We start from the raw sequence: 71,117 nt of genomic DNA, 5'->3' as shown, positions 1-71,117 counted from the left end.
TACAGAGTGGAGGCATTGAATACAGTACTTATAAGAGAAGGCGCATAGTAACCCGGCATTTCCCGGGGTATCAAGGAATTTTTTGTCCAAGTTGAAATTCTTACCATAGAATAACAATAATAATAACGTAATATAATGAACTAAAATTAATTTTTTCAAAATTTTTGCTGCAGTAGTTTAAAATTTGAAGGCTAGGTGCAAATTGCACCACCTGGGCATGACAGCAGCGCTTTTCTACAGTGTGCTTGTGCGACATGGAACAAATTACTTCGTACACAACTTTGTGACATTCCGAATTTCCGATTTACTCGAATTTGCTTGCATTTGATAGGTCCTGGTTATAGTTAGCTAAACATTTGCAACTTCCGGTCGGTATGTAACAGGGCCAGAATTGGCTGCGCCAGTTTACTTGTTCACAAAACGGTGCACGGTCAGCCATATTGTTGACTGGCTGTTCGACCACAACGTCTTTTTATAGTTATTGTTCTTATAGCACTCGAAGAAAACATTATAATATAATCAGGGAAACGATTTCCTACTGCTGTTTGAATTACAGAATCAATCAGGTGACCTCGTTTGCTTTGTTTTTCGATCAATTAACTGCCAGGTATGGTCGACTATTCATAAGCGAGCAACGGCTGCATCATATGAGTATGCGGCTCGGATCACTCTGCCTGTTCAGGCAACATGTTACTACTCTCCGGCAATGCCCAAGCGGTGCAATTTGCACCAGCTGTTTTTGAAAATTCATTGTTTTTTAATCTGAGCTGTAAAATTTTTTGGATTACTGGACCGTCGATATGTTATGACGACGTTGATACTAATTTAATATCAGTCTTCCGACATAAGCGCTGATTTATATACACTTTGTAGAACTTTTCTTAAATTTAAATACAGAGCAATGTTTGCTCTATCGAAAGCATACAATTATTATAGTTGCAATAATATCGACTATTCTGGTTTGGTAAAAATTGGGGAACTTTAGTTGTGCTTTTTGCACCTGGCAGACGCTGCCGGGTTAACAGGCTTCAGTGGCTATTGTGCTAGTTACATATAGATACACATCTGTACATATTCGGTACATGTAAAAGTGCCTACTGTCGTATTCACTGTATGTACTTGTTCATTTCTGATTTCTTAGAACAAAGCATTTACCAACCAAGAAAACAATAGTTTGTAGCGCAAGGACACTATTTTCATATTAATATTATGTAGACGTTTTGATGTTAGAAAACAAATCCAAATACTTTCTATCCTCTATCTATAACGGACTAGAAAATAACAATAACTATCTTGGAATAATTACAAGTTGTAATTATTCGAATATAGTTATTGTTATAGATAGTCGTAATTTACAACTAGCGATACATTTACATCATTTTGTAGATGCAACGCCGCACACCACCTTGTAGGCTTTCGAATTTATTCAGCGCAATATCTACAGATACCAGCATTTCAGCATTTATTCTCCATCTATCCATCAAACTGCAGTTCAACTTCCTCCCGCTAACTGGCTCACGACGAATGGTCCCACAGCCACTACCAGAGGATCCGCGGCGACCTGTAGTGCAGCCAGAACTGACCTTTTAATAGCGGACGGATGCGTGACGGGTTGTCTTCCTAGGCCTGGGAAGCTCAGCAGAATGTTCACTGGGTCTGTCACTGCTATCATCACTCATTCTGGTATTTTTTTCTACAGTTCAGTAACTAAATAATATATGCAACCGTGAACCGTCAAACTACGGCGGAAATAATACTGACTTACGAGAGTAATGTCAACTATCAAGCAATAGTGTTGGTTGTAGACTTGTAGCCATGAAAATCGTGAAATAAAGCGTTGCTAGATTACAAAATCTGCATAGTCCAAGTACGTAACGTCGTTAGCTGCTTCGCCACAGCATTTGCTACTAACCTGATTCTTTAGGATTTTCTCCGCTTTGGATAACATAATTTTATTGCCGAAAGCAAATTATTGTCAGCATAACTTGCAAAAGTACTCCCTTAGTATGGCTGCGCTACCAGAATACGCAGTGAAAAATCCAACGACTTTCATACAAAAAAAAATCCAACGACTAAACCGACATGTCTCAATTCTGTTCGCCCACGAAGAGAAAATCTCCAAAGGGACACCAAGATATTTAGTAATACTGCCGAAGGCGCACACTTGTTGTTAATTCTTCCCCATCGTACAATCGCAGCTCGTGTGACGTTTGGACGCACACTCGCTGACTCGCGATAAGGAATTACCTACACAGGATTAATACTTTTAACGGGTTATTGAGTGCCGGGGTTCGACGGGATGTCGCACTTGGTTGAAAACAACCATAATTAATTATAAACACTTATTACTAAACAACGCTACAAATCTTCTCAGACGCCGTAGCATGCAATTACGAAAGTGTCCGGTGCCGTGGCAACCATAAAGTTTCTTATCGGCAGAGCCGAACAGTGTTGCCAGACTTGTTTACAGTATTTAACACATTTACTGCAACATTCACGGCGCTGTATTCAGTGTATTCAGTTCAGGCAAGTGGCAAAGCTACAAAGTACCGTACAAATTGAACACTTATTTATTAACGATAATGTTTAATATTACTGTATTTCGGTCTTCACATGGTAGATTTGTGCAGTTTCTGCTATCAAGGGTGTGCGCATCGCGCACAAGCGATGCTGCCGTTCAGACCACGAACACGGTATAACTTCTTCTTAAACCTTTAAAAAGCAACCACGATCTTTCCGTGGATTAGAAGATACAGTGTTTTACATAGCCGTAGCGTTTCCCTTAATAAACTAAGGATAGGAGTTTGGCGTTTAGCGTTTCTCTTATGATGGCTAAGCTAAAAGGCACGAGGAAAGCGTAGTACTCTGTACACGTTATCCAGTCAGTTCACCGAATTTTCCAGCCCAAACAAAATTACAAAATGTGATAGTTTACCTAAAAACTTAATGTGGCAGTTTACTTAAAACTTCGGCTTGTTTTAAGTCTGTGACCGGACGTTTCTACTTTCTACCCAATTAATAACGGATAAAAATGGTATTGGATTTTTGGTATCATGAATGTAAGAACTAAAAAGACGCATATCCCCATACCCAGATATCCGTACGCATGTGGCCAGTGCACTTGTATGACAACCGGATAATATTATTACAGTACTTATTTATTTTAGCTGAGTCGTACAGCGCACTGCGCCGCATGCGTACGGAATGCTGTGGGTGGGATTTAATATGCGTCTCCTTAGTACTAAGCTGTAACTGTGTATGGCTTAAATGTTGAAAGTTTCATTCTTTCATGCGTCTGCCACTTTATTTTTCTCTTTCCAGAATCATACCGCAGCGTGAGCGGCTATAATATTACCTAACGTACAGTAATTCGCTGGCATTTTAGGTGTGCGGAAAAAAAATCAAGAAAAATGCTGATGTTTTCCATAGGTTTCGTTGTGGAATCCCAGTATTTGTACATCGCAGTCACTATTATTTATATTACGAATTTACAATTACCAGAGCCGAGAAACACCAGATCACTGTGCGACCACATCGCAAGCCTAATTTAATTAGAACGTCCCGTGCGAACGGCAGCAGAACGAAAACTAAGCATCACGATTAGAAACACATTCCTAGCTTACCCTGCGGTAATGTATGGCTATGCACTCTGCAGTGCAGAGTCTGTACTAGGCGGTCTTGCTGCGCTCATGGTATACCTAAGCTGTTCCGACAAGATTTTTTTCCAGGTTTCGGTTTTTTTTAATGATAGTGACACAGTGAAATTCACTCTAACATAACGATATTCTAAAACCAAACAGAACAGAACAGTCAGACACAACATGGTGAATCGATTGTGCAGCAATGCCAACATTCATCCGCTTTATTAGTAAAAATTTACAGTGGTTTATGGGAATGCAGTCAGATATTTTCAAAGTGCGTAGCCCGAGTAGATTAATAATAGTAATTCAAATTACTTAAAATTAATAGGAATTAAGTTTAGGTTACTAATAGTAATTAGTAGTAAGTTAACGTTTATGCTTCTCCTGTCTAGGCACCGAGCAGGAAATGACGCCCGCTAAAGGGCGGACAAAGGCGGCACAATAGTCGATGACAACAGGACAATTCACTAATTATTGTACACGACGGAGGTCACCTCGTTGACGACGGTGAGGTTGAGCCCGTTAAACGCCGCTACCAGCCAGGTGTTGCCTGTACGGTGGGGCACGTACAGCTGCGACCAGAGGAAAGCTCCGCGGTATATCTGCACCACGGCGTTGGACCGGGCCAGGTTCCCGTCGTCCGGCGTTCGACGCGCTGCGTGGTCGTAGACCGTGACCCGGTAGTCACCGGGCAGCTGTTTTTTGATCATAGTGATGTCCAGTCGTTGGCTGACAAAACAGTTGTGCAGGAATCCGTCGGCACTGACGCGGCGCCCGGTGGACTCTACCCGGCCGCGCTGCCCGCCGGGGGACCGCTGCGGGCCTTCCACCACCAGCTCCAAGTAGCGCATCCAGCGCTGCTCCTGCAGCATCATTATGCGCACTTGCGCTTCACTGGAGCAGTCAGTGTCCGGCACAAGACCGTGCCATAGCTTGGGCATTTCTTTACCGCCCAGAACAACGAACGTGAAATGCTTGGCTTGCCATCCAGTGCGCGTGACCACGGCGGTGTAATAACCGGTGGGGAAAGCCTGGATGCTCCACTCGCCACTGGCCGGTGTCACAGTACTGACAAGTACCGGCCCGTTAACGTTGTTGATTAATTCCGGAGCGGAAATCGATGGTGGCGCGGTCCGCCGGTGGATCCACTTGATCCGTTGTACGGAACAGCTTCAGCTCGCCCCTGGCTTGGCCGGTTCCGGTGAAGGTGTTGTTGATGAACAGAAGCGGCTCCATGGAGGCTTTTGGATGGACAGTCAACAGGCGGTGAACGTTGTTGATGGTTAGCGGATAGAATCCGGTGGAGCAAATGATTATTCCATAATGCGCATCCGTGACCGTCGGCAAGGACAGAGTGAATTCTCCAAAGGAGTTGGTGTGGACGGTCTGACGGTCGAATGGCACATCCCCGCCGTTATACACGACGGCCAGGGCGTGCAGGGTGATGCTGTTCAGGGCCTGCCACGTATCAGCGTCCCGCACCAGCCAGGTGACATTGATCTGGCGCTCTGTAATAACCACCGACTTGGTATGAGTACAGTATCTGTTAGCGTTGTTTTACTTAGTAAAAGTAAATAGTAAACCTTACTTAGTAAGACTTTTTTTGTGTTTTACTAATTAAGTAAACACTACTCTATGGTGAAAACGAAAAATTAAACAGAAAGTAAAAGTAAGATCAGCCGCGTCGTGAAAAGCGAATGTAGTGAGCAAAAGTAAGAGTAGCAGAATAGAGAAAGTTTAAGCAGCAAAATTATCTATTTTACGAGTACTATTAATTTTGTCCGCAACGAGTACAGTATAACGGAACCGGCAGTACAAAATTCTGTTAAACTCACTTTTTCCGTAACATGTACACTCTTCCGAAACAGATTTTCTTCGTTAGCGCTAAATTTTCGCTGCAGCGCAGGTGCTAGCGACCGCTTGATGCGCGAGTTACGTGACTGCCGAATGTAACATATGGTAAACGCAATCGCATAATTCATTGAGATTTTGCTGTTTTTATTCGCTATGATTGTACATTGGTACCATGCAGTGTTTTGCATGTCAATTGGTCAAACACATTGGCTTTACACAAGGCAAAATCGTTTCGAGGAAAAAATACGCTAAACGAGGTAACAAATCCTCTGCGTACTGCCAAAATGGTAGTTAAAGTAATTGTTTCTGTATTTAGCGCCTCTGTAAAAGCAGTTTTGAAAAATTTGCTGCGCACTGCGATTTATGTCCAAATTTAAACACGAATAGTAAATACTATTTTACTAGCAAATACTACTCGTAAGTAAGTCAAAAGTAAGCAAGGCTACGACGTAAAAAGTAAAAAGTGAGTAATAGTAATACTGAAAGATCACGAAAAGTAAATAGTAAAGTAAATAGCAAAATCAACGTCAGGACGAAAAGTAAAAAGTAAGTTAGCTGCTGGACCAATAATAAATACATCACTGTCACTACTATCTGTACAAGTTCGTAGCGTATAAGCAGGGTTAACGTACATCTGTAACGTTAACGTATATATATAGGTTAACGTATATATATAGGTCAACGTATATATATAGGTTAACGTATATATATAGGTTAACGTATATATATAAGCAGGTAACGTATATCTGTATAAGTTCGTAGCGTATAAGCAGGTATAAGCAGTATAAGCAGGTCCTGCGACGTAAAGGTTCAAAAAGTATGTAAGCAGTACATTAATCGTAAGTACAGAGGGTGCGGCAGCCAAATTGAAACAGCTCATTCAAAAATTCTCAATAATTTTGATTTTGAAATTATTCGGCAATGTTTATCACCATTTATTCCTACAATGTATTTGCTCTTGAATGATGCTAATTTCCTGGAAGAAGTTATTCGCCATTGCTCGAATAACAGGTTACAGTAAATGTCATCGATTTTTGAACAAATTTTGAAAAGTTGTTTCAATTTGGCTGCCGCACCCTCTGTATGTACTACATATGAAGACTCATACCGTTAAAAAGCATCCGCTACACTGCCATTCTTGCAATAATAAAATTATGTTATTCTACGATGAATTAAGATACTGTAATTAAATTCGAGTTGACGATAAGTGTTCAATGTGTTTATACGTTCCCTAACAATATTTGCCGGGCAAAAGCCATTCCAAATGCAAATACACGGAGTGCGTAAAAAGCGCGGTGCAGCGGGCCGTGGTATGGAGCTTAACGTAAAACACGGATCTTTATTAATCTCCATGTACCTTTACACAGGAAATAAATCACCGGGCTTGTACAGTACTTTTTTAACAGTATGTTTTAAGAAAACAGACAAGATTATGACTCCAAAAAGGCCGCTGCGATTGATTTTACGATGCAATTGTTTTTAGAAATGCGATTGTTTTTACGAAATAAGTTATGCTCTGAGTTTTAACCTGATTGTCTGAATTATGTAGTTTCTATAGCGCGGCTCTTTGGGAGAAACTGTGTTGAGATGTTTATACAGTAAGGCAAATCGGCTATTAACTGGTAAGTGTACCGTGTACGTACCTAATTCACAACGGCAAGGAAGACTTGCCGGATTCAGCGGATGCGGCGTTGGAGTGGACGTAAGAATATGGGAGCCAGTAGTACTAGTAGTAGTATTAACACTGGGCGCCTCCAGCGACTGCACGGGACGGGAACTGGAAGACTGCCCACACGCCACATCGCTGGTTCCGAGGAATAGCAGCCACAACAGCCAAGAGGAAAGCATTTTTACACTACAGTCCGCAATCAGCAATGGTACAGTGTACAGCCGGCAGCACTAGAACTGGATGGAACTAATACCGCAATTACAATCTACTGTCAACCAACGACTGCTCCGGTCCTTATACGAGACCAGGTGGACAATCATGTTGTACGATTACGTACAGTGCTACGTGGTACGTAGCTCTACTGCTCTGCAAGGTGTTTGTAGTTGTGTGTGTGTATGCGGCCGGTGGATTTGACAATAGCTTATTTAAATCTAAATGGGCAATTGTCTGCGTTTGTAACTGAACAAATCGAATAACAGATTTGCAATGTTCGTAAGCGTTGTGTGGTAGAAACAGCCAGTACTCGTAGAATCGTTAACTGCATGCATGCAGGTGAACTGCAGTTTGCATTGCATCTGTCGTTGTGCAACCAATTTATTAGTTTATCCTGTCACGATTACGGCGGGACATTATCTACGATTCTACTGAATGCTGCCAATGTATCGAAGCTACAGGACATCAGCCTACCGCTAGATTATCGAAAAACTGGCTGACTGTGAATAATAAGCAATTGTCAATCATGTAGCCTCATGCATCACGGTCGTAACACGGTTACGCAATATGGCGCGTAATTGTGTGCTGTCAGATCGTCCCTTAGCCGCTTACTAGTTAGCGTACGGAGTCAGGGACTTTTGTCCTGAAACCATCCAGCAGGTGATTATAGTTATTCTCATTGAACCTTACGAGTGTTTCTCACTAATCGACGTATTCGTACGAGTATTTCTGTCTTAACACAGTTTTCTTAGAACGTAACTAGAGGCACTCGCTAGTCTGGTCAGGTAATAATAAGAACAACAATAAAAAAATACAACATTCAGATGGCAGAACAGTCGAGGTAGCATAATATTACAGAAGGTTATTTGAAAATAAAGTATCCAGGTAAAGTTCAAAAGAACCACAACCGAACACCTCTTCCCCACGTAGTTTTTTAGTCTTACCATCAACAATTTTAGTAAACATTTTCCCCGTTATTTTATCATACAACTGCTTCAGCCTCATCTTCAGGGTTGTCTTCCCGATGAACAGCCGTGTGGTGGCATCGATCCGCTCTGTACGGCGAAGCTCGTACCTCGCACTCGTTTTCTTGAAAGGCAGCAGGTTGGTCATGTAAGACGGCACATTAAAACTGCTCCGGTTACGCATCTTGTACAGCCATACCGCTTCCTTTTGCCATCGGTCGGTCGCTCGTGTGATGCCCAGCTGCTCGTACAGCTGCGGTGTTATCCGACAACTGCCGCCGGTGATGGTCCGCAAGGCCGCGTCTTGCCGTTTCTTCAGCTCCTTCTGCTCTCCCGAAGACGCCGTTGACCAAGCCAGTGCACAGTAATCTATGTACGGCTCAACGAAGGCGTGGTGATGGGTGGCTCGCTGAGGGATGCTGAGACCGGTTCTGACTCTCTTGATCTTCTGTATGCCCCAATTAATGTTTCGTTTCATTTTTTGATACGGCTTGTCCCATTTCAGGTGCTGGTCCACTTCGACACCAAGATATGTTGCATGTTGTTTAACTGTCAGGACTTGGCCGTTCAGAATTACTGGCGGATTCGCTTCGTCTTGCCCACACACTTTTTCACATTCAGCACCAGACTGTTGGTTTTAAACCAGGCGGCTGCCTTCTCTAATGCTGTGTTCAGCTTATCCACGGCTGCTGCTTTCGTCCTACCACGACAGTATATGATACTGTCATCCGCAAAAGCTTCGATCTCACAGTCGATAATCTGCAACAGGTCATTCAGATATAATTATGATAAATAATATCGGGCCAAGCACAGTGCCCTGCGGGACACCGGACACGAACGGCAACCAGGTGGAAAATTTCTTGCCGGTCTTCACGCGCTGTTGACGCCCGGTAAGATAGGAATAAAACCATGCAAGAGCGGTCTCACCGATACCAACTGGCTTTAATTTGTGCAGTAGCCGCTCGTGACTGACAGAGTCAAACGTCTTCTTCAGATTGAGCATGGCGACTGCTGTAACATCACCTTCATCCATTGCGTACTTCCACGCTTCAGTGACTTTAACCAATAGAGTTTCACACGAATGCCCCTTGCGGAAGCCGGACTGCCGCTGCGACAGCAGGTTGTGCGCTTGCAGGAAGGCGGACAGCTGAATTTGCACACACAGCGCTCGAACACTTTTGAAATGTTGCACAGTAACGATATCGGCCGAAAATCGTCGAGGCTGTGTGTGTTGTGGACTTTTGGTAAGGGACATACTTTTGGTAAGGGACCCTTTATAGTTTCCCCAATAAAGCAATCTCGCTATCGTGATCACCTCCGTGTTCAGCTGTTATATATACGACCGGTAATGATTTTGATTATTTCTTCAAATTTTTAACCGATATTTTCTATTAGTATGTAACAGCGATGGATTGTTGTTATGTATACCAATCGGCTACTGCGTGAATAATATGAAGAGCTAAGAAAGAATCAAACTGTATCGCAGCCGAGTTAAGTTCAACAGCAGCGAAAGCGAAAGTGCAGACCGAACCGTATGCGACACAAGAGTATCACGACAGTTAGAGTAACTTGGTAATTATCACGAATGACATCCGCGGTGTCAGTTTTCGGCGGCAGCGTCTCCGTTACGGAAGATTTCGTTGATGCCGCAGATCGCCATGCGGCTGAGTGTGGACACATCCAGCTGGCGCAAGTAGTCAACATCATCCCCCATGTGCAGATTCCCCTCGCCGTCAAATCCGCTAAATCTACAATGCAAATAAATAATTAGTTTACGGTAAGTCTAATTTAGTCTATAATTATCTAAGTCTATAATTCGTCTAGGTCTGCAAATCAGTTTCAAGCGCACCCTATGAGCCACTGCATGTTATCGCGGGTACTTACTACTTACAGAGTGATGAAGGTGTGGATAGATCCCCACTCCTCGGGACTCTTCAGCGTGCGCACCCAGCGCGCGTGCACCGCCGTGACCTTTACTAGCATCTCCTCTGTTACCGGCGGGAAGTTAGCGTTCAACGCCTGCATGAAGCGCGCGGACATCTGCTCCCGGCCTTCGCTGCATTGGAATAATTTCTAGTGTAGCAAAGGAGCCTATGCAACTGACATCACTAAAATAAGCACTGTGAAAACGGGAAATCATTTCCTACGGACTGTTCATTCATAGTACCTTCAGATAGGATGAAAATGCAATTAAAAACAAAGCAGAAATTTATCTGTATGCTGTCAGCTGCGTCCGATACGATATCCGCAAGCACAACAACAAGGCGCTACCGAACGTACAGAAGCGGTTTGTTGTCTTGCATAAACTCACGTCGCTCTTCTTTCCCGGCATTGTCTTGCTCTAGCTTCCTTGAGGCGGGTCTTAACTTAATTACTAATGCAGTACGGCCGCCATCGCCGAGATCAGTGCTGACCCCGTCACATGCGTCACATGCACAAGTGAACACGATTCGTGTGATCGCCCTTGTTTCACTGCATGGCGGCCAGCTTTTGTGATGCCCTGCGTTTACCACGAGGCGCTAATTTCAGCGGATGCCGTATAATAATGTCGCAGGTTAACGGGATGCTTTCGGGGACACTTGGTAGTCTTGGGACTTTACAGCGTTCCTGTGCTCACTGCACTAGGAGGCGTAGGCACTGCTCTCAGGCTGAAGAAGCGAGAGATCAGCTGTATTCATCGCACTGAGTTTTGCAAATATTTTATGTGGAAAACCATGTCATTTCGTGATTCCGGCAGCTGCCACGTTTTATCGCTGGCCAGAACGCGTGGTGGCAACTGCCACCGGCAGTGGCAGTTGCCACTGCCACCTTTTATCCCCTGCCAGGGAATGTGAATAGCTGCGCCTTACGCATTTGTCCTGAGAAAAATTCAGGTTTGATTGACCTTTATACTGTTCGGCGCACTGCGTCCCACATTATAAACCTCCATCACACCCTCCATCATACTGACATCCAGTTGCACCGCTTTCAATGCCGCTGCCGCTAGCATTGTATATACCATCAAAAGCACTCCAATTCGCCATCATCTCATCATCATCATCACCCAGCCTCATTGTACAATATATCATCCAAGCTCTTTTTTTGGTAGTTTCGAGAATTCGGTATCATTGCTGATTTCGCGGTACTGCCAAAAAACGAGTGGGATATCCTGTGCGTGCTAGCAATCCGAGGTTTTCGGTAAACAAGACCCGGTGCCAGTTGAATGTAACCAATTTCAAGGTGGAGCGTAATCCAGAATCAACGGACCATCCCGCGGAAGGAACCGGGCTCTTTACAGGTAGCCGGCCGGCCGTTCGGCAGCAAACGTATCCTGCTGTTAAAACATAGCCATGATAGCGTCCCAGCTACATGCGCTCCTACCATACGATTATAAAGCGTCTAAGGTGAGTGATAACTTAATTGGCGTGCCCTTGCGTCAAGTTGCCGCGCACACAAGAGGATTGCTCGCGAGCGAGAGAGATGGATAGAGACAATGTAATTCCTAATATGCAGCGCCAGAACGTGTTGGGCCAGAACGCCATGCGCGCTCGCACATGCAGAAACGTTGAATTAATGGTATTATTTCCAGCCGGTTTTCCAGGTTAACATTCATTCCGCCGACCGAGCGGTCTTCATGCATTACAAGCCGCAGTTGGCAAGCTACACCAGTGCCGCATCGTTGTCTGCTCTGCACCACTACGATGAAAAGTATCAGGGACAGTATAATTTACAGCAAACCATTCTAAGCTGTAAAAGCGTCGTTGGAGAAGCAGTCTAAACGAGATTTACGGCGAGACCGATTTCCGGTCACACGGATGTATCGATGTATCTGTACCGGCGTAACAACTTCCAGTGCAAGCTGGTCCCACAATTTCTCTCGCACCAACACAGCGACAAATGCAGTTTCGCGGGTTACCCCAAAATTTACACTACGGCGCGCCACGGCACGACAGCGTACGCTTTTCATGCATGCGGTATGGTCGATGCAACCCGAATATCGATCTAAATTGTAAACTATCGAAACAAATTATGAAATGTTAACTATGTTCTTATAGTTATCTTAGACCTCATTCAATCATTTTAATTAGTTTAAATTTGCGCAGGCTTCTTGTCATTGAGTACAGGCTGTTGGCGAATAAAATGCCTTCTTAGACCTTGAGAGGCGTTGAATTTGTCGTTGTGGTGGACGTAGTGTAGTGGCAATCGTTCACAGCGCAATGATTCATACCGTAAACGCTAAGAGATCTAAGAAGGAAGAAACCATCGCCAATATACTTTATGTTAAAAACTGCGGGACTAACCTTGTACCAGCACACTAATCGACCGCCACTCAACGGCGGCAGATTGGTGTACTGGTGTACTGCAATGCCATACACCGGTTTCACGAAGTGAGTAGGCATACAATTGAATAACAAGCTACAATGTCATGCCACTTATAAATGTAGTACCTACAATACAAATCGCACTGTACAAGTCGACCGGTAATCGAGGCAAATCGACCTATTCACCGCATAAAGGCAACTACTGAATGCCCTCAAGAAATCCATTTACGATCTTCCTTAAATCCTCCTGCAGGTCAGATTCCGATCGACCTGGCGCGGAAGAAGGTATCGCGATGATCCGTGTGGCCAGCGGAAATCGTTACAGTCAACAAAGTCAACAACGCTCCAACGCCGGCAATCCTCTTTTACATACAGCGATGCAGCCAGCTGCATTATTGATAAGACGCGCGCATTAGATGCACCGGCACTCGCTTGCCACTTCCGGCCGCAGGATCAGCACAAGGGCGCACCTACTCTCCCGACCGATACCTAATGGATTCGCCGCATTCCGCAGCACGCAGCTTTTTCAATCGTTTGTAACGGTGTTTCACTGGTGGTTTGACCTGACGGTGCCGGGCCTTCGCTGCTGCGTTTCCGCATGGTTTAAGGACGTGTTTGTTGACCTTTGGGCAAGCATGTACCTGCCGAATTTTTCCTGCGTTTAATTCCGGCCAGGGCTTTTAACGGGTACATATTCCCCGCGTTTTTTGTTGGTTCGACATTGTGTCTTCGCATATGTACGCGTATATACGAGGATTATTCTCAACAACCGGTCACTTGATCAGCCAGCATATTCTAATTTCTTGAAGGTACACAAATTCTTAAAATATTGCGCTTTCGGTGTGAGATTGCTGCTTGTCATTCGCATATACAGTGTACTTTATGTGTAACGATCAAACTGCAGAATTAAATGTGAGGAAATAGTTATTTCTAAAATTGTATACCAATTATTATTGCTATTTTACATCACTGTTTTATAAAATTATTTTTGAAAATCATTACTTTGAATTTTATTTTTGAAAATCAACTATTTTGAAAACCGTTTGATATTTTCTTATTTGAAAATTATACTATTGTTTATTATTTTATGTTTTTATAAATTTTAATTCTTTTAAAAATTTTGTAACACTGTGTAGTAGAATTATTTTCCAAAAGTTTTGTGTCAATAATTATTGTTAATAATCTGGATTAATTTTACAAATAGGTTTTGAACTTGTTTTGCTGTTATTTAGTTTCTATAAATTCTTATTTTTTGTCATTTTTGTAGCTTTTTGTTTTTTTTTTTTTTTTTTTATGAGAAAAATCCAAGCATATTGCTTTTTTTTATGGAGTAGCAGCGCGTTTCATATTTAATCTGTCGCTTACTGAATGTCCCACTGATACAATTGACAGGCGCACGCAACCGTCATCTCCGACTGGACGGCGACATCCAACTCTTAATTGAAATCTCCCCTGTCGCCCGGTTTTGAAATGGGTCAAATCAATTATCACGCTCAGTGCGCCGCAGCGACACATCGTACGCGCATTTAATTCCCGGTTGATCCAGTCCGGCTGTTCGACATTGTCCCACAAAAACCGATTGTCACGCCGCATGAACAGCAGCACATACATACAACGGCTAGCATTTTACCGGCGTCAGCGAATCAAATTGACACAGTGCTTATAGCGGAATGCGGTTTCATTAAGCCGGTGTTTGCCGGGTTTTTGTTGCTGCGCGGATTACGACGCCGGGGCATCCGGCGGATCATGTGAGATTTGCCAGCCATCTTGTCAGCAAACTGGCCTTTTCTCTGCCGCACAATGCACCGGCATAAACTGCGTCGGAAGTGCGCGACGCCGTTTATATTAATCGGCTCACTAGAGAAACGCCGGTTGCCGGCATTTTCATTCTGCAGTTGATCGCCCGATAATCGAATATGTTTCCCGGATATTCGATACCCGCGCTCGTTCTCCTACTGGCCGGCGCGTCCCGGGTGTCCTCCGCCGGGAATACCACCCGGAGCCTCTCGGACGTCCTGGAGACGTCCTTAATCACCGCGCTGTCGACGCTGTCCGGTGTCAACACCTCCAATCTGCATTTATTGACCGCCCGGTCGACGGTGACCCTCCACGACGGCCTCCAGGACGTCCCGCTGCTGTGGCTGGCCTTGACGGACGACCCGCTCCTCGTCCGCGCCCTCCTCCGCGCCAACGACACCCTGCAACTGACCGCGCCCACCGCCACCCGCCTGTCTCTTCCGGTGACCCCGCCGACCACTTCCGTCGCCGGAGGGACCACACCGACCACCTCCGGCCCCGGAGGGTCACCGCCGACCACCTCGACGGTCATCCCGACCCCGGAGGTGGTCCCGGACACCCGCCACTGCAACCACACGGCGCTGTACAACGCCAGTGACCCCGGGTCGTGGCCCCTGGTGTTCGGCGGGGTGTCCGATCCCGAGGGGGTTGCCCTGTCGCAGCTGGACACGAATATCAGCGGTGTGGCGGAATATATCTTGCGGAAACATAATTGTCTGAGGACACAGGTGACACCGGCGGCGGCCAATATGCTGAAGATGGTCTGGAGTCCGGAGGCGGCGCGACAGGCGCAGGAGTGGGCGGAGCAGTGCCAGTACAAGCACAACAACCAGAGTGACCGCTTCACGCCCGGTAATTAATGTCAATGATTATAAACCCGTAAAATAATATTAAATGATTATTTCATCCTATCTGTTTTACTCCAATATTTTGTTACTATTTCATTCATTAAAGGTTTTATTTTATTGCTACCTTTATTTAAATTATTTTTTACTTTTTATTAATTCATTTATTTGATTCAGTTTAACTAAAATTTCCTTTTTTTATTTAGCTGTTATTAAATCGTTCTTATTGTTTATGTTATGTTACAATGTATATATATATCAGAATACGCAAAACCAGATTGATCGCTTTACGTCAGGTAAAGCGATCATTCTGGTAAATGAAGCAATTTATTTGATTTTTTGCATTTTATTGTATTTGTTAAGTTATTGTTAAAATTATGATACGATATAAACACATTACACATATTTCACTAGCCAGATGATACGATGGGCTTTTTTGTGCCGGTAGAGTTCCAGTGCGGCCAGAACATCGCCTACTCCACGCCGTGGGCCTTTTCCTGGAATTCCATCGTCAACATGTGGTACAGCGAGTACAAAGAGTACACCTTCGGCAAACCCAACGATCTCCATATTGTCGGCCACTACACCGCGGTAAGCACATAATTCGCCTCTCATATGGGGCAACACACGCTGTTCAGCATTTTTATTATTGCTACGTCTTTTATTATAATGAAAAATGAAATACTATACACGAATAAGTGCTCTGTACATATACGGTACGTTGCAGCAATGGTACTGCACGTACCTTGCGTATGTATTGTACAATATGTTACATTTATGCATTGTCAAATCATGTAGTGTTAAGAATAATTTTTAATAAATGTTAATGGGATTGCATATTATGAAACGACATGTTAAAGCACAAAAACATATTATGTTACGTACGAGTACATACTTACTTTAATGTCAAGTTGTTAACATAACACAGTAACATGTGTACGTTAACGTTAACATTAACAAATAGTTACCTAGGTACTTTGTACCCGCCCAAGTACCGTATATTATTATGGTAACGTATGTATATGTACATGTGTATCTGTATGTACATATGTTAATGCGTACATACTTATACATAATTTTTATAATATTACTGTTTAACGAGCAAGTGCGCATATGTTACTTGCGCAGTTGTGTAAAATACACGTAAATCAAAGGGCAGAGATTTATTTTCGATGGGTGGTTTTTACTGTACAGTATACTACTAGTATTCGGAAAACAGATCAGTTATTATTCATGTGACGTATGCCCGCTTGTACGTACTTAGGTTGATGATACTGCATTTATTAGAAATATCTTCATGAAACTAAAACTACCTATATATATTTACAGATGAGCTGGGCGACGACCTTCCAGCTGGGCTGCGGCTATAAAGACTGCGGCGGCTGGCACTATTACGTGTGCAACTACTGTCCCAGGTAAGTTATAGCACCGGCGCGCCGGTCGTTCCCTTCCGCTGACTGTGCTAATCACTTACACGTGCGCCTGTCTAGTGGGAATTTCGGCGATCTGAGCGAGCCGTACAAAGCCGGGAAGCCGTGCAGTGCGTGTCCGGATAGCTGCGACGGCGGACTGTGCAGTAAGTCGTACATCGCTACAGCATTATTCACTGCAACTAGTAATTTTATAATTACAGTACGTTCACGGAAAACAGGTGACCTTTATATATATTGCGGTTAATTACGCAGCGAGTCTATTGGCAATTTTCTGCATAATGACAGCTAGTTGACCTTTACAGCCAATTCCTGCCCGCTGGCCAACCTGTACTCCAACTGCGACGAACTACAGCGCAAGTACAAGATCTGCAGTAATCCCTTCCAGAAGGAGGCCGCCGACAGCTGCAAGGCCACTTGTCGCTGTCCGGGCAAAATCTACCAGTGAATTAGCACCGCAGTGGCACTTTCTTACAACGCTTCCCGTTTTCTATCCAGTCCCTGACCGTACAGCGCCACCGGCCCCTTCCCGACATTATCCAGATGTCCTTACATGTTTCTGGAATAATTCACAGGACTTCCGGTCGGCGGCGCGTAAATACCTTGCCCTAATGATGACTCAGCCAAAAAAAAAGTTTATGTGTAAAATGACGGTTGGTCCGTGGCGGAGTAACGCGACGAGGCGGGGCTGTTTCTGATGACCTTTTGCATGATTGTGATGTGTGCCGCGTATAGCGCACCGAATGTTTCTTCCCTGCAAGTGTCTGCCGACGCCGGTATACCGACTGCGAAGAAGCGGCAATTTAAAAACAATACAGCATTTCATTCGTCACCGTATCAACTGCAGCTAGCTGCTCTGTATTAGTTTTATGTTAATCTGTTTCGATTATAACTGTAGATATCGAAAATTACCCATATTGTTCTCTGCAGCAGTTTAACACGATTGAGGTCAGAGAAAATGCTGCTGGCGCTGGGAGAGAAAGCGTGATCTACTTTATTGCGATCAGGTGTTCGGTTGATTATAATATGTGAGTACATCGAAAACGATCGATGAGAACATCATCAGGCGCATAGTTTCTAAGGCTACAAGCGAGTTGAAGCGACTACCTTCAACGTAATCTGCACTTCTGTGGAAATCCCTTTCCTACCTAACATAAGTTATATTTCACGACAACCTCCAAGGTGAATATTTTACAATTACATAAGTAATTGCGAGACTTGCGGCGCGAGACGCAGTGGCGACCGCCCGGCGTGGCAGCATAATACCAAGTTATTGTGTCGTATTCTAAAGTTTTTGTTATATTCGTGACAAAATATGACTGCACAACTTGTATTAAAAAAAATTGAATTATTAAAAAAACTTGTATTAAAAAAAAAACTACAAGAAACTACTGCAATTTATGAAATGCGACGGCATTGCATAACCACGACGCATAGAATAGTGCGACGTTAATCGAACATGAAACAGTTAAGCTGATGTGTTTTACTTGAGCACCTGTCCGATCGATTTGAATAAATTAAGCGTGCGGCGTGTTTTTTTGCAGTAAAAGCAATGCGGTGCATAGAAAAAAACACCGGCACATGTATACAGTCATACAGCGTTGAATGTACACTTATACTGGCCACAAGCGAGCGCCGGCAATTAAATGCACGCTGCACCGGAAACACCTGACCAACCTGCATCAACACAACTCTACACACTTAAATACCGGCAACTTCCGCCGCCGCCGCAGCACAATCACAAGACCTACATTTCCATTGAACGCCGCGCTGATATTCAATACGATACATCGCACACTTTACGAGCAGCCAGCGACCGAACGCAATCACAATCAGCGCACTCGTAAAACCCACGCCCCGCTCCGACGTCGGCATGGCTCATTCTTTTTCAAATTGCTTTAAACTGCTTCGTGATTCACCCGGCACTCACGTTGTCATTTTCTCGCGCTGACTCGCTGTTTTTCCGTGTACTGCACATCAGCGAAAAATATTCTCCTGTATGCGCGATAATTTATATACTGGTTGTATACGTACTGGAGAATTGTTTGGTGGGAATATTTACTGCAGGTAAATTAAACAGTTGCGATAAGCTCTACCGTTTCGGTGCGCACACGTATAAAGTAGTATTGTATCAGTGGATGATTGTGTCAACACGCGGGCGCTGATAATCCCTGTGTTTCCACTAAGCGGAAATGCGTGGATAACCGTGCCTGTACAAGCTTGTCCCGTAATTTCTAACGTAAAGGTACAGATAGTACGTATTTTGCGCCAAGTTTGCGCTATGAGCAATTGCCACTGCACTACGTCTATCACAGTTATAATAATATTATATTTAAGGCAATTACAAAGTATAAAGGAGAAACGTTCATATTTCTTAAACGATATATATTTTTTTATATTTAATGATTTGTTTATGTATATTTAATTTTCTATTTGTGTATATTTAATATTTATTATTATATATATAAATTTTTTTTCGTTTATTTCTATTTAATATTCTATTTATATTTATTATCCTTCAATTTTTTTATAAGTTTTATCGTATATGTCGATGGTAATTCAGATCGAGTGCATCAGTGACGAAAATGCAGTCATGTAGCGTAGCGCGCCGTAGTAATAAATTTGGCGTAACCCGTGAACTTTTGTATCTGTCACTGTGTTGATGCGTTAAAAATTACGGGACACGCTTGTACAATACAGTACCTGTACAAAACGAAGCTGCGCGGAAAGCCGGTTAACCATTTCGTGTGTGCGCAGTTGGATGGGCTGTTATAATCGGAGCAGTGTTTGTCTAGTCCGCTTCCTGCACACACATACATGTATATGTATACAGCATGACGAGCGCAACGTTAAGTACACACACAGCGCACCGTTCTCTAATCCTGTTTTATTCGGCGCGAGAATATATTTGTTATTAGGCGCAAGGAGCGTTATTGAAGTGTCCTTGATCTGGCTAATCTGCGCGCCGCGAGTGCCTCTCCTCCTGCATTGTTATTCCGGCGATAATCTCCGTGCCCTTTCTCCGTTCATCGCTTAATTAACAGTACTCGCGCGCACGTTCCTCTGTCCGCGCACGTCCCGCGGCGGTTGTCCCATTCGGAAAACAACATCCCGCGTCAACCTGAGCAGCCGCGTATTGTGTTCCCGCATCTCCATTGAAGCTGATTATTCTCGGAACAGAAATGAACGCAGTTTAGCTGTGCTTCGGGATTGCTTGTATATATAAGCGCTGCATCGCTGATCGATCGCTTATTTATCCGCACCGGTATAATATTTTTTCTTGCCGGTTGTGTGGAGATTGGAATTAAATTGTGATTTTGGTGATTGGTGTGGACGATGCCCGGCACGCAGCAGTACCGGCCGGCGTCGTTGACGCGCGGCTCGCTGAGCAGCCAGAGCGGATTACAGCCGGTCACCGCGCGCTCCTCTATTGTGCCGCAGTTGGGTGGGGAGCGGCTGTGGAAGCCGTTGAAGTACGGCCCGGAATACACCACTAGCACCTACGGCATCCTCAAGATCCTCATTATTGTACGTCCTCCACCGCATCATTTCATTGCGCTATAAAAATTCAAGGGTTAAAATTCAAACAGTTCTGAGCCTTATATAACATTACAGCCTGTACACGTAATTTTAAATTAAAAACTGATTCTTTGAAATTTTATTTTCTAAACGTTTCTGCTGTTTTAATTTTTAGTACATTGATCAAAATTTAATATAGGCACTAATATATCGGTGTCCCAATAATGTTTAATTGATTTTGATTATTTTAATAAATTTTATCATTTCTTCCACCCTAAATTATTTAAATAACGATTTTTGAAAAAAATGAGTTGTTTTTTCGAGACCGTTCCTACACCTCAGAACGGTTAAGGCTGATAAAGCGGCGTAATTAAATCGAAAAACGCCATTATTTATTCACGCTGATCGTGCTTGTAAACTGGTTGGTGGTGGTCGTGGTGGATGTTGTCAATATACCGCGAAACTGAACAATATTATTAGTCACATGTTAATTCACCAGCCACAAGACGTGCTAAATGTTTATCAACGACACTAACTCGTAGCGCTCTATGTGAGTAATGTATCTACGCATTAATTACGCGCTGCATGCATATAATATTCCAAATGTGCAATTTACAATAATTACTTCTTCGGCTGTTATGTTTAATTTGTGCGGTGAATCACACCGTACCGTGTAGTCAGCAATACGTTAATTATACAATTTTATATTATCACCTTTTAAATTACGTACCAGCGGAATCTTATGACAAACTGACAGCAAATCAATTCAAAAGCTTTTGTATCAAATTTTAATTTGAGAAAGCATTTAAGGCTGGTGATACCGAGTACAGTATGCCAGGCAAACGATGTTTTAACCAGCAGCCTTTTTACGACGTTTGAAAAATACGGCGCCGCGGTTTTTGTTGCGTTGCCGGCACATGCCGGCAACGGGGTGAATGTGGCCATTAAGTGGTGAATTAAAAAGGAGTTGCGGGAGTGAGAAAGGCAAGGAGTTAAGAAATGAATGCTGGCGGCTAGTGTCAAGTGCGGCCGCGGCCGGCTAATTGACGGAGTAACGGGGCGGTGACGGGGCGGGCGGGAGGAGAGGACGTTAAACGGGGCTGACATGTGCCGGAGAGGCTGTCCCGTGTACGCGCGACCGGATGGACAGGACAAACCAGGACGCACGCTGCACGCACACCCGTCATGAGTGCCTCCGTACTTGCACTGCGAGAGCACATACTTCTATATGTTCATTCAGAGTTTAAAACTGCATGTACATTTTCATATACACTTATGTACTAGGCATACAGTATATCTGTATATTTGTGTATGCGTTCATACATACAGACGCTGTACAGTGTAAATTGTATAATATATGTACTTCATAAATCATATACACTTTTTCATACTCTTATATGATCCTACAGCGCGTACAAGTGGGATTTTCTCAACAACCGACTAATTTCCCTTTATATATTGAGCATCTGTTTACTCACTTGATTTGTATTTTTCGCATATATACAAGTATTAAATGCAGTTTGCACATAATTTATGTGTAAAATGTCGAGTGCACAGTGAGAAGCCTGAGGTCTATAAAAAAATAATTGTTTTTCGAATTATGCACCTCCAAGTAACTGGAATACGTGGGTGATAATGTACAACAATTAGTTTTTGTTGTGTACATTCAAGAAACCGGAATATATACTGTATATACGTGGGTGATCAACTGCTCAAAATGTAGATTAGCGCAGGTGAATGATTGTGCAAAAAGCCCAAGCAGATGCACTGTACGTCGATATCGCTATGAACACTCGTACATAAATACTTCTACACTTATTCATGTTATCCGGCCAAGGCAGGGAAGATCAGCGGCTCTTCCCCTTGCCGGCTGTCCACACGATACCCGGCCACACGCTCCCTCGCAGCCGCCTTTGTGCACGCCGATGCCGGCTGCACGTACACAGCCGACTTTTCCCGGAATACTGTCCGGCTGATAAATGCCACTTGACGTGCCTCTCGTCCCCGCCACTTTCGCCTCACACAACCACTGACATCGCCGCCTCACGCGACCATTTTGACAGCTGTATGGGACTGTATGGGCCGCTCCACCTACTTCCAGAATCCTTAGCTGCCTCTTGTAGCACAAGTCATGTTCCAGTTTTTTCTCATGTATATTAAGGAATCCAGCATGCATATATCATGATACGAGACATATATTGCACCGATGCACAAACACACGGTCGTCTATCGTCCGAAAGGGAGAAAAACCAGTGTATAATATACTGTAATACAGCGCTATTAATATTCAAGGATTAAATATGTACTACATCATTTTCCGTAATGATCTTTTAAAATGTGAGCTACGAATTAAAAAAAAACAGCGACAAATACGATCAGTGCCTCCTTCGTCAGTTTTCAAAACTGCGTGGACGCTGATTTAATTTCTGCGCCTTTTTTATTAATTCTACGTAAAATCAATTATCCTAAAGTCTGCGAATCTCGTTCTTTGCTACTTATTACAGTAATGCACGGTTGTGCTACCTTAGTGCAGTTAGCGATGAATCATGAGAATACGTAAATACTCGTATAATATCGCATGAGACAGACATTAGCGTTCGTGTACGAGTAGAAGAGGTGAAGATATTTAGGTAAATAACACAGGAGATTACTGACAAACTGTAATCAATCCCTTCACGGCATTATCGATCGGTGTTACATTGTTTGCAGGGCATGAGCTGCGCCTGCTTCATCTCGCTGATGATCACGGTGGGCGGTCACGTGGAGAACGGCCGGTACGCCTGCTTCTTCGCCTCCACCTCCGTCACCTGCATCGTCTACACCTTGGTCTTCGCGCTCAGTCGGCTGCGCGTCTGGGATCCCCGGCGGCCGTCATTACCGCACCAGATCGTAAGCTTAAAGTGACCTTTATATACACAAGTGACTTTTATATATATTTTAGAATATAAAGTGACCCTTATATATATTTTAGAATGTATATACATATATACTTTTTTAGAATATGATGTGACCTTTATATATTTTAGAATACGGATTACCGGATGCCATAGACACGGTTTTCTCTGCGTTGTTCCACATCAGAAAACTTGATAATTTTTTATTAAACTCTTGTACAAGCTTGTACATAAAAACGCTAATTATCACGTGATCAGTTTTTGAAAACTTTTTGTCATGTGGAAAAACGCGTAGAATGCCCTAAAGTCGCTAGTGTCCGGTACGCGAGGAATCCATATTGTGAAATTAAATGTCCGGGATGCGAAAGCCGTCGAAGTATATATCGGCACTAACGCCTTTCTATCGGATTAACAGGAGCGCCTGTTCGGCTTCATCTTCATCCTGTGGAACTTCATCTCGGCCGGACTGGTGGCGCCCACCAGCCACCTCTCGCGCCACATCCACCCCAAGAACGCCCACCTGCAGCAGCAACTGCAGGCCCCGCCCAGCCACGCCGGCAGCGCGGTGACCGCGGCCTGGCAGGAGGTGCAGCATGAACCGCATCCGGCCGTGTCGCCGGTGTGCCTGCATAACTTGCCAGCGGAGATCTGCCGCGGCAGCACCACCACCGCCGCGGTAAATAATCCATATGGAAATTAAAATACGTATAACAGAACAGAAATGTAAAAAATAAATATACAAAATTATATTATAAACAAAACATGCAAGAAAATTAAAACAAAATAAGAAATTATACAAAAAAAAAGAAAACAAAAATTACAAAAATAAAATAATATATACATTTTTGTACATAATCTTGAATTATAATAAAATAAAGAAAATATGGGAATATGGACAATAAAATAATGTACAGAAGACGTGTATCGAAAATACTCTTATATATGTAAAAAACTAGAATGTTGATCATGTTCCGTAGGTGATCTGTTTCCTGCTCAGCGCTGTCATTTTGGTCAACTTCTTCTTATCCGTCTGGTGGGGACCACCATTGCGCTACTCGATGCGGCTGAAGAACATTACGGAAGGCGAAAAGTACCAGAACTTCACCAACGAGGACATCATCGAGGAGGAAACCCAGGAATAATTACAGCGCTGCTTGTGCGTATTCTTTAAAGCGTCCTACCTGGGTGCCGGCTCGAGCGTTTGGACACGCTGCATCCCGATCTCATATCCCTCTTCAGTTCCCGGTCCGGCGCACTGTGCCGGGCTCTCCCGTTCTCGGTTACCCGCTTGTTATTTGTTGGCAGCTAGACTAGATGCCCTGATAATATATGAAGTAGCCTAACTGTGACCTGTGCATGCCAAATAGACCGTAAATGTGTATAGTGGACGATTTATCAATATGTATGCCGATAAGATATGCACTGAACTGAATAATTTTGATGTTCAGTTCTTTCTGTCGTTACATATTAATACAGCACAGTATACTTATATGGTAGAGTAGATATTGTCGTTCGATGTTAACGTTAATTAGTGCACTACAGTCACCTCGCTAATTTGTGCTAAAATAATCTCCTTGTTGCCTGTCAGTTTACCTCACCGGCTGCATTGCTGTGACGTGTATATTGTCGTGACGCTATGGTTAAAAACGTTTTAGAAAAATAAGACAGCATAAGATAACGTGCATAAGAAAGCGTATGAATAACATAAAACCTAGGAAATCTACAGAAAGAAGCCTGCAAACCTGAAATGGCAACGACATAAGGAATTTTCTTTAGAGAAATTTTTCAATGAAATGATTTTGATAAAATACGCACACAAAATTAATTACCTGAGAAGCAGCAGCACGCCGGAACGTCTTTATGCCGCAATGGTGGGACAGTAAAACATGCATTAAGTACAAATACATTTCTACAAGACATTCCGGCTCGAAGACATTTTAGCTATCCGGAAAATAATTAACTGTGTTAACGAGCGTCGTTTCCCATGGCAACGCTACCACACTATATATACAACTCTGTAGAACTCTGCTCAACGATTTTATTTTCGTTCCCGATGTACGCGAGCCATTTCGGAGGCACGTCTTCAGCTTAACGTAGAAACTAAGAAGTTAGGCGTTTTTCTTATTAAGATCGCATTCTTGGCTGTGTGAGTCTGTGATTATGCCTGCTGGATCACTGCCAGCCATGGAGGAGGAGGACGACAGCGCCGGTCTGCTGGACGCGCTCCTCCTCTTCACCGACTGCTACAGCGCGGCGGTGGTGACCTTTATCGTGGTGTTCGTCTGCGCTTTCTGCTGGGAGCAGCGCAATGCGGCGCGCTAATTGCGCTAATTACTCCACATTTTAACAGATACGGTTACCTAAGTAAGTATTTTACGTGTAGCTTAGCTGCATGGGAACATCTGATGGATACCTGGATGTTCGACACACTGGAGAGTCGGTGGAGACGCCTACATTTACTATTTCACGTGATCGAATAACCTACGTCGCGTGTTTCTAACTTTGATTTGCATCCGTCTGCCAATTCCTAACAACGCACTTGCAACCTCCAATGGTTACTGGTAAATCTATCCTGAAGTTTCCAATAACTTAATAGTCCAGTTTTGTGACGAAAATCCAAAATGAAACGATGGGGATGTTTTCAAACCTGTCAAGACCACATCAGCAGTACGCTGCCACACCGAGCGATTGCAGTTGCTTCTAGCGCCGGGAATCCCTGAAATTTTCTTCATTGAAATGTTCAGTTCAGAGATTTTCGTGAAATATATTTTTTTAAACAGGAAATTTATTTCCACGGGAACACAATGTTATTCTCAGATTCAGAAGGGAATCGATGTGTGTTTCAGGAGCTATGAAGCGTCTCCTACGCAGCATGCAGCTGAAAAATGCTGAGCGCTCCATTGCCTCCCTGCCAGGTGACGATTGGCTTAATACAGCCGCACGCTCCGCCCATCATCAGTTCGCGGAATTTGCAAGCTTGTTTTGCAGCTTTTGCTGCACCGCAACGGTGCTTGGAAACAGCCGCCCGCAGGCGGACACAACAGCGTCTCACTAAACGCATAACCGTCTACGTACTGAGCAGCCGCCACGAGTGGGCAGCTACCCTCCCCGCGTGACTCATCGGTATGTGTAAACAATCTGGCAGTCCGGAATGCAGTGGGACGGCGATGAATGGCCGGAAAAAAAGCACGGCTGACTGCGTTGCACAGCGCTTGTCATGCTTGACAACTCGAAATGAGCCCAGTTTAGTGGGAGAGTTATTTGGCCGATAATCACACGACATGATTGGATTAATCTTCAACCTGTCAAAATTAATTATCGTGGTTAATTTTCATCGATAATATTTGTGGGTGATATGGAAAATCTCCGTTGATCAGTGTGGAATATTATAATATTTCGTGGAAATGTGAGGATTACTCAGCGGAATTAATTACTCCCTGTTCTGAATCATGCATATCGCCGCCTGGCGTCCCTGTGTCGTGGATGAGGAGCTGATCGGGGTGGTGGTGTACAATTTCCCCGGGGAGTCACTCCTGCCCCCCGCGGCGCAGGGGCTGAACCTGGTCCTGGGGGATCGGGTGCGCATCATCGAAGGTGCGGCCGCTGCGTGGTTTCTTAGGTTTCTGGGGTTTCTTATGACACAGCCACTTGTTGCAGAGCACGAGGGCGGCTGGTACCGCGGCTGGGCCCTGGACCCCGAGGGGCGCACGGGGGTCTTCCCCAAGAACGCCGTGCGCGTGCGCCCCCTGGCCCCCGCGGGGGCGCGCGGCCGGGGGAAGGGGCCCGGGCAGCAGGAGGCGCACGTGGCGCACGAGATCTTCGTCACGCTGAAGGAGTGGGCGCAGGGAGCGCGCCGGCTGTTTGTCCAAGGTAAAGACGGGAAAGTGTATCGTGCGTTCTGTAAACTGATAAGCAGGCTCAAGCAGCGCGCTAATATTGACAAGATCTTCTCTCGCTGATAATTATTATTGTAGCAGAACATAATTTTTTCCTTGATTTTTTTCCTGTACTAAAAGCTGTAAACCTTTTTTACAATTTTTTTACATTTTGACTTTATCTTACAGTTAGGAAGGTCTGTTGTTTTTTTTCGTGTTTTTTTTCTATTTTTTATTGTTTATTTATAATTTTTTTCATTTTTTTTCTACTTAATTTTTCATTTTTCTCCTATTTATGTTTCTGTTTATTATGAATTTATTTTTAGTAGCTGTATTTTAATCGGATTTTGATTTTACATATTTAATTTACATCGGTAATTAATCATGGCGACGTTTCTGTAAAGAATGACGGTACGAGTGAATTTAATTTATTAATTAATTGTGAATTTAATTTTAATCAAGATTACAGTTTACCATGGTAATTAATTACGGTAGTGGTATTTTTTGAATTGTCATTTAGCCAGTTACGACGACAATGCTAAAAACTATCAACTGTTTGAATTTGATTTGGATTCAAATGTTAATTTCTTTCCCTTTATTCTACATTGATAAAATGTATTTTTTGTAGAAGCACCTTTATTCCAGTCTGATTTAATCAAAGTCGCTTGAAGATTTAAATTTAAATTAAGATTTAAATGTTGATACTATTGAATTTGTATTGTTAACTGTTTATGACAGCGATTTTCCAAATAAGTATGTTTGCCTTCTATGCATTTGAAATTAGTTAATTTATTTAACAAGCTACATTACGTTTCACGATTTTATTTTGCATCGACGGTTTTTTTAAACAATTATCCGTAGTTTGAGATTATTGAAATTAATTTATTTTAAATTTGTAAAAAAATGTTAAAAAACAATTATCCGTAGTTTGAGATTAATGAAATTAATTTATTTTAAATTTGTAAAAAAATGTTAAAAAATGCAGATTATTGTAAACGTTGCATTAATGAAATAAACAAATAGGCGACAAACGTCTGGGCGATCTGCGCCGGTTAACCTACGACCTGGTGGAGTTGCGCAAGACCCTCCTCTCCGGCACCCTGCCCAGCGACGAGTACCGGCGTCTGCAGCAGGACGCCGTGCACAAACTGAGCAGCGGCAGTCGTCTCCTGGAGCTGGACACCATCATCCGCGGCGAGGACGGCGCCCCGGCCTCCCTGGAAGCCAGCAGCATCGTGGAGATATACCGGCTGTTCAAGACCGCCCACCTCCCGCCCACCACCGCCCCCGCGGCCCTCCGCAAGTACACGCACGCCGCGCCGCCCCTCTGCTGCGTCGTGCAGCTCCAGAATCTGGCGCTGAAGAGCAGCGACGACGCCGAGGTGCTGGTCAGTCTGTATGATGATCAGAAAACGGAGTTTGTCACGGAGAACGCCGTGCTGGAGTGGCGGGCGGGGCGCGGGGCGTTGGAAGGGGGGCGGGTGGTGTTTGCTGATTTGAAGAAGCTGCCGGAGGGGAGTCGAGTGTTCCTGGTGGCGCAGATTGTGCGGAGGGGGGCCATGGAGCTGCGGGAAAACGGGGAGGGGAAGAAGGCCTCCGGACAGGTGAGAATATTATTTTTGCAGAATTATTCCTGATTTTATTTTTGCAGAATTATTGCTAATTTATTTTTGCAGAATTATTGCTAATTTTATTCATTTTTGCAGAATTATTCTTGTTTTTATTTTTGCAGAATTATCGCTATTTAAATTTTTGCAGGAGTATTGCGATTTTATTTTTGTGCAGAATTATTGCTGTTTTTATTCATTTTTGCCGAATTATTGCAGTTTCTGTTTTTGCAGGATTACTGCAAATTTATTTTTGAAGAGTTATTGCTATTTTTTTTATTTTTGCATATTTATTGTTTTTTCATTTATCGAAATTTCTTGTAGAATTTTGATGGGATTCATTCTAGCCATTTTTACAGCTATTTTTTAAAGGATTTTAATTGGAAAATGTTTTTTTTGCGGGATTTTATTCGATTTGTTGCACTGCGTATTCTTATTGTTTTACAGTTATTTTCTTAGGTTTTATTGAAAAATCTGTTAAAAACTTTTAATGGAATTATTGCAACCCTGTTGAATTACACCGAATTTTTGAAACGATGTTTATTCATTTTAGTTTAATCATATTGAGTTAATGAAATGTATAACAAATTTTATTTCAGTTTATTTTTAACCAGAATATTTAATTTTATTCATTTAATTAGTTTTTGATTTGTTCTTTTCAAATTAATCGTATTGCATTACGCAGATTTTTCTGAAGACGTACTGAATATTTGTTGATCGTTCTAACACATATTTTTGTTCGTGGAATTTAATAATTAAGGAATATTATAAATGATTTTTATTGAATTTATTTAACCCCGCTTTCTTATTGTGCGCAATTATTATTAGAATATTATACAGGTGATCCGGCGACCGTGGGGCGTGGCCGTGCTGGACGTGACGGGGCTGTTGCGCAGCGGGGACGCCGGACAGGAGGAGGTCAAGGGCGACAACCTGCTGGCGCCCATCGTCGCTTGTGGCCAGTCGGAGTCGCTGGCGGCCACCATGCGCCGCGCCATCGCCGCTAAAGCGAACGAACAGAAGGATCTGGCCACGGTCTTAGTCTCTGGACAAGTATTCCGCCAACCCATTAAACAGGTCAGCATCCCCGGAATTTACTGTATTTTATACCAATTAATTTATATATAATTTATTGCGATTATTTATCTGCGTTTATATGTTTTTAAAATTTATTTTGCTTTAAATTTCATTTTATTTTTTAAATGGCCGTGATTTATTTTCGTTATTAGTTTTATTTTAAGTTTGATTTTATTATTTATTTAACCGGGTTTTCCTCCATATATTTTTTGCTTTAATTTATATTTGACATAATTTTTAACTTTGTTTTTTTATATATATTATGAAGCACTATTTTTCGTTTGGTTTTCTTCCAGGAATTTTTAAAATAATTTTTTGCACATTTTGCTTGGTATTTCCGGGCGGTTATTCGCATCGTTCGTTATTTTTGCATATTTTCCGAAGCAGGATATATTTTCCGGTGCCGGTTGTAAAAATAGCCGGTATTTTTAACAATGAATGTAAGTAATTCATTCCGAATTTATCCGCACTCGTTAGGAGAACGATGCGTGAAATGTCCGACTCCGCGCATGATCGCGCTGATAAATTGATAATTCACGGCGCTGTTGCGTTGTGTGTGGTCGGTGTGTTTCCCCTTCCGTTAACTGTCTGGTGTGCCTGCACGAGAAGTATTTTCATTTCCGTCCCGGCTGACTGTGAGTCAGGCGCTGCGTTATCGCCTGGCTGAAAACGTATTTAAAAAAAAAACATTTATTTTAAATTACAAATTTTATTATAGATTTATTATAAATTGTAAATTTTGAATTTATATAAAATTATAAATTTTATTATAGCATTTTTTATATGAGATTTGATCATATGTTCACAGCAATTTCGCTATAAAATCAAAACAGGGCTTCCAGAATTTTAAATCGGCTTGAAACGAAAAATTCCCATTTGTTAAATTATTATTTTAATAATTTTGACAGTTTTGTTTTGAAAACTATTAGTTAAATAATTTTGCGCTGTCAAGTAAGAAGTTGCTCAGACAAAATGCCGACGGAATAAAATACTCTGGATTCCTGGAATGGCAATATATTAGTACTACGTTAATGTCAATCCATATGATAATTACGGATTTCGTTTTTGATGAAATTTCTTTTTTTTATAATTTTTTTAAAATATTATGTCATAAAGATAACTTTTTTAAAATTAAAGGAATGATTACAAAAAACATTTTCTTTATGACTGCAAAAATGTTAAGAAAATAAATTATAAAAATTACTTTCTTAATTTCAATTTCATCTGCTTTTTTCTTTATGACAGGAAAAATATTCGGAAATAAATTGTAAAAAATCATTTGTAATTTGCAGTTACAGTTACAAATCAGTATCGATTAAAATCAGTTTTAAAAAGGCCCAAAAATGTGTTATTGTTGATTTTCGACCGTTTCCATCTGGGGGATAGTTATTATGAGTCAGGCGCTGCGTTATCGCCGGGGCACGGCCATCGTACCGATTCGTACGGCGATATCTGGCAGCGCTGCGCGATAAGATTCGGCGAACACGTTCAGCTACCGTAGCGGGCCACTTGCCGGTTCGGTATACTGTTCAGGGCACGGCCAACCGGGCATTCCGCACTGCCCTGCATTTTTCGCAGCGCATTCTTTCTGCTGATCGCATCACACATGCTGTTTGCCAGGAAAACAAATACGCACCGATGTGCTGCGTCAGATAAATAATATTTCGCAATATCAAATACAAAACATATTTTTGGTACCGCACGTACAGGCAACGCCGGAAGTTGCGTCATTCGGGCAAGCGGAAAAGAAATTCGAGAAGAAAATTATTGAATAAGCTTGCCACTGTTTTAATTAATTTAATTGTAGAAAAGATTTATTAGAAACAAATTGAAGTAGACCTTAAAAATAATTCGTAAAAAAGTTTTGGAAATGATTTGTATGCTGCAACTTATAGGTAGGAAAAAGCTGTAAAATTAGCTGTATTTTCTCCGTGAAAATTGCTATCCAGTATTTTTATACTCGTATTAATAAAATTCACTAAATAACTAGAGTAGATAAAAGTAGTGGCTTAAATTGCGGCAATTAATTCATGTAACAAACGGAAAATTTATTGTTAATAATAGTCGTAGAAAACTGTTTATAAAGAATTCCGTAAATAAATATCACTTTAGCAGGGAAACCTTGATAAATAAATTGAAAAAAATATTGGCTGCAGTAATTCAGTGATATGCGGAAATCCAATCAATAATAATTATTATTGAATAAATGTAAAATAAGAATTGAAAGAAATCACTGTAATGAAGGAACATTAGCCGCTTAATTTAATTACATAAGAAAAAATTGTGGAGAATAATGTGAAAAAAAAAATTAGAAAAAATTGGGGAATAAATTGGAATAAATTTGATTTTTCTGGTAGGTGCGCGAGGAGCACCCGTACCTGTTCGTGGGCAGTCCCCCGGTGGCGCGCCTCCTGAGCCACCCCGACGTCGTCGTGCCCGCGGACGTGCGCAACGACATCTACATCAGTCTGGAGCGCGCCGAATTCAAGGCCACCCGCAACGTGGAGGTCAGCGTGGCCGTCTGCGACGACGCCGGCGCCGTCCTCCCGGCCGCCATCGCCGCCGGCGTGGGCGTGCCCTCCGGCGACCGGCACCAGTCCGTGGTGTACTACCACGAGGACAAGCCGCGCTGGAGCGAGACCGTCAAGCTCAGCGTCGGCTTCCAGCAGTTCGCCAGCTCCCACGTCCGCTTCACCTTCAAACACCGCAGCTCCAACGAGAATAAGGATAAGAATGAGAAGCCCTTTGCCCTGGCGTATCTCCCACTGAAGAGCGACGACGGCACGGCGCTGCCGGATAAGAGCTACCGGCTGGCGTTGTACCGCATCGACGGGAGGAAGTACAGCACGGATGAGAAAGGTCAGCGAGAGAAAATGGGAATTTTTTAACTAATTAAGCCGTGTGAAAATTTGGATAATAAATTATTTAGAATGATTTTTAGTTATGTTTTCTTATTAAACTTTATAAAAAAATATTTTAAATTTATAATAAAGTTGTTCGATTTCTTTAATTTGTTACGCCCTGTGGAAATTTAGATGATAAAATAATGATTTACAAGTATAATGGTTTTTAGTAATTTTTTTTAACTTAATAAAAAAATTAATTTAAATTTTGTAATAAAATTGTTCGAATTTCGTAAATTAAAGCCCTTGATTTTAGCCGTGTGTAGATTTAAATGATTAATGACGTAGAATAATTTTTGCGATGTATTTACATAAAATTTAAATTAAAAAATTAACTTAAGTTTATATTAAAATTGCTCGGTTTTAGAGCCATTTTATTATTAAACTTTATTATATTCAAATGGTAAAATTTAATACACTTTAAAAGTCATTACAGCGCAGCATCGTGACAAATAAATTAATAAATCTAACATTTATGTGAAGAAACTTGGAAGGATTTTCGAAACAATTATTACGAATTCGTCACTTTTTATCTCTTATTTCCCAGATCAGATTACGTGTCAAAATCATTGCAGAACATCTGCCGCTGAATTTTCCCGATTTTTTTTCGGGGGAAAAAAACAGTTGAAAATCTTTTCCATACTTTATTTCGTGATTCTTATTTGTCTAATCCTTCAAAAACATTGCAAAAAATTTTTTCACCGTAGATAAGAGTGCATCGGTGGCGTATCTGGAACTGCCGTCAGAAGAGCAGAAGATCGACCTGACCAGCGCGGCGTACACGGAGAAGAAGGGCGCGGCCCTCCCGGCAGCCGGCTGCTTCACCTACAGTCCGCGCGAGGTCTTCCTGGTCAGCAGCCAGGTCTGTTCCACCAAGTTGACGCAGAACGTGCACTTACTCGGACTGCTCAAGTGGAAGACGAGCTCGGCGACCATCCACAACAATTTAAAAGCGATATTAGAGATGCCGGCGACGCAGGTGCTGCGCTTCCTCCAGGACATCCTCGACGTCCTCTTCGACATCCTCTCCTACAACACCGCGCCCGATCCGGATCATGTCGACGCCCTGGTCTTCCGCGCCCTCGTCCACATGATCAATCTGGTCGGTTGGAATATTTTTTAAATTATTCCTAGAAATTTTAACTATTTTTCGTAATATTTTAAATTAATATTCGAATTAATATGGCAGATTATTCGTATGAATTTAAATTATTATTCGTATTAATTTGACTTACTGTTCCTCACTCTGGTTAGTAATGTTACCCTTTGAATTATTTCTAATAATTTATTATTTCTAATAAATTATTATTCCTAATAATTTAAATTATTTTCGCAATTATTTTATATTATTACTCGAATTAATATGGCAGATTACCCGTATGAAGTTAAATTATTATTCGTATCCATTTGAATTACTGTTCCTCAATCTGGTCAGTAATATTATCCTTTTAAATATTCCAAATAATTTATTAATTTATTCTTCCTAATAATTTAAATTGTTTTCGTAATTGTTTTATATTAGTGTGCGAATTAATGTGGCAAATTATTCATATGAATTTAAGTTATTATTCGTATTAATTTGAATTACTGTTCTCATGGAAATTTTTATTGTCATAAATTAAAATTAATAATCTTTATTAATAATTTTAATTAATTTATTATTATTATTACTGTTATTAATTTACTATTATTAATTCGAACGACCATTTTTGAAAAACAATTGAATTATTTCCTTATTAATGTAAATTAATATTCTTTTTAATTTATTTATTTCCGTTATTTATTGTTAATACAAATTTAAATTGTCAGTAATATGATTAATCAATAAGAATTAATAAATATGGAAAAACTGATTGGAAGTTTATGGAAAATTAATTTTACTGGAAAGATGGAAAATTTGATGAGCGGCCGCTGTGCAATTATAGGTGTGTCGGGAGTCGCAGCAGCAGTTCCGGCCGGTGCTGGATCAGTACATCAAGGAGAACTTTTTCGGCGCCATGGCCTACCACAAATTACTCCACTGCCTGTCCGTGCAGATCAACCACGCGACGGAACGCGACGAGGACCGGACGTTTTTGATTCGCACGATGAAGGCCGCCGAGTACCTGTTCAAGTTCATCGTGCAGTCGCGGCTGCTGTACGCGCAGATGAACCAGAACGAGGGGGATGACCAGTTCCGCGCCTCCATGGTCTCCCTGCTGCAGGCCCTGGCGCAGCTCACCCAGTCCCGCAAAGCCACGTAATTACGCAAGAAAATATTTGAAAAAATAAAAAGAATTAATTTTTAGTAAATACTTTTTAATAGGCCGCAGTCAGTTTTTCCTACAACGTTATAAACAATTTATTCAGTTTTGACCAGTTAAAAATTAATTTTACTTAGATTTTATCAAACCATTTTTTTAACAACTGACTTCTTAGTTCTGAAAAGTTAAATATTTATCTGTTTAAATTTAATAAAGCTGAAGGTCATCGAGTGCGGCGTCTCTTAATTTTTAACGATAATAAAACCTTTTAATTTTTAATTTGATTTTTAATGATGCGAAAAATCAGTTAATTTTCTATTTAATCCTGAATGATGTAAAAAAATCGATTAATTTTTTGTTTAGTTTTGAATGATGTGAAAATTCATTTAATTCAATATTTAATTTTTAAGAATGTAAAAAAAATCTTTTAGTTTTGATTTAATTTTTAATGATGTACAAAATCATTTTATTTTTAATTTAATTTCTATTGTAAAAATCGTTTAATTTTTAATTTAATTTTAAATGATGTAAAAAAATCGTTTTCATCTTCAGTTTAATCTTTATTACGGTAAAAAAAAATCGCTTAGTTTTCAGTTTAATTTTTAGTGATTTAAAAAGAAACATTTCATTTTTAATATAATTTTTAATGATGCAAAAAATCAGTCAGTTTAATTTCTGTTTCTGATTGTTTAAATTAAATTTTTTAGAAATAAATAAATAAATAGAAAATGGTCTGTTTTTGGCGTAGGTTCAAGACGATCCAGGGCACGATCATCCGCTACATCCCGGCCGTCATCCCGGAGATCCTGCGCGTGATGGAGCCGGTGGTGGTCAGCCGGTTGTTCGTCGGGCTAATCGGGCCGACGCTGCACGAACCGCTGTACCAGCAGCAACTCGAAGGCGTCCTGGCCGTCGTGCAGAGTCCGCTCTTCCGCTTGGCGGAGTGCCGGCGCGTCTTGTTGCCGGTCTTCTGCCAGTTCCTCCACGAACTGCTGGCCCGCGACGACGACCAGATCCTGGGGAAGTGCGCCGAGGTGCTGGGGGAGATCCTGGTGCTGCTGGCCGGGAAGGACGTCCAGTCGGGGCCGCACGATCTGGGGGTCATGGTGGAGACGCTGCTGCGCAGTGTCGTGCGGGTCGTCAACCGCCTCGGGGGTCGGCCGGTACGTTTCTTGTTCAAGTAATTTTTCTGCAACTTAATTTATGATTTTTTGGATTTTTTACAATTTTTCACGAAAGTGCTATGCGCCTCGAAATTCTCCTGCTTTTAATTTTATTGATTCTACCGCAGATCTGCAGTTGGTAAAAATTTATTCTGAATATTTTCACTGAAGCAGCATACTTTGAGTTAGATTTATTTTGTTTTTATCGAAAGTTTCAGCAAATTACGTTTTGCATTTGCTTCTTTTTTTCATAACCTGTAAACAGCTCATTTTTCATTGGCTTTATTAATTATTGCCGTGTGTTGTATTTATATAACTTTTTTTCCGCTGACGGTGATTTCTTGAATTTTTTTGGGGGGAAAAATGGTTTTTGGAAGCGCGAACGAGTGTCCATTTCTGTGAGCAGATTTCCGCGAAGAACTTTTATCCAGCGTTTCGAAAAATATTCTTTGAAATTAATCCTGTTTTTTCCAAATAAAACGTAGGTGATTTAGCTGTATTTGTGGGAATCCGGTATTACTCTATGTTGTGTTAATTGAATTTATTTTTCTTCTGTGCGAGATTACTTGAATTTTTTTTTCAAAACATCTTTTATTGTTTTGAAAGCCGAAGCACTTGTCGGGTATTGGGAGCAGATTGCAGAGGAATTCCTGGTGATGCTTAATTGCAATTTAATCAAGTTAAATGAATTTATTTTAATTTTTTCCTCAGACTTTCTTGTGAACTGTGAATATTTTTTTTTCGGGAGCAGATCTCTGAGGAATTCCTGGTGATCCCTAATTTTAATTTAGTCTACTTAATTTAATTTCAAATTAAATTTTTTCTCCGAATTCGATAGTTTTTTCTCGGGAGCGGATCTCGGAGGAGTTTCTGGTGATCCTTAATTTAAATTTCGTGGGCTTAATTAATTCCAGATTAATTTTTTCTCAAAATTTCTTGTGAAGTGTGAATATTTTTTTTTCGGGAGCGGATCTCGGAGGAGTTTCTGGTGATCCTTAATTTAAATTTCGTGGGCTTAATTAATTCCAGATTAATTTTTTCTCAAAATTTCTGTGAAGTGTGAATATTTTTTTTCGGAGCGGATCTCGGAGGTTTCTGGTGATCCTTAATTTAAATTTCGTGGGCTTAATTAATTCCAGATTAATTTTTCTCAAAATTTCTTGTGAAGTGTGAATATTTTTTTCGGAGCGGATCTCGGAGGAGTTTCTGGTGATCCTTAATTTAAATTTCGTGGGCTTAATTAATTCCAGATTAATTTTTTCTCAAAATTTCTTGTGAAGTGTGAATATTTATTTTTCGGGAGCAGATCTCGGAGGAGTTCCTGGTGATCCTGTTGAGCATCTTCCGCCAGATGAGCGACGCCCACTACACCCAGCTGATCGCCTCCATCGACGCGTTAGCCGCCGCCCCGGGCGGTGGGGCCGGCGACAGCCCCGACAGCCACCTGTTGGAGGAATTCCTGCAGGAGATCTTCCTGCCCTTCCGCTCCCTCTTCTCCAAGGGCATGTTCCCGCGATTATGGACGGACATGATCATGCTGCAGAACGCCGTCATCCTGGAGGTGTTGCGCAACATGTCGCTGACCATCCGCGACCGCTTCCTGCAGCCCTTCAAGTACCAGTTGTGGAGTAATTTCTTCGACTGCGCCGTGGCGTTCTGCACGCAGGAGGCGCTGCAGTTGGAGACGTTCTCGGAGCATAAACGGAAACGGCTGCAGGAGCAGTACGAGGATATGCGGCTCAAGATGGCGCTGGAGGTGCGCGTCATGTGGAACAGTCTCGGCTCCAAGAAGATCAATTTCGTCCCGCATCTGGTAAGGAAATTTTTTTAAAAAATTTACAAATATAAGAGATTATTTAAAAATTAAAAAAACAATTAGCCATAACTAAGAGAATATTTACAAAGTCGAGAAAATAATTAATCATTAATAAGAGAATATTTAAAAATTTACAAAACTAATTGACCATTAGTAAGAGAATATTTAAAACATTAGGAATAAAGATTAACCATTAATCAGGGCATATTTAAAACATTAGGAAAAATTAACCGTTAATGAGAAATATTTAAAAAATTACAAAAACGATCAATTATTAATAAGAAAATATTTAAGAAATTAAAAAAAATGATTAACCAGTAATAAAAGAATATTTAAGAAAATTAAGAAAATGATTAACCATTAATAAGAGAGTATTTAAAAATTGAAAAAAATAACTAACCCTTAGTAAGTTAATTTTTAAAGATAATTAACCATTAAAAAAAGGGAATACTGGTATTTATAAAATTAGAAAAATAAATAGCTAAATTGATTGCAGAATATGTTTCCAAAATAAAACCTATGTGACAAGAAAGTGCATAAATGAAAAGATAATACGTAAATGCTTGCTTAATAAAAGATGACAAATAAGTGTGAAAAATGGCCCAAATCTATTGTGGAATAATCTGATATTTATCAAAAATTAATAAAAATAATAATAAAAAAACCACGAAATTAATCCATGGTTTTGGTCGGGTCAGGTGACGCGGTTACTGGATCTGTCGCTGATCCCGGTGGAGGAGCTGCGGCGGACCATTCTGCCGCTGTTCTTCGACATGATGCAGTGCGAGTTCCGCCTGCCCAAGCAGTCGGCGGCCGACGCCCCGGGCGGGGGCGCCGGCGGCACGGGTGGCACGGCCAGTCGCAAGGAGTTGCTGGAGCAGCGCACCATCTTCGGCAAGCTGGACGCCTTCCACCACGAGACCATGAAGGCGCTGGACGTGTACATCGAGGGCGGCCGCGGGGACGGCGACTACGTGGCGCTGTTCGAGGAGATCATGGTGGAGCGGTGCCAGAATAACTGGCAGATGAAGGAGCGGGCGCTGCGCTTGGTGGAGCAGCTGGTGGAGCAGATGCGGCTCTTGTTCGAGTACCGCGACGTCATGACCTCCGTGGATGTCGACGTGGAGTCCCGCATGTGCTGCACGGTACGCCGCGGACAGTAGACAATATTTTCTACAAATACAAATTATTCTATGCATGGAAAATATCAAAAAAATCTAGTTATTCTAGAAATTCAATTAAAAATTGAATTATTTAAAAATTAAATTATTCTAGAACTAGAGTTAATATTAATTAATAAATTAATTATTAATTATAAAAATATATTATAATATTAAAAGTATAAATTATATATAATTATACTATAATTATAAATTAATTATAAATTATACCGCCAGCGTCAATGAATTTGACGGTGCTTGTCAGTAATTATGGATTATTCTCAGTCGGTTAGAAAATAAATTGTAACCCGCTTTTTCTTCAACAAGAAAATTTTACAGTTAATTTAAATGCTGCTTTTAGCATTACACAGTAGAAAGTTTTGATGGTAAATGAAGTTTAACATTATTTATTGGCTATTTTGATTAAGAAATAAATTGTCAAGTATTTCTTTTTTAATGCAGATAACTTATACAATAAATGATGATTTTTATTTAAATTACGAAATAACTGGTAAAATAAAAATCTCAGGTTTTTTTGTAAATTCCAGAGTCAGTTGTGTATTTTTCATTGTAAAATTGAAAGATCAGTTGTAAAGTAACATAGATAATCAAATAATTCGTCAGATGACTCGGTTTCCATGCAGTATGGCGTTCGTGAAATGCTTTAAGAATTATAAAATGAAGTGTAATTTGGCTGCTACTGATTATAAAAATATGGATGTGGTAGGTGAATTTGTTGGAGTACTACGAGCGGATCTGTAAGCGCGAAATGTACATCCGCTACCTGTACAAACTGCGCGATCTGCACCTGCAACTAGCCAACTACACGGAGGTGGCCTTCACGCTGGAGCACCACGCGCGGCTCCTGCTGTGGACGGACGAGCATCTGGTCGAGCAGGTAAAGGTCACCGTGCAACTTGTGGACGAAATATGAACTGAGCGGAATTTCTCTGTGGAGTAATTCATTTAATCCTGCTAATAATTGTACAACTATCTTTTTTGCAATGATTTACCAGCAGAAAATCGCCTGACTGATTTCAGCAGCGAATGAAATTCAAAAAAATTCAGAAATAAATGCGCATAAATGCATTTTATAAATGCACATAAATTTCATCAGTGGGTTACTGTTTTGGAATAATGTATGCGTGAAATGCTGGTAAATTGACGCATTATTGCATAAATAATGTGCATAAAATATTTTTTTTGCTGCAGCTGCGCTCGCCGGACTTTCCGCATTTCGAGACGCACCGGGAATTAAAAGAGCAGCTGGCCTACGAGATGATCCGCTTCTTCGACATGGGCAAGGCCTGGGAGTACGCCATCAACCGCGACAGCGGCGTCTTCAAGGTCAGCCGGCAAATAAGCCCATTCGGCAATGATTGGCAATCGAAATTGACTTTTAATTGGAATAAACCGGGAAATTCTATAGTAAAACAGAATCCGGCATTTTAAATCGGCCACTTTCTCCGTGTTTCTTAAATTAATGAATGAAACATTAAAATAATGATTAAATCATAAATGTAAAATAGTAATTTATTTATGCAAATAATAAGATTTATAATGAATTAAATAATTATATAAATTAATTTATTCTTATAATTTTAATGATAATTTATTTAAGTCCCAGTTTAAATTGTAATAATTAATTTAAATAATTTTTAAAATAATATTGTCTATATTTATGAAACAAATTCTTTATTTCGATAATAATTTAGGAATGAATTCTTTAATTGCAACGTTTGAAATGTGGAGCTTGTACGCTTGTACGGAAAGGTCAGCTGGTTACGTTGCAGGAATTGTTGACGCTGTACGAGACGGACGTGTTCGACTACCGGAAGCTGAGCGACGTGCTGCAGCGCATGGCGGCCTTCTACGACAAGATCATCAGTCCGCAGCAGATGCGCACGCCCTGCGAGTACTTCCGCGTGGCCTATTGGGGGGCGGGGCTTCCCCGCCGCCTGGCGCAACAAGGCCTTCGTCTACCGCGGCGCCGAGTGCGAGAATATCCGCGATTTCACCGACAAACAGATGCAGCGCTTCCCGGGATGTATCAGCTTGAAGACCATGGACCCGCCGGGAAATGAGATTAAAGAGTCGGATAAAATGTACCTGCAGGTGCGAGAAAACACTATTTTAATTTATATACGACGCTGTAGTTATTTTCTACCTATTTTCGTAAAAAAAATACTTTTTTATAAATAAATGATAATTTTGTTGACATGTCCAAGGAGGAAAATTTACAATAAAATTAAGTACTCCTCAAGAAAAATATCGGAAAAAAGACAAAATTAATAAAGAATGAATAATTTTGAAAGAATGAATAATTTTTGGAATGAACAATTAATATGGACAAGTGTTTTTCATTTATTATTTTGTGTAATGTGTTGTATACACGTATTTATTTTCTGGTAATTTGTTTCTTTAACCTGGTAGAAGGTTAATGAAAAAATAAAAAAAATGGAAATTACAAATTGTATTATAATTGACGTGAATTATGTGAAGAGGAACAACTGAATTATTAGTGACCTTTAACCTTGTAAAAAAATCATTGAAAAATAATCGTGTAATTGCAGATTGTCATAGTAAATTTAAGATGAATTGTTTGAGATAAACAAGAGAATTATTAGTGACCTTTAACCATTGTGGATGGAGAAATCATCGAAAAAATAATTGCATAATTGGAGATTTTATTAACATTAAGATGGATTAGCAGTTTTTGGTGACCTTTAACCTTGGTAAAAATTCATCAAAAAAAATTGTAATTGCAAATTTTATTAAAATTCCAGTGAATTATTTAAAGAGAAACAAGTGAAATTTTCCCCTGTGTATACAGGTGTGGAAGGTGGAGCCGGTGGCGCAGCTGGAGGAGCGCTTCAGCGGCAAACCGGTGTCGCATCGTATCCGCAGCTTCTTCCTGACCAACGACATCCAGACCTTCACCTACCACCGCCGCCTGCACAGCCACACCAAGGACGCCGACTTCGCCAACATGTGGCTGGAACGGACCACGGCGCACACGCGCTGCGCCCTGCCGGGGCTCCTGCGCTGGGCGCTCATCACGCAGCACACCGTCGACCGCGTGCCGCCCATCCAGACGGCCATCGAGACGCTGCAGGCCAAGAACGACGACATCCACCGCCTGATCGAGAAGTTCCAGGAGAATCCCGCCGGCGAGATCGACCCGCAGATGGGCGGGATCCTGGGCGGGGTCGTCGACCCGGCCGTCAACGGGGGCATTGCGAACTACGAGAAGGCGTTTCTGTCCCTGGAGTACCGCGAGAAACACCCGGATGCCGAGGAGCGGGAGAGGATCCGCGTGTTGCAGGAGCTCATCGTCCGCCAGGTACACAAACACGCCTAAAAAATGTATTATAACGCAGAAAGTTTTTGTGCTTTTTTATTTTCAATTTTTATGCATTTTTTTAATTTTGATTTTTTTTTCTTTTTACACGAAAAGATCCGCATCTTACAGGGCGTCATCGTCCGCTAGGCACCCAGACACGCCCAAAAAACGCCTGTATAATATACCTAAAAAATTTTAATACGAATAAATACTGCATACTTCTGTTTTTTTTGTGCTTAAATTTTTAAATATGTTTTGTTGAATTCTTGGGAATTTTTGTTGAATTCTTTAGGATTTTTTATGGTTGAAGGAAGTCAATGCACGAGATTTGTTATTTTTAATTCAGACTTTCTCTTAATTTACATTCATAAATTGAGGCTTTTTAATTCCGTTTTTATGATTTACATTTTAAATTCTTGTAAATTAAAATTTATTACTTTTTCAGTTCAACCTTTTTTCATTTTCCTGCCGGAAGCGGCGATGAACACAACAGTAAAAACATTTCTAAAAAAAATTCCAAAAACTAGTAAAAAGTAATATTAATTCGCACTAATATTACGTATTAATTTGATTAATTCATAAACAGGTGCCGCTGCTGGTGCCAACGCTGCAAATTCCATCATAAACTCCCAAAAAATAAACACTTTCAGTATATTATAATGCTTAATAAATTGACTTTAAATATAATATAATGATTGATAAATCGCATAATTACTAACAGGTGCCGCTGCTGGAAGCGGCGCTGGACATTTACGGCAGCAAGGTGAAAGACAGCATGCGGCCGCACTACGAGCACCTGCACTCCAGTTTCCTCAAGCAGAAAGACCACGTCACACAGTGCTACGGCAGCGCCCCGCCCCTCTTCACCCTGCCCAAACAGCGGCCGGCCGCCGCGCGCTCCTACAGCAACGTGGAGCTGCGCAAGAACGGGCCCAAGTGGTACGCCGGGGAGCACAGCGGCAGCACGCTGTCCATCAACGGCGACACGCCGCCGGCCGCGGCGCGCCAGCCCAAACGCAGTCTGGGCAGCTTCTCGTCCATCTCGCTGCGGAGCAGCCGCGACAGCCAGAGCCTGACGCCCGTGGAGCTCAGCCAGCCGCTGCAGGCGACTCGGCCCAGAAGGGACAGCGAGCGCAAGGCGCCGCGGCCGGGCAGCGGGCGGGTCGGCCGGCCCGGCTCGGAGCTGTCGCTGGCCGAGGAGAACGAGGGGGGGCCACAGTCGCCGCTGCTGGCCGCGCCGCCGCCGCTGCCGGACAAGAAGGCCGAGAACGGTAAGAAAACATAAGAAAACCTAAGAAAACGTAAGAAAATGGAAGCACCCGTGGTTTGATTGAGTAGTGTATCATGAAGATATTAAAACGATGCTCTTAAAGCATCTCAACTCGAAGTGCTTACTCAGCTCTTCGAGGGAGTTTACGACTGTACAGATTGGAAAAGGATGTAAGGTCATGAATCAGCTATGATTACGATTACCAGAATCGAGAAACACCAGTTCGCTGTGCGGCCAAATCGCAGGCCGAATTTATTAGACGTCGTCCCGTACGAACGGCTGCAGAAACCAAATTAAAATCAGGTTTAGAAACAGAATGGGTAGCTTCCGATAAGTGTGTCTAGTCATGCTACGCGCATGGTCAGAACAGGCAGTCACCCATGGTGAATCGCTTAGACAACTTGAGTTCGATTTAGTATGGTTGACCTTGTTGTAAGAACTGACTTGAGATCATTTAAGCATTTTCAATGTTAACGCTGCATTAACCGTGACAGGAACGCTGAAGCGTCGGAAGACCCTGGAGGCCATCGTCCCGTTGGCGCCGGAGAAGCCGCCGCTGCCGGAGGAGCTCTTCCCGGGGCTCCTGGACCTGCCGCCCAAGAGCGCCGGCTCCGGGACGCTGCGCCGCGATTCGCCGGCGCTGAGCAAGCGCTCCGACTCGTCGGTCAGTCCGCGCAGCGCCTCCGCCACCCCGCCGCCGGTCCCCGAGAAACCGGGGCACCTCGCTCCGGGGAAAGCGATTCCGCATCCCGAAGATTCCAGTGTATAGTGCGACGAGCGACGGCTGCGTCTTCCATTAGCTGTGATTGCCGGACAGCGGCTGCTGCGCGCAGATCTATCTTTTCTACAAAAAAGAGTTTGTTTGCTTGTTTGTTTGCATGTGACGGATGCGAGTATTGTTTGCAGATTAATTGTCTACTCTTATGGCAGAACTAGTAATACTTCCAATAAATACCATTACGTGAGAAACTCCCAACAAAAATTGTGAGAAATTCGGTACAGAAGATAGTATTCGAAAATCGACGTTTTATATGCATCCAGATTTCCGTGCCTAACTTGTCCCCCATTTTAATACGTCATACTTCGCGAACAAACGGTCTTCTTAACAATGTATACAAATCATTTAGCTTTAGAATGACATAAAATATCACAAAAAAGTGATTCGGAGTGCGCGCAAGCGAAAATTTTAGTGTATGTATCTCATTTTTGACGCTATGTAGTTTGTACCGGGCCAGTTCGTACACAGCACACTCATTATTTTTATTTCCCCAAATCAAACGCAGGAAGAAAACACAGGTGGAGCCACTCTCCACCGTCCTAGTGAACAGCTTCTTACCTATCTCCTGCAACAAAACTACGGTGGCATCGCACCACGTACCAAATCTTGCGGATGCGATAGGAACACAGTAAAAAACGGTCACCAAGCGAACTGCGCTTCCCTTCGGAGCTGCAACGGATAGTCCGGCGGCCGCTCCAGCGGAGTTGGACGTCTCAGAGATACGATGTGTGGCTCTTACACCGATGCGACTTCGAAGTCCTTTGCTAAGTTATTTAAAAAGCCAACCGAATCCCTGCTCACTGCCCACCAAATATAAAACAGTTTTTTCTCAATTTCCTAGCATATACTGGAAAACGATACAGTATTTTAAGCTACCTTACATGCGATTACACGCTATGATGTGTCCTTACACGCTATGATGTGTCCTGTTTTACAGGTAGTCGTAGATAATCACTTTATTTCATACTTGTACAAGCAAATGCCATTTAACACTTAGACACATATTTCCAAAAACTAGAACAAGTAAAATATCTCTTCTAGCTCTGTAGAACAGCCCATAGTTCCTAAAACAGAAGCCGCGTTTCCGCGCTGGATTTCCACACTAATACGTTGCCACAGGAAATCGGTAGCTCGCGGTTCCCCTGTTTGTTCTCTGATACGTCGGCCAATTTCACTGATGAACTGACGGGTGCTACCGCCGCAACTTCCCGTAGTTTCGAAAGCCACAGGCTGGAAATAATAACGATGAGTCAGCTCCGCATAGTTGCTCCGCTTTCGATCTTCTGCATCTTCCGCTGCCGACTCTGCCGCTACAGATGGCCGGGCAATGTACAGTCTGTAAGACATGGCGAATGTGTCGCAATCCGTCACATCCCATATCAAGGGCTGGCCATTTTTCCAAGGAAACAGTGATAGTCCATCTGGCCGCTTTTCCATTCGATCTACTTAAGCCAGGAGGCTTCAGATCGCCAGCACCTTTGCTGATCCCAGGCCGCGTTGAATCACGCTATTCAAACTCGCATGTCGCCTGTACCTTCCTGACTTTTAAGCATGACAAACCATGCAAGCCGCGAGCATCGACTATTTCCCCACAACAACATTTATGCTCCCTTGCAAACCTGTGCTCCGTAGACCAGCGTCGTCTAGCAGTGTACCAAGGCTAGCAACCGGCAATGCAAACAACCACGCACTGGCGTCCTAGAAGAAGCAGCCAACAGACGAGCAGAGTAATAACGTCGGCGTTCTCTTTTAAGGCTTCAGTTTAGCGGCAGTCAGCATGTCCGACCACAAACGTTGTCTGCACCGATCTTCCATCGCAGAACAGCTTTTTCCGTGCTTTCTTCCAGCGTACCTCAACGTCTGACCGGTCGTCGGGGCAATCTTCGGGCACAATAGTGCGTACCAATTCGTCAGTGGAATACAGCGAGGATAGATAAGCCGATGTTGCAATTTCCTCTGCTTTATTCAATCCCAAACCCCCAGACTTCACCGGTAAGGAGGCGTGTGCGTATGAGCTCTCATCCATTTTGAAATTTGTCATTTCTTCGGCTTTGGACCTAATGGCGTGGTCAAACTCCTTTAGCTTCTCGGGATATTTATGACACGGGGCCGATCGTAGCGTGTACATAAGGCGCGGGAGTGAAAGACTGTTTCGCAGCAAAAATAGCCCCTGCTGTGCCGGTAAAACACCCAAAGAATCAGTTAATTTTTTGATCTGGCTAATCTTACTATCCAGGCAACGGCCAATTGACCAGTCGGTGAGGGGAGCACCGAGCAAATCTAGTGTTTCAGCAGTTAGTCTTTGAATACCCGGTGCAACTGCAGCAAAACGATCGTAGATTCTCTGCTATTCCGCTTCAGACCCACCATAAACGTACAGTTCACACTTGGCAAAGTTGAGTTCCAGGCCAATTCTTGACGCGTCATCACGTATTCGGGTGAAGTCGTTTAAAACTACTTTGGGGTCTCCTCCTGCCGTCCCATCGTCCAGAAACCGGGCGTTAAGTTCGCACTAGAGGTTCCTTGACAGCTTGTTAGAAGCGAGGCAAAACAGCAACAGGCCAAGCGGATCACCCTGCTGCACTCCATGGGATGACGGCATCGTAGTTTCACCGCAGAACAAAGTAGAAGAATTTCTGTAACACTGAGAAACAAAATGAAAGTATTGCGGTAATTTCTCAGCAGCCTGTTCCAGGACCACATCACGCCGAACAGTGTTGAAAGCGTTTCGAAAATCAAGCTTCAACAAAACAGTAGGGCTGGCTGGGTGAGCTCGCAAAAACTTTCGGGTGGCATGTACAGCTGCTTCTACACCACCCGCTGTTCCGTAGCCTAATTGTACGGGACGCAATAAACCTCCCATTTCTAACTGCACACGTCTGCTGATTAGCTTTCCGCAAAGACGCCTGAAGGTGCATCCAACAGCTATAGGCCGTATCCCTCCTGTTTTCTTGTTTAACGGGATAAGTGTCGCTCCAAAGAGTACCGTGCGAACGCTGTCGTGAATAGGTTTAAAGACGATGTGGTTTACTACCTTGGTGAGCGCAGTTAGGAACATGTCTCCACACTCTCCAGGGACATTAATAAGTTCCTTCGAATGTTGCGCCCGCAGGCCGTCTGGGCCGGCTGAAGAACCTGCAGAAAAGGATTTCAGTGCCGCGTACACTTCTTCCGATAAGAATTCAGGGGAGGGACCAACAGGAGGTGCTGGGGGGAAGTTCAGATCGGCAGGCGGATCAGGGTGTTTTTCTTTAAGAGAAGCGAGGACTTCTTCCGTGATCACTGCGACAGAATCTTCTGATGTTAAAACCTTTACGGCGCCGCTGATATCCCCGTCTTGTAGCTTGGCGTTTACGGTCTTTCTCAGTGTTTCCTCGCCAGATCGTTTCTTTCTCGACTTCTTCGCCTTTAGTTTCTGGCTGGTACCCTGTAAGTTAGCTTTTACGGACGCAGCTAATGTGGAACTACGGCCAGACTTGGACGGAGGAGCGTGCAGATTGTCCAGAGCAAAAAGCAGCAATTTACTTCCCGCATCCTCATCGTTCTTCTCGATACAGTCAGCCATGATCGTGCACAGGGCTTCAGCGCAGGCGCGTCTGGCTCCAATGGGCACATGACGGAGGACGGCATGGATCCTTCTAGATTCAATTATGCGGTCTTGGAGACTAGCGCTGGCTGCTGGTGGTGCAGGGTTAGGATCTGCTGAAGGTCCCTGGCGGAGAGCTTTAGCACAGGCCTTCTTGCACACCAAAGAGTCGCGGTGCATAGATAGTCCATGGGCAGTTTTGACAACTTTTCCGCACAAGTCACATTTGAACTCCATGGTGCCACCAGCTCCCTAAAAAAAGCTGAGAAAGCCAGACAGGGAACCAACAAAACCGAGTGAGAACGCATAAGCAGGCAACGACATACCCTGTTTACCGAGAGCCATCGTAATGGACTCAACGGTAACAATAAGCAGAAGCGGGCGTTCTCCTCGATGAAACACCCACATCAACAAAACGATAGATAAACAAACAAATCTCCGATCTCCTGATTTCAAGCGGATCAAATTCTTTTCAATCGTTCCAACCTCAAAACTCAAATGTTTTTTTGTTATCTGCTATCTTCTTTTTTTTTTGTTATCTGCATAATTATTTTCTGCTGAAATACGTATTCCGGTACATAATTCTTTGTTAGCTTTTTAAATAGCCAAACGAATCCCGGCTCACCGCCCGGAAGATATAAAGTATTTTTCAGACTTTTTTGGCTTATTCAGGAAAACCAAAGCTGATGATTAATTTCTTTGCGTCACAGTACGAAGTACAGATGTTACGTACTTACTGAACGCGATGGCAGCACTTAGAAGGTGCCGCTACACTTATCTGTGCAATTATCGCAACCATAAATTTAATCCTGCGACAAATTACTGTCATAAGCAACATTAATTCGATTGATGAGTTCTTTGAAAAAAAATAAGTATATTTCAGAAAACCGACGTTTGTCGGCCATGTCGCTCAGTTCCGCAAGATTTGATACTTCTAGTGATTGCTAAGATTACATAGAATTACTGTACTCTGTACATGTAATAAAAACAAAATAAATGTTAAAAATACAAGTAATATAAAAATAACGTATATTGCATAAATAATTTAACTAGTATGCACTATAGATTTCGGGAAACTTCGTTTCAAGCCATCACTGGAACACGTTTGACGGTTTGAAGAAGCAGTTAGAGCGAAAGCTCATTAGACATTCCATCATTTGGCCACGGGCCTTAATCGGCCCAGACTCCAACTCTGACTTTGACTACTCAAAGTCTGACTCTGACTCTGAAGGTTTCTTAGGTTTCTTAATTGGTTTCTTAGGCTTCTATGGTTTTTTAGGTTTCTTAGGTTTCTTAGGTTTCTTAGGTTTCTTAGGTTTCTTAGGTTTCTTAGGTTTCTTAGGTTTCTTTGGTTTCTTTGGTTTCTTAGTTTTCTTAGGTTTCTTAAGTTATTCTTGGGTTATTCAGTCAGAGTCAGAGTCAGAGTTTGGACAGACTTTGATAGTCAGAGTCAGAGTTTGAGCGGTCAGAGTCAGAGCTTGAGCGCGGGCCCATTTAATCGGACTGTGGTAATGTCATGAACACGCAGTTAGATTAATGGCGTGGTAGAGAAGCGGCTGACGTACAGCGACAAAGTCTTTCGATGGATTCAACGTATTGCGTCGTGGTGCAGTGGTACAGTACTGCCTACGTGATTTAACGCCGTTGCCGGGGTTCGATTCCCCCATCGGTGCATTTTTCGGCCGTTTCTCGGTTTCCAGTGGTTAGCGCCCTGCTTATTCGCCGTTCTCCCAGTGGAAGGGCAGCGGCCCGACACTGCCGTTGTGTCTCCGCCGGCCCGGGACCGCAGTAAAGTGGAGTGGGGTGTCGTCGCCAACTGTTTGTAGACGCTGCTGTGCAACTCGTTGTCAGGCCATTTTTTGATGATTTAAAGATTTAAGTAAACTTTCAAGACATTTGTTATTGTACCGGGAATTTAATAAAATACAAACACGCTTTACGACTTAGAGAACAGAGTTATTAATAAGATACATAACTGCTGAAAGTGGTGTGCAAATAGACTCATCGCATTTTACAACGACCCAACGCCCTGTTGCTGCATTGATATGTTTTCGATTAAACAATCGAAAACATATCTGCCAACTGCCGGTTATTACCTACTCTGCACTACTAAAAACAACTGTGCGTTGTGGCTCCATTCTATGTGACGTTGGCCAGTAACCTGGCAACAGAGGCAACCAACACAGCCTCTAACTGGACGACCAAGCTGAAGCACCCCCATCAACTCTCAAAGGAAAATGGGAAATGTGGAGTTGCAGTACTTGAGCTCGTTTCATACCCTGCCCGTGGAACACAAAATACAACTGAATATTATGAAAGAGTTTCGATTAAAGAAGGACGACACAGGGTTTATAGAATCTGTTGATTACGTCATTCATCAAGATGAATACCATTCCGCCGGGTAAATTCAAAAACGCACAACTGTTACTGCAAACCATCACCTCCCTGGTGCCAAAGTCGGAGCCTACATGGTGGATGACACGGTTCATGCCGATAAAAGCGCCTTATCGCACGATCGAGCCTTTACCGTTAAATTTCCAACCCCAACGAATCATCGCGTTCGACTCCACATTGGAAACGACCGTGTGTCCGTTGTTTTTCCGCCAGGATCATTAATCTTGCAAAAAAATCTGGGGTTTGAGAGCGCTGAGTTTAAGCTGGATGTGCCAGTCGAAAGCCACGGAAATGGTTGAGTGTTGCAATATAAGCCTAACAATTTACTTGCCTGATAAACTTACTATGCTTTGTCATCGAAACAGCCTCGCGCCGATATGTCTCGCGGCGTGACGTGCTGCCGAACAAATGTCCTTCGACGAAATGCCGCGCAGCGAGATGATCTTGTGGGGAAATTTGTGCGATTCAATGTCCTGCGACGAAATGTCCACACCGAGAGGTCACCGTGCCGAAAATCGCGTTCTGCGGCACACTGGGCAGTGTGCACCATCGAGCAAAGCAACAGTTGGATAAACCTATAGAAACTCTCCCGCACCAACGCTCGTAATGATCGTTTTCGTTCGGCCGATCTGATCTTGGTATCCGCCAGGTTGTACTTGGACAGCAAATATATTGGCATCTGGCGAAGCTTGTAAATTCTTAAGGTTGTTTTATTAAATTTATTCTTTCTGCGGTTGTTCCTCAGCCGGTTCCTGGTCGATTCGTGAAAGCCTTTTTTTACAGAATTTATGGTTAACGAAATTGTTCATACTTTTAATCTAGCTTTCGAAGTAGGTATTTTTACGTTTTTCTGCGTGCATTAGGTAAATCACATTCGAAGTAGGTAAATTATATTTAATTATTAACCAACAGGATGCTTAATTTCGCGCTAATACAGCACTTGTATCCAACACCTTTGAGTTAAGCAGGAAAACAGCAATAATTAACAGAAACTCTTGTTTAAATAACAACCATACTCGTACTTGTACTATTTGTGACATCAATTTTTCATTTGATTTGTTGATGTTATTTTTATGACGCTGTCCACTACACTCATTTGTGACTTGTGCCACCAAAGCAGCGCACAAACGACCTTAGGCAAGATTGCTTCGATTGTTCGATGATAATTACTGGCTGCTAACTTGTTCGTTTTTCCGCTGCTGCGCTGCAGATATACTACCGAACACCGGTAGTACGTACACAACCTAGTGAAACTACAGGATGGTCGACAGCCGCAAAACCAAACGAATGCCATCAACGTTAACACTGTTTACCTTGAACGCTACCTCTTTTACGAGAGCGTTTTACCGTTACGAACAACGAAGCGCAAATCAGTGCGGAAAGCACACGCTGTACGCCAGCTACTTAACGAAGCAGAATTGTGTTCTTTAGTAATAACCGTCAACTGCGAGCCAGGAAAACAACAAGGCCCTGCGTGCTAAGGCGGAACTGCCACAGTGGACGAGCTTTTCACCATGCCCTCGTTTCCAGCTTTATTATGCTGTGTTTTCTTGGCATCAGGTGAGTTCAGTAAACATCCACCGAATACAACTTTTTAGTGCGTTTTTAGTGTCTGCCATCGTGTTATGTCCGTCTCCCACCAATTATGGTCCTGCAACTACCGTTGCATCCTTCAATACAACAACACCAAAGTACCCTTGGAGCTGTCCTGGAGATGCGCATCCCAGTAGCCACAACGAAAGCGCAGGTATGTGTGAGCGGTCAATGTGAATTTTAAGTTTCAACCATTTTTTCGCGCAAAGGTGAAAAAGTCGACGTACAGGTGAACTTAATGTGGGAAGTAGGCTAAACAGCATAAACTGTCTGTACATCTGGTTGGTAGTTTTGGAAAGCGCCAGTGGAGTAAAAACTAGCTGCCGCAAATGAAAATGAATTGTTAGAACGGTTGAAGATTATTGGCTAAATTTTCATGAACATTGTCAAATCTGCTAAATAAAGGGCCTGTTTTAGGCTGCTGTTGGAGTGATCGGTGCCAGGAGCTCCACGGATTCTGCTGCCAAGTGGCCCGTGAAGACCCTTGTTCATGTGCCGGATCATGTTGTAAGGAGTTCGCGGCTTTCTTATGTAATATTACCACAAACGCCACCTGTCCAAAGTAGTCTACCCCTAAATACAGTATTTCTCCTTGTAACAAATCATCGTATCATTGTGAATTCCAACGTGTTCAAAGTTTATTCATCACATATTTATACTGCCAGCATGCTGTACGCCGGCGGCATCTTTATCTTACAAAAGCAAATTCTGTTTTCAGTAATTTTAATAACGCAAATACTGTGTTCAGTAATTCTGATAACGCCAATTCGGCAACTTGCCCTGGAACCAGGTCTAGAATTTTACAGTTCGGTGTACCGTTGTGTCGCGTGTTCTTCAAACCAGCTGAATTTTCGTAGGATATCAACAAAATGAGGCACTCGTAAAATGCCAAATAATAAGTATTGCACTTTATTCCGCAGTGTGCGGCTTCTGTGTTCAAGCAGAAGCAGTGTTCTGTGCTTTCTTTTTAAAAAGAAAGGCAAAAGTAGCGACGCATGGTACGAATTAGGAGTTAAAAAGTAAAGTGAAAGTCCACTTCCCGCGCGAAACGCGAAACCACCAGAGATCATTTTTACTGCGGAAATTGCGGGAGTTTTGATTAAAATGGTAAATTCGTACGCTGGTGACCAAACTATTCGAAGTGTGATTGTTACCAGACGAAGTGTGCTGCCAAAAGTGTCAGGTAGCCGTATAATGAAATTGGAGTGTGTTTGCAACCCCCTGATAAACGAAACGATACGACCCCCAGTAAACGATATTTTTACTCTCATTATAGACAAACTTTTCGGATAATGGTAATAAAAAACAACGTCATCAAGAACGACAACCTTTTGATCACATTGGTGACATGGAAAGCTGACATTTCTGATTATCTGTGACATTTTAAAACTGCAGTATAATCATTTTTAAATCCAGAAGTTCTAACTATAATTCGGAAACAAAAATTGTCGTGCATATTTGCAATTTTGTTTCGGTAACCGACGCACAGACACACTGAGTTGCATGTGGCGTGAATATATACGGCCAGGTTGCATGTGTGCATCGAGTAACACACACCGCTGTGCATTTGGTGGCGGTGACCGACGCACAGACACCACATTTTTCAATATCCTTGAACATAGAAGACCTTCGCGACGCTTCGGTCGATTAATGCCAGCGGCAACATGGGCAGTACAAGCAAGAGTATGAAAAGCCGGCAAAATATGCTTGAGCGTATCCCGGCGTGGAATGCCGGCCGGTGTATCGTAGGCACACATTGCTGAGCCGGCCGCCGGCGGCCAGGGTCAAAAAGAGGGAGGAATTCTGAGAGGGAGGAATTTCTGCGTGGTCAAAAAGAGGGAGGAATTTCTGAAGCGAGGGAGGGAGGAATTTTGATATGGTCAAAAGAGGAGAATTTTTCGAAGTTCAAATGAAGTACTTAGGGACCTCGAACCCAGGTCACCGAGGTCGCCACCGAGGTTTTCTCATTGAGGTGGGCGAACGAAGCGGGCCTGCGTTTCTAATTCAAGACATGTTGAGGGTTCGACGAAACGGAAGTTCCAGTGACCTTTAGGTCGCCACGTGACCTTTGGATTGCCACCGATTTTCATGGTGATTCCTGTACACTTTGACATTCAGTACTCTGAACTGAAGTACTCGGGGACCTCGCACTGGGCCCCCGAGGTCGCCATCACGACATGTACCATATATACACAGTGTGATGTGCTGAATGGAATTAAGGTACTCGGGGACCATCGAACCCGGGTCCCTGAGGTCGCCACTACGATATGTACTACCTATACACAGGTTGCTATGCTGAGTCTAACTGAAGTGCTGGGAGTTCTCGGACCCGCGTCCCCCAAGTCGCCACCACGATATATATTTTATAGAAGTATGCATACTAGTTGATGTGATTTATCAACCACTGCTGGAGGAAGTAGAAACCGAGAATATTTCTAAATATTCATAAATGTTTCTAATTTTTTTCGCTAATATTTCTTATTATATTTCCACATATTCCTAAATATATTTCTTAATATTCCAGATATTTTTCAATATATTCCTGACATTATTTCAACATATATTTTCATAGAGGTCGCCACCGAGGTTTTCTCATTGAGCGGGCGAACGAAGCGGGCCTGCGTTTCTAATTCAAGACATGTTGAGGGTTCGACGAAACGGAAGTTCCAGTGACCTTTAGGTCGCCACTTGACCTTTGGATTGCCACCGATTTTCATGGTGATTCCTATACACTTTGACATGCTGAGTCGAACTAAAGTACTCGGGGACCTCGAATTGGGTCCCCGAGGTCGCCATCACGACATGTACCATATATGCACAGTGTGATGTGCTGAGTGGAATTAAAGTCCCCGGGGACCACCGAACCCAAGTCCCAGAGGTTGCCACTACCATATGTAACATATATTCACTGTTTGCTATGCTAAGTCGAGCTGAGGTGCTCCGGGACCTCGGAACCGCGTCCCTCGAATCTACAATTATGTTTTAACACATTTCTGAATGAATTGTTGATTATTCCAAAATTATGTTTTCTGATATTTCTGTACGTATCTCTACAACTTTTAAATATTTCTAGATATTTCTTAATATTAGATCCGCTAGGCTAGTTCACATCGTGTCTACAAGTTCACATCTATGCGTTCTCAATCTCTATACGAGTATGCGTGCAGTCGAACCGACAGTAAATTTTTTCAGCGAGACCAACCGACAACCACGCTCACAAGTGGATTATTTTTCATATAACAGCCACCCGTGAAAGGGCTTGGTATCGTTTGCACTGTATGCGTGGTACAGGTGACAGCCATCCGTGGATGGTTGGCAGTCGCTTGCACTATGTGCACGGTTGTCGGTTGGTCTCGCTCAAAAAATTTACTGTCGGTTTGACTGCGTGCATCCTCGTATAGATATACTGTTCTCAGAGTGTTCTGTATATAATATACCGGGTATATATATATCGGTTCCAATGAATTTATTCTCCTATATATTTCATATGCATCCATCTGCACAGGATAAGTTAACAAATGATGAAAAGCGATTCGCAATAGAACTTAACTCACTGTGTTAAGTGATGAATAAAAAATGAGATAAAACTCGCTCGAATAAAAGTAAATGAAAATCCTAAAAATCTTCTGGCTGTTTAATTATTTTTTATTTTAAAAATCCGAAATATGAAAGTAATTCATGATTTTTAAAAGGAAATTAAAATGTTTCTCTTAACTTTGCAATTACTGCCAAAATCAAAATCATTTTAACTAAAAATATTTTTGAAAAAAGTTGTATTTGCCCGTTCAATTAAAATTTGAATTCGGACTTTCGAACGGATTCCTAAATTTTCCTTTTTAATTTGAAGGCAGTTATTTTGAAAGCAGTATGCAGTTAATTTTTGAAACAGAAATTATAATTAATTGCATATTATTCTTGGATAATTTTGCATCTTTTAAAAAAACAATATAGTCAAAATCAATTGGAAACGCGCGATACTGGGAAGAACGTACGATGTATGCAAAACTCCGACAACAAAACTTTGATGGTGCTGTGTACTGAAGTTATACAATGAGATGTCAATCATTCCTCCATAGTGCTTTAAAATAATTTTAAAAAACCGTGCAAATTTAGTGGTTGTCCGTACACGAGCGTGAACGCGTTTTTTTGTGCGCAACAACTGATCGGTAAGATTTCACGCGGAAGTGACGGAACCAAATTTTTGGAAATCTTTCCAAGCTTAAGAATAATTTTTTTCGATGCCTGTAATGTGTTTATGAAAAAAAATTGCTAGATCAGTTGTTTGGTATGAAAACGGTTCACATACTTATGCGCATTTACATGTACGATTGTAACAAGATGGTTCATAATAAAATTTAGATCTGCAACTAAAAGCCCTATCTGCTAGGCTGATTCTGCAGCTTCGGCACTTACGTGTAAATGCTTAACGCATTCGTTTCCTTATACATTTTAAATTTGAAACCGCAGCCCGCTTGTCCTAAGGGGGGTGTATGAGACCTTATACTACTCGGGTAGGAGATACTACACATTGTATAAGATTTCAATGAGTTTTAAAACAAACCGGCACATTACGAAACATTGTGTCATGTGTAGTTATGTTACAACGTGTCATCCGCAGATAAAGGAATATGAATTTATGAATTTATGATCGAAAGCTTGCGGTAACCATTAAGAAATTCATTCTGAAAGTGGTGTTCGAATTTATCTCTACAGTAGCATTACATAAAGTAATTTGTTTAGAACAAAATCAGCAGGGATAGAAACGTAGAGGTTCTGGTTAGATATAATTCGACATGCCATGGATTTTAATACTTTGAAATTTAGGTATTTTAACGGTTTTTGAAAACCTGGTTTTATTAACGAGTTTTATGTTAACGGTATTTTAATTTTCAATTATTCTCAACACTGTAATCAGGATTTCAAAGTTTTCGTTTTATGTAATACAAAATGGTAGAGCAAGTAAGAAGTAGAAATATTTTAAAATGTTTTAAAAGAAGTAGAAATATTTAAAAAGTAATAACATAATTAGTATATTTATGAAACATTCAGTATTGTATCAAGAAATAATTATATATATCCGAACCTATCGAAAAATACCAATTAGTATTTTCTGAAATATCTAGAAATATATTTACATTTTAAAAATAAATTTAGAAAAATGTTAAAATATATAACAAAAAAATATTCATAGGATTAAAGAGAACTATTGAAAAAATATGTAGAAATATTTTGGAATAATCAAAATATTTAGAAATATTATATTTAGAAGTATTAAGAAATATTTAGAAATTGTAGAAATATGTGCAGAAATGCGTGCAGAAATACCAAAGTTTAATATTAGAATAATCAAAACTAAATTCAGAAATGTGTTAAGACGTATTTGCAGATATACTTTTTACTATGAAAATATATGTTGAAATAATGTCAGGAATATATTGAAAAATATCTGGAATATTAAGAAATATATTTAGGAATATGTGGAAATATAATAAGAAATATTAGCGAAAAAAATTAGAAACATTTATGAATATTTAGAAATATTCTCGGTTTCTACTTCCTCCAGCAGTGGTTGATAAATCACATCAACTAGTATGCATACTTCTATAAAATATATATCGTGGTGGCGACTTGGGGGACGCGGGTCCGAGAACCCCCAGCACTTCAGTTAGACTCAGCATAGCAACCTGTGTATAGGTAGTACATATCGTAGTGGCGACCTCAGGGACCCGGGTTCGATGGTCCCCGAGTACCTTAATTCCATTCAGCACATCACACTGTGTATATATGGTACATGTCGTGATGGCGACCTCGGGGGCCCAGTGCGAGGTCCCCGAGTACTTCAGTTCAGAGTACTTCGGAATGTCAAAGTGTACAGGAATCACCATGAAAATCGGTGGCAATCCAAAGGTCACGTGGCGACCTAAAGGTCACTGGAACTTCCGTTTCGTCGAACCCTCAACATGTCTTGAATTAGAAACGCAGGCCCGCTTCGTTCGCCCGCTCAATGAGAAAACCTCGGTGGCGACCTCGGTGACCTGGGTTCGAGGTCCCTAAGTACTTCATTTGAACTTCGAAAAAATTCCTCCCTCTTTTGACCACGAAATTCCTCCTCTCAAAATTCCTCCCTCTTTTTGACCCTGGCCGAGCCGGCTGGGCAGTCGTTTAATCAGCCAGCGAGTCCCTTTCGGCCTTCACTTGCCCGGGTGTCCAGGAGCTACAAGATAATTAGTTTCCGGTTATTTTCAAAACTATATTAATTATGCTACGTATACGCAGTCGTACTGTTATACCTTTTCAACAACGGTGGCTTAATTTCAGCCGTTCTTCATGTTTTTTTTTATTACTTTTATGCAAAGGTCACGAAGTAATGGGCTGCCAAACGATGAACATGTACCTTCCATTGACAGACCGCGTTTAGCGGTAGCATCAATCGATAGCCGGGCCCGTGCTGGGGCAACATGGCCGGGTGAGCAAAATCGCCAGCGATGCTTAAGCGCGATAGAATTGTAATAATTATTAACCTCTGCAGCAAACCTTATAGGTTAAAAGCAGTAAATTAAATTAAAACCCTCCCGAAAGATGTGCTTATAAAAGCTAGGTTTTCTAGCAATAAACAATGCCAAACTACTGGGTAGCGTTTTACAGATTTTGCACTAAGACTCGTCCATGGCCGGCTGGCAGCGTGCCCAACCTGCACGGCTATCGATTGATGGTCGTCTGAGGTCGGTCTATCGCTGGAAGATGCACCTTCCTCGTAGGTCTTGCTTCTGGACAGTAGCCACTTCCGATTGCAAGCTACCGGTGTAGTTCTACAGCAGAGGCTTACCTTTGAAGGGCATGGCGTTGTTAGAGACTGCTGGTCGTCCGCTAAGCCAGTCCCCGTTTGATCGGACGGTGAGCTCCAACCGTTTAAGCTCCATCAGCAGTTGGTAGACGCGCAGTCCCACCAGCACCGTCAACAGCAGGATGAGGAGCGCCAGCCGGGTAATGTCTTCCCACGATAAACATGTCCCGTCCACCATAGGTTCGGCGCCGTCTTCCGGAAACGGCGTCAAACTGAAGTTCATGGCCCGGCTGGATAGCTCCTTACCCATTGCTGCAATAACAGCATCGGTTACCGGTATTTACCGGTACAGCGTTGACAGTTATCGTCTGTATAATATCGGTTCCATTTCCGTTGTGCATAATACGTAGACATATATATATAAATGTACATACACGTATATATACATATAGGAGGAATTTAGCTGCTGAGGCCAGCACTCCCTGTTCTTGATGCCGTCACCCGCCTGGAGTGTGACGTTACGGTATTACATACGGTTAAATCAGGCGCGGTACACAAGCACCATGTTTAGCCCCAACGTACAACTCCAGCCGGCTGACGGCAGCAAGTTCAGGGAGTGCCTGCCTCAGCAGTTGAATTCCCCTTATATACTATATACAGTATACATGTACATCTATATACACGTGTGCATAATATATATACCTATACATATATTTATATACATACATATAATATTATACATATATTGTAGAGATCTTTATACGGATTTTACAAGGACGATGCTGGCATATATGTGATATATAGATGACAGCATCGCTCTTGTGGAATGCAGTTCAACGAAGAATTAATTACCCCAGTTAGCGCGAGACGGAACGGCACATAACATACACATGGCTGCTAGTATAAAAAATATCTCCAGGCTGCAAATTAACGTAGAAAGTAAAAGCCGATCGTTTCTTATGCACCAGCGTCGAATGACTGGTCGCGGACGTATTCGGCCGCCTCGGGCGCTTATTTCCGTCGGCAGAGTGATTTCTCGGCATTCTTATCGTGAAACGGCAAAGTGCGCCTGTGCGGTGCGAGTATGCGTGAACGCTGTAACGCATTATAAACATAATTATACCGCGGCGGACTGCGGACGTACAGCACAACACAATTATCTGATATGCTGCTGTTTTCCAGCCAGCGTGGTTTGCTGATCGAATCATCTTGGTCTGCGTAACATAATAACCGCACAAAATAAGCAATACTCGAGCGCTGTACCCAGTGTACTGCACTCGCATAATTTTATTACACCGGAAGTGTTTGAGGTTAGCGTAATAATTTGCTGCACAATACGCGCAGTATCCGCCGGTAATGTTTCACGCGTTTATAGTTTATACCGCTCGAATGCGCATAATATTATCAGAGCTGTGCTCTATGGTTACTTCGACTTTGCAAAGATTTGATCACTTTAAAACTTACGTTGACGTTTTCGTACAGTGGTCACCAGATTGCATATATACTAAAATTTTCTAGTAAAACAACGTTAACACAGCAACGCCAGTTGCCAGAATGAGTGGGAAAACCGAATTGAAAAACTGGTATTCTTCGCTCGAAAACTTCAAAGCCACCGATCAGTGCCGTATATATGGAACGTTTCGTACCAAAGAAAAAAACTGGAACGTTTTTTTCCTTCTTGTAGTCACTGTAGTCATCTGTAGACAACCTGTAGACACCCTGTAGACGACCTAGGTATACATCCTAAGAAAACCTAAGAAACCAGGTGACTACAGTATGTATACAATGGTGTCTACGGGCTGTCTACAAGTGACTACCGGTGTATACAGGCAGAGTATCGAGATGAACCTGAGAAGGGCTGCCTATACAGCGAGCCAGACATCCGTAGACAACCTGTAAACACCGTTAGACACGCTGTATACATCCTAAGAAACCAGGTGACTACCGATAGGTCTACAGGGTGTCTACAGCATGTATACAGATGTCTACTGTGACTACAAGGAGCGAAAAAATGATTCACTTTTTTTTCTTTGGTACGAACTGTGCCACAGGTGTGTTTTGGCTTCGAAAGATGCGCCTGTGAGGGAGAGAAGCGGCTGAAGTACAGCGACAAAGTCTTTCAAAGGATTTCAACGTATTGCGCCGTGCTGCGGTGGTACTGCCTACGCGGATCTAGCGACATAGCCGCGGTTCAATTCCCCCATCGGCGCCTTTTTCAGCCGTATCTCGGTTTCCAGTGGACAGCGCCCTGGTTTTATGGTAGCAGATCGTGGTTCGAACCCAACCTCTCGAGTCCCGAGTGCGACTTCGTGTGCCAACCTCAAAAGCGGAGGAACGTAGCAAAACCTCGAACGGTGAGGATGCGGTGAGCCGGAGCCGCTGCTTGAAGGATCGCTTAGGCTCACTACGAGGACGTAGCGAAAGCTGCAAAGGGGGTGTGAGCAGAGAAGTGGCTCACGTACAGCGATCAAGTCTTTCAAGGATTTCAACGTATTGCGCCGTGGTGCAGTGGTACTGCCTACGCGGATCCAACGACGTAGCCGGGGTTCGATTTCCCCCATCGGTGCATTTTTCGGCCAATTCTCGGTTTCCAGTGGTGTTCTCGCCAACTGTTTGTAGGCGCTGCTGTGCAACTCGCTGGCAGGCAATTTTCTGATGATGTAAAGATTCATGTACACAAACGAGACCGGGAATACATCACTATACCGGGAATTTAATAAAATGCGTAAGCATGTTTTACGATTTAGAGAACAGGGTTATTAACAAGATACATAACTGCTGACAGTAGTGTGCAACATTCCTTAATCGAAAAATATATCTGCTGGCTGCCGGTTATTACTTACTCTGCACTACTAAAACAACTGTACGTTTTCAACTATAGCCAATATAAAACACAGCGATTGCTTTGTTCGGCTGGTTGTTTCGAAAACGGTTTCGAAAACGAAAACGTGGTAGAAGGCGCATGTGACCAGGCGAATTCATGTGGCGCCTGTTTAATTAGCATCCAGGAGACCCCGGTGACCGGTTAGTACCCGAGCGTCAAGTGCGTTTAGACTCTGTATAGAATTATTTTGGCGCGTGCCACATTGTAGTACTGTACTTTCCGAATTTTACACCGTACTTAGCCAGGTGACCCGTCGCTACGACCATTTCGCGCATGCGATCGGTTGGGGTAACGTAGATATTTGAGACAAGTCGCAAGAAAACTCGTAAGACATTGTCAGAAAACAAAGAAGCACGAGAAAACATAAGAAAAATTGAGACATATTGAAAGGTAAGGTCGCCCACGGTTCCTTATACAGATGCCGCGTTCCTCTCTGAATTTCCTGAGATAATCGTTGTCGCAGAAATTCGTGGGAGCGGAATTCTACAGTATGTTGCTGAAGTCTTTTACCAAGCTCTAGAACAATCGCGATAGCCGACGGTCCCCATGGTCCCATTGTTTCAAACGCGATTGGTGCGAAGATGTAAAGTCCAACTAAATAAGAATACAGTCTCGCTTTCTTCTCTTCCGGTTGCGCTGTAGCTGCTCCTGCATTAGTGGAGGTTGCCTTTACGTGACACGCTGCCACCGTGTCTACACAAGTTACGTCCCAAGCGAGGCACGTGCCGCGCTTCCAGGCGAAGGTCGTGCAACCATCGGGGCGACGGGCTGTCGTGTGTGATGTCCCCTCGGTTCTAATTTTGCAGGTACACCCGCTGATACCAACCCGCGGCAGACAATGCTGTTTAACCCACCGTGGCGTGGATGTCTACCTGCGGAGAAAGGACAGGACAATCCGTGATGGCCGTAACCGCCGTAACGCTACATTGACCATGACAGGAACTTTGAATCGGCGTAAGACGTTGGAGACCATCGTCCCGTTGGCGCCGGAGAAGCCGCCGCTGCCGGAGGAGCTCTTCCCGGGGCTCCTGGACCTCCCTCCCAAGAGCGTCGGCTCGGGAACGTTGCGACGCGATTCGCCGGCGCTGAGCAAGCGCTCCGACTCGTCGGTCAGTCCACGCAGCGCCTCCGCCACTCCGCCGCCCGTCCCCGAGAAACCGGCGCAACTGGCCCCGGGCAAAGCAGTTCCGCATCCCGAAGATTCCAGTGTATAGTGCTGCCGAGTTGCGTATGCGAGTTTCCCATTAGCTGCGATTGCCGGGCAGCGGCTGCTTCGCACAGATCTATCTTTTCTACAGAAGCCTGTTTGTTTGTTTGCTTGTGACGGATGCGAGTATTGTTGGTGCAGATTAATGTGGTACTCTTATGGCTAACTGGCAGTACTTGCGATAACTACCATTTGGTGAGAAATTCGTTTACACTCCTGAGAATTTCCTAACGAAAAGTGTGAGAATTTTAACATACCGGAGAAGGCAATAATCATGCCGAAAATCAGCACTTTATTATACATTCAGTCCTTACTTCTACAATACTTATGGATAAACTAAATTATGTTCCAAACTTTAGTTTTGACCTCAATGGGTACACCGTGTATACAATAAAACAGAACCGCTTAAACTATATCAAAAAATATGTATACAGTACCGGTTTGACTTTCTGGGTGTAGTTACTCTGTAGAGGTGTGCCGGAGAGAAAATTTCGAATTTCCCTAATTTTAAATTAAAAAGTCTTTTTTTGGCTGAATAGGTTAGCGAAAATCGACGTACAATTTCTGATGGAGGGACTGTTTTCTGTTAGTTTAGTGTTTAGAACGGCGGTTTTTCAGTGACCGTGCGCAGTGACAGTGAAGAGCTGAGGCCCCATGCGCTTAAATTCTCATAAAATCCACAGACAGACCTTTCGAAAATTAATTCCATCATAAAATTTAATGCGTAAGGAACTGATCCAGATCACGCCCGTTTCTGCAGAGCCAGTATCTTCGCTACATTATCCAACCAAACCGCCATTTTGCGTTGCGGCCTGTCATGCAGCCAAAAATTGGACTTAACACAAATAACTACGACGAACCAGATAAAAAACTTATCTTTTTCGTCAAGGAACACAATGCGCTTGACGGTAAAGCTCCACCGGCGCAAGCACCATGCCAATAAAATTTTTCTGTTAAAACTGACACTGTTGCTCTCTTGCTAAAAACAGTTAGGTAAATTCAAATATTGCGTATGGGAACGAAATGACACTAGATTCCCAATTCAGCTTGGAAAGCAATAAATATTTACACAACTTCATTTCGTACCATTTTTGACCTGCAAAGCCTAATTTCCCGAAAACAAATTTTAGATGTTCTGAGTAGCCAATACAATTCTCTGTCGCATGAGTCTTAACAGTTTCAGGTGCGTATGAAATGGTTCGTATGAAATAAACCGAAAACGGCGAGGGCCAATTTGTTCAGCCACTTGGTATAAGCCCGATGATTAATTTCTTGCGTTAAGGAAAGTGGCCCGGTACATAGCGTCAAAAATGTGAAACATACACTAAAACTTTTGCTTTCGCGCACTCCGAATCACTTTTTTGTAATACTTTATATTAGCTTTAAAGCTAAATGATTTGAATACATTGTTCTGAAAACCGTTTGCGCGCAATATCTGATTGCCGAGATATGACGAACTAAGCGAAAAGTTCACATGCATTGTTGTGTACCAAAAGTGTGGTTATCATTCGATCTTATTGAAACTTTGCTGTAAAAGACACATAGCCATAAAGTTGAAAGTGGCTCATAGCAATCTCAGGCTCATAGCATTTTCCCATAATTTTTTAAAATTTTGGAATTCATTTTAAAATCGGAAACAAATGCTGTTATTACAAAAAAGTGATTTGGAGAGCTCGAAAGCGAAAGTTTTAGTGTATGTATGCCATTTTTGGCGCTATGTACCGGGCCATTTTCTTCACGGTGCAGGTTATCTGTTGTACATTTATTTTTATTAACAGTAAGCGCGGTGATGGCGCTAAGAAAGCAGTGCTGTACAAATCTACAATTCTCACAACCGTAAATTCAATTCTGCAACGAATACCTGTGGTAATTAATGAATTCGGTTCGATGAATTCTTTATTATGAATTTAACAAGGCTTTTGTCGACCAAGTCGCTCCCGTCAGTCCCGCACTTGAATTACTCAAGTGATTGCTGTACCATTTGGGCAAGAAATGAAAACAGAATAAATACCAAAAAACTATATAAAATAAACTATATTGCATAGATAATTCTACTAGTAGAAAATCATAAACAGGGATTTGTGAATAAATAGAAGCAGCTTATAAGACCATGAAACATGAAGATTAAAAGTGTAGGATAATCTGCCGTGTTTTTTCAACACGTGGGTGTTCGCTTCGGTCTATTTGTACCATCACAGTCGGTTGTTTAATAAATGTACCTTCCTTCTCTGCAGTACAGTACTGCTCGGTATCGCACAATGAAGTTCTGCACTCGATCTGTCTTCAATCAGCCAGGATAGACTGCCGATTTCCATAGACTTTTGTTTTGTTTGCTTATCCTTATATTCCGTACTGGGCAGCGTTTCAACCTATCCGTCTTTTAACCGGGTGTCGCAGCCCTGATACAAGCAAACAGCGGTGCACTTTCCCAGTATAACCACCATTCGACCAGTACCATCATGCGGCCAGCCGACGGACAAGGGATAATCGTGTATTTCACGGCCACTGCATTCCCGTGGCCCTTGCAATAATATAATTACATTAGCCATTGCGGCCAATAACCAAGCCACAGCCGGCCGCACGCAGCGAGTGGCCAGCGTGACCAGCTGACAGCTGGACAAAGGCTTTCCTGTCTGGCCATCAGTCCTATTCAGTCTGCTTGCCTTCCCAGTCCCCATCTGTACCACTGTCATCCCCATTGTCCACTTCACAAAGACGCCTCTGTATAGTGGATACTACGGTTACAGCCCGCTCCTGCGACTGCATATTCTGGCCCGGCACTGCCAGGATGGTATTAGTTTTGTCGCACTCTCCGGTAATTTATGTCTGCTGGTGAATCGTGTGCGCTTGATGCACTTAACAGAATAACCTAATTCATTCGGCAGCTATCATCATCTTGCCATTAAGACTGTGTGCTTTTCCTTACACTAGTCAAGGTGTACGGTTCCCTTATACACCTGGCTCCCGTATACATCTTGCCCTTATACAACCTGGTTTATCCCTTATGCATCTTGCTTTAGTTATATTGCATCTTGCTTTAGTTGAGTGAGAGCACACTCGTGAGAGCACACTCGTTGTGGCTAGATGGATAAACCTTCGGGTTTTGAAAGATAGTCTACATCGAGCGCGGTTTGGACTTGGATGGGTGACCACTCTGAGTTCAGGCTGCGAGTGCACGGCCCGCAAGGCCAGTGTGCGAAGTGCTTGGCTGAGGCAGCAATACCACCACGGAGACGGGTACGGGAGATGGAGGATCACAATATCATCATGTCAGGCTGGCTGGCGGGCTAAATTTAGCTCCGTCGAGCCAGCATAAATCTGTTGATTTACTCTCGTAAACATGGAATTTTGTTTAAGTTTGTTTGTACCAAAATGTAGGTAGAGTTCTTCTGCATCTTTAGAGAGGCTGGTTGTTGTAATCGAGTAAGTTTTCGCGCTATGGGGAATAAAAAACAGTGTAGGCTTTCGACCGTTGTTTTTCATCACTTAAACGTCCAGGGGCTATCATATGCTAAACTCGATCTACTCCATCAGTTGTTACTCAATCAGGATAATCAGTCTAAAATTTTATGCATTTCGGAATCTCATCTGTCTGATAACGATCCTGAGCAGCTCTACACTCTTCCTAACTACCAACTGTTTCGCAAGGACCGCACGAAAGCATCGGGTAAAACACGGGGAGGTGGCCTATTACTTTATTGTCCTGCTCATATCCCATGTCAAGAAGTTCACAGATCTGAAACGTGCGGGCGTTGTGAAAGCTTGTGGGTCCTACTCCAGATTGGACAGCGAAAGGTACTAGTAGGACTTTTGTACAGAGCTCCTGATGCTTCAGCCATTGATACTGAATTTCTTTTTAATCATCTGGACGAAATGTTGCTCAAGTATTCTGGTATTGATCATGTGGTTTGTGGCGATATTAACATTGATGTCTCAGTGCCGTCTTCTCCCTATTTTCGATATTATCGCGATTTACTGAATAATCATGTGTTAGTTGATACGGTAACGGGATTTACCAGGATAGCTTGTCGAACTCGGAAAAAAGATGGCAAATTAATGCACAGTGCTAAGAAGATTGATGTTATGCTATGTTCACCAGCAGAAAGCTATTCCTCCCTGCCAGCGGAAGATGTTTGTTACTCTGATCACAGACTATGCAGAACAGTGGCGTCCTACAAGTCTGTCAACCTTATCCATAAAACGATTACGTTCCGGTTGTGAAGCATACACCAGAAGAAGTGTTTCAACAGCGGGTTGCTGCAGTGTCCGAGAAGTTTAGTGTGTATGACGAGTCTGTTCCATCGATGATTTCATAACAAATTATGTCAGAACTGAACCAGATTGTAGATGAGTGCTATCCTTTAAGATCCCGAAGGGTTCGCCAGGACGATCCACCCTGGATGAACATGTCGTTGAAAAACTTAATAAAGAGAAAAATCAAGCCTACCGCCTCCGATGCCAGTTCCGTGGGCAACCAGAATATGCGCAGTATAACGATCGTTTTCATGCTTTGAAGAGTCAAGTCCGCTTCGCCATCGTCGATGAGAAACGCAAATTCTTCCAACGCAACCGGGACGCATGAGAAGTGATTTGGCGCGAGCTTGGCAAATTACTGCGTAAGAGAAAGCAGACGGAAGAGCCAACAATGGAACCGGATGTGCTGAACGCTCACTTTGCAGCACAAGGGCTGCATGGAAATGAACACTTTACACCAGCCGTCCCTTCGGGCGGTGACAGTATTAACCCTTTGCTTTGCAGGTTTGAAGAAATTACCGAGGATGTTGTTTCCTTTCAGTTGCAGAAGATGGCCAAACGGAAAAAGAGCGCTGGACCGTGCGGCGTGCCTGCAAAAATCCTCGTTGAATCAGCATGTGCTTGACGAAACCGTTGACATGCATGATCAATGCCTCGTTGAAGTCCGGAGTATATCCGGCCATATTCAAAAATGCAGATGTTGTCGCAATACCGAAGCAAGCCAATGCCCGACAGCCGGATGACTACCGCCCTATTTCCCTTGTTTGCAACCTATCCAAAGTATTTGAGAAAGTAGTGCAGAACCAGCTAGTGACAGCTCTGAAAAGAAACAACATCCTATCCGACAAGCAGTCTGGATTTAGGGAAGGCCATTCCTGCGAAACACTGCTACTTAAAGTTTCAGAAAGATTGCGAAAAGCGATGGATAAGGGCAAGTTACTGCTGTATGTCTTTGGACTTGAAAAGCGTTTGACTCAGTTTCCCATGCCAAACTTATCGAAAAACCAAGAATGATCGGAATTGAAGGTAACGTGCTGAAGTGGTTCCATGGTTACTTAACCAGTCGTAAGCAGAGAGAAAATGACCGCGCGTGTTTGACTGGCTACCAGTGCGGTCGGGGGTGACACAGGGACAATGATGGCGCCGGTACTGTACACGGTTTATACAAACGATATGACGAACGGAAGCGACGCAGAATGTTTTGCGGATGACACCGTACTGTTTGGATGCGGTGCCACCAAAACAGAAGCAGCAGCGAAGCTGACCGTGCAGGTTAACAACGTAACGGCGTGGCTTGCAGACAACACCTTGTGCATCAACGAGAAGAAGTGCAAGTTGATGTACTTCTGCTCGGAAGCAAAGAACAGCCAGCCCTCTCCTGCTGTAATGATTAACGGTCACCAGATGGATGCAGAACAGTCGGTAAAGTATCTGGGAGTTTACTTAGACCGCAACCTGAAATGGGGAGTGCATTATGACCACGTACTGCGGAAAGTCAACTACGGCATCGCTATGATCAACCCCGCGAAAGACGGCCTGGATCTGCCTCAGCGTAGGAGCCTTTACCATGCCTGTGTACAGCCACATCTTGACTACGGGTCAGGTACGTGGTCACCGGCATCTTCGGCTTTACGCGGCAAGTTAGACAGGGCACAGCGGAAAGCACTGCGGGCGATTTCTGATTACAAGGAGCGGGTTACACCCGAGCTGTATCAGAAACTGCGCATCCCGCCGTTGTACGACCGTTGGAAGCAGTCGGAAGCGGTTTGGTTGTATAAGATCTACAACCACGAAGCATACCGTCCTCCAAAGTATATGGTGGAAATGATCGACTACAGATTTGGGAGCGCATTACAACCTGCGGAAGCCGACGAATTGGTGCCCGTGCGAAGAAGAAAATTGGAGGCACGCTGGCTATGCGACTAAAGAACATTTTTGAGCGCATACGGAAACATAACATGCAGATACTCAGTGTTGATGGTGGGATTTTTCAAATTTGCTCTCCGAACTGTTGATCTGTCTTAGCAATTGCCTTTTTGTTTAGTTTTTACCGACCAGACATTGAAGTCCCGTTTAGCGGGTTGTCTGCTCCTGATGTAATAATAATAATAATAATAATAATAATAATAATAATAATAATAATACCAATAATAATAATAATAATACTAATACTAATACTAATACTAATACTAATGCAATTAATACTAATACAATACTAATACTAATACTAATACTAATACTAATACTAATACTACTAATACTAATACTAATACTAATACTAATACTAATACTAATACTAATACTAATACTAATACTAATACAATAATAATAATAATAATAATAATAATAATAATAATAATAATAATAATAATAATAATAATAATAATAATAATAATACCACCCTGGCTACTCAGTAACGGCTTGGACTGAAAGGCCTGTGATGTCCGCAGCACCAATCGTGCCAAATGGAAGGAGACAGGGAGGGAGATCAGTCGAAGCAGAGGATTAGCGCCTTCCCTAGAGATGTGCTTGCTACCTACCTGTTTAGAATTCTCTTAGTCTGGTTCTGTTGAACGTCTTGCTCTGCCCGAGCCGGTTAGCGCCTGTAGCCGGCAGATATGCCGGCCGTGCTATTGCCGATACGCACTCAACAAAAGTATCAAATTTCACTGCTGCACCGGTTCGGCTGATCTATTGGAGTTCCCATAGGCAATGCATAGGGTTGGGTCGGCAGAATTGTGGGTGCACTTCGGCAGATTTATGGGAGAGAAACCACTTTCCTGCCGGGCTCGCCAACAGTCAACAGGCCAACATATCTGCCGGCTACAAGCGCCATTGCGCGTTAAAATCAAGCTGGCGCTCGCGTTTGCGAGCTGCTGCATACGATCTGTCTGTTGCAGTGTTATAGCCTCCATTGTAACTCTGCGTGAATGAATTACCGTACTTTGCACAGAATGTTCTGTCTGTCACCTGATTAATGCATTGCTGAACATGTAAACCGAGCCGTTTTCGAAACAACCAGCCGAATAAAGCTATTGCAAAGTACGGCTGTGTTTTTGTACCCGATGAGACTATATCCTGCGGTATCGCGTCACACCATTGTGTAGCTAAATCCTCTCTGCGACCAGTCAAAATTGTGAAAACATTTATCTGGCAATCGTCAAACCGTTCCCGTTTTCCCAAACCCGCTTTCTACGGCTAGTGATCCCCTTAACTGATTCCGATTGAACAGTAAATGGAAACGGTGTCTCTGTTAGTGCATTAGCCCGGCCTGTTGCAAGGACTACCGTCTCCATCACATCCCGGCCAGCAGCCAGCTGGAAGGCACGCTGACCTTTTGCCCCACGATTTTCTTGTAAATCGTAAGTTTTAATTGCTCCGCGACTAACTATCTATATGGTGGCTGCAGCTGTTTACTTCGTTCCCTGATAACAATGTACACCTTTTTCCGAGGGAGTGCAGAATTGCTAATAAATGCCAGCCATCCGATCTTTTTCGGCTAAGGTGGGAAGAAGTAGAGAATTTCCGCGTTGTAAAGTCTGTTTCCTTATTAGTTTTCACTTTTCAGCAGTTATGTATCTGGTTTTTTTTAAACCGCAGCAGTTATGTATCTTGTTATTAATCGCATGCTCTAAACCGTGAAACTTGTTTACTTTATAAAAGGATTAACCGGTGTTGGACAAGAGGAAGCGGTCACTGTCCATAAAATCAAAAAAAAAATTTTTACGAGCGAGTTTACGGGGAGGAAATGTTAAGTACTTAATAAATGTTATGTACTTACGGGGCGCTTCTTATGAAGTGGCCCGGTACATGGTACCAAAATCAGTACATGCACGAAATCTTTTCACTTTGCGCACTCCCAAACCCTTTTTCTTTTATTTTTATGACATTTTTGTAGCCAGATGATTTGTATACACAGGCAGAAAACCGTTTGCGCTCAACATCCGGTTCGGGAGTTATGGCTGTTAGGAAATTCCAAAAGTTTAAATGCATTCAGGTGTACCAAAGTCTCATTATGGACCGATCTCCTTCAAATTTGCACGTAAATGCAT

The 71,117-nt window shown here is 42.6% G+C and overlaps 6 protein-coding genes and 1 long non-coding RNA gene across 10 annotated transcripts in view; 4 read left to right on the top strand and 3 right to left on the bottom strand.

The window, feature by feature from the left end:
* LOC129587366 (uncharacterized) overlaps positions 1–1,792 on the bottom strand; it is a 13,964-nt gene extending 12,172 nt beyond the window's left edge. Inside the window, exon 1 of the mRNA XM_055481078.1 lies at positions 1,584–1,792. The gene's annotated coding sequence lies outside the window, so the exon portion shown is untranslated. The remainder of the gene's footprint in view (positions 1–1,583) is intronic.
* LOC129587364 (galactoside alpha-(1,2)-fucosyltransferase 2-like) overlaps positions 1–2,306 on the bottom strand; it is a 5,452-nt gene extending 3,146 nt beyond the window's left edge. For both annotated transcript variants that reach the window (XM_055481076.1, XM_055481077.1), the window contains exon 1: positions 1,913–2,306. In XM_055481076.1, the coding sequence (XP_055337051.1) occupies positions 1,913–1,948 (36 nt within the window). In that variant the 5' untranslated portion in view covers positions 1,949–2,306. The remainder of the gene's footprint in view (positions 1–1,912) is intronic.
* Positions 2,307–13,119: 10,813 nt separating this feature from the next.
* Positions 13,120–17,636, top strand: LOC129587320 (cysteine-rich secretory protein 3-like). Its single transcript, XM_055481011.1, has 6 exons — positions 13,120–13,452; positions 14,036–15,292; positions 15,734–15,876; positions 16,615–16,700; positions 16,776–16,861; positions 17,021–17,636. The coding sequence occupies exons 2-6, from the start codon at positions 14,560–14,562 to the stop codon at positions 17,161–17,163; spliced, it is 1,191 nt and encodes a 396-aa protein (XP_055336986.1). The 5' UTR covers positions 13,120–13,452; positions 14,036–14,559; the 3' UTR covers positions 17,164–17,636.
* Positions 17,637–18,630: 994 nt separating this feature from the next.
* Positions 18,631–24,795, top strand: LOC129587344 (uncharacterized). Of its 2 annotated transcripts, XM_055481050.1 has the most exons (5): positions 18,631–18,782; positions 19,634–20,243; positions 22,944–23,123; positions 23,544–23,804; positions 24,106–24,795. In XM_055481050.1, exons 2-5 carry the CDS (start codon positions 20,052–20,054, stop codon positions 24,268–24,270), a joined length of 798 nt encoding a protein of 265 aa, XP_055337025.1. In that variant the 5' UTR covers positions 18,631–18,782; positions 19,634–20,051; the 3' UTR covers positions 24,271–24,795. The 2 variants fall into 2 exon arrangements, with proteins under 2 accessions (XP_055337025.1, XP_055337024.1); XM_055481049.1 differs by lacking the exon at positions 18,631–18,782 and having other exon boundaries at positions 19,443–20,243.
* A 377-nt stretch (positions 24,796–25,172) lies between these two features.
* Positions 25,173–44,596, top strand: LOC129587237 (dedicator of cytokinesis protein 1-like). Its single transcript, XM_055480877.1, is given in 17 exon segments — positions 25,173–26,722; positions 26,786–26,998; positions 28,027–28,607; positions 29,451–29,687; positions 32,045–32,546; positions 33,298–33,692; positions 34,516–34,829; positions 35,582–35,996; positions 37,303–37,809; positions 38,511–38,957; positions 39,700–39,870; positions 40,185–40,319; positions 40,766–40,909; positions 40,911–41,087; positions 41,806–42,315; positions 43,037–43,586; positions 44,080–44,596. Coding segments are annotated over 17 exon segments (5,718 nt in total). The 5' UTR covers positions 25,173–26,577; the 3' UTR covers positions 44,355–44,596.
* A 7,155-nt stretch (positions 44,597–51,751) lies between these two features.
* On the top strand, positions 51,752–52,768 carry LOC129587375 (uncharacterized). The gene is made up of 3 exons (XR_008690356.1): positions 51,752–51,903; positions 51,953–52,090; positions 52,354–52,768. It is a non-coding gene; the product is annotated as an uncharacterized LOC129587375 (long non-coding RNA).
* A 5,338-nt stretch (positions 52,769–58,106) lies between these two features.
* Positions 58,107–59,640, bottom strand: LOC129587376 (uncharacterized). Of its 2 annotated transcripts, none has more exons than XM_055481093.1 (3): positions 59,573–59,640; positions 58,763–59,032; positions 58,107–58,150 (listed from the first exon to the last, which is right to left on the bottom strand). In XM_055481093.1, exons 1-3 carry the CDS (start codon positions 59,610–59,612, stop codon positions 58,128–58,130), a joined length of 333 nt encoding a protein of 110 aa, XP_055337068.1. In that variant the 5' UTR covers positions 59,613–59,640; the 3' UTR covers positions 58,107–58,127. The 2 variants fall into 2 exon arrangements, with proteins under 2 accessions (XP_055337068.1, XP_055337069.1); XM_055481094.1 differs by lacking the exon at positions 59,573–59,640 and adding an exon at positions 59,447–59,474.
* Between the last annotated feature and the right edge of the window lie 11,477 nt (positions 59,641–71,117).

The sequence above is a fragment of the Paramacrobiotus metropolitanus genome, unplaced genomic scaffold, assembly GCF_019649055.1.
Source record: "Paramacrobiotus metropolitanus isolate TYO unplaced genomic scaffold, Prichtersi_v1.0 Parri_scaffold0000024, whole genome shotgun sequence".
Lineage (NCBI taxonomy): Eukaryota > Metazoa > Tardigrada > Eutardigrada > Parachela > Macrobiotidae > Paramacrobiotus > Paramacrobiotus metropolitanus.
Note: the sequence above shows the minus strand (reverse complement) of the source record. Positions and strands in the feature narration are given on the sequence as shown.

Excerpts from the sequence above, each read along its gene's own strand:
- LOC129587376 (XM_055481093.1), bottom strand. The coding sequence starts at position 59,612 with ATGTGTATGTTATGTGCCGTTCCGTCTCGCGCTAACTGGG. Across the intron at positions 59,033-59,572 it reads TCCGTCTCGCGCTAACTGGG|CAATGGGTAAGGAGCTATCC; the intron begins GTAATTAATTCT and ends CTGTTATTGCAG. Across the intron at positions 58,151-58,762 it reads CAACGCCATGCCCTTCAAAG|CTCCTGGACACCCGGGCAAG; the intron begins GTAAGCCTCTGC and ends ATTATCTTGTAG.
- LOC129587344 (XM_055481050.1), top strand. The coding sequence starts at position 20,052 with ATGCCCGGCACGCAGCAGTACCGGCCGGCGTCGTTGACGCGCGGCTCG. Across the intron at positions 23,124-23,543 it reads CGTCATTACCGCACCAGATC|GAGCGCCTGTTCGGCTTCAT; the intron begins GTAAGCTTAAAG and ends TCGGATTAACAG. Across the intron at positions 23,805-24,105 it reads GCAGCACCACCACCGCCGCG|GTGATCTGTTTCCTGCTCAG; the intron begins GTAAATAATCCA and ends CATGTTCCGTAG.
- LOC129587320 (XM_055481011.1), top strand. The coding sequence starts at position 14,560 with ATGTTTCCCGGATATTCGATACCCGCGCTCGTTCTCCTACTGGCCGGC. Across the intron at positions 15,877-16,614 it reads TTGTCGGCCACTACACCGCG|ATGAGCTGGGCGACGACCTT; the intron begins GTAAGCACATAA and ends ATATATTTACAG. Across the intron at positions 16,701-16,775 it reads GTGTGCAACTACTGTCCCAG|TGGGAATTTCGGCGATCTGA; the intron begins GTAAGTTATAGC and ends GCGCCTGTCTAG.